Below are 63,707 nucleotides of genomic sequence, written 5' to 3'. Positions count from 1 at the left end.
TATGTTGTATTTTCAACAAATCCATTGTATTGAGCCCAGTCCAGAATGTTCTCGTCTTCTTCTTAATCTTCTTCCATTGCAACCCCTAACTCTCTGTGCGAGGTCCAACAATTATAGATAGGCATGAATCCCGACTGCAACAAGTGGACATGAAGATTTATTGATGTAGAATACTCTTTCTAGATTATACACTTTTGCATGGATAACATATAAAACCCTTAGGTTTATGGGCATTGGCCACACTCAAAAAATAACGCACGTCATCAATAAACTCGTTCGACCGTCAATCCGCGGTGTGCATCCAATGCCGATTCATCTACATCAAATAAACAACTGTAAAGTAAGTCAATAAAAGTGATGCTAATTAAATAATCATATAATAATTTAAAACATCATAATTAAACTCAAAACTGAAGGTACGCACTTTTAATGAAATCTTCTTATTTCTAACGATTTTAAGAAGTTTTAAATGGACTTAATCGGAGCCATGGTTAATTATATATAAATTCTATCAGTTTTAAAAAAATGTAAATATATTTTCCATGTATTATCCTTATTTTTATTATTTTTAGAAGTTTTTTAAAAGTTTTAAACATATTTTAATGCATTCTACTTATTTATAACTATTTTAATAATTTTTAAATGGACGTAGTTTTTTATTCTTTTGTCTTCATTTTCTTTTTTTTCCTTTGTTGTCTTTTGTTAACATTTTTATTCAAATGTTTCTATTTTTTTGAAGTACCCTAATTTTCTCTAATATTTTTTTCTCTCTCATCTTTTTACATATACCATTTTGAGATAAAATGACATATATAAACATAGCTAGAATATAATATGTTAACTATACATCGATAGAGGATGAAGTTGCAAACCTTTTAGATGATTCCTTTGATTTGTATAATATCACCAAAAGATTTTCACAAAAAATTTTGGCAGCACCTCTCAGTCCACTCTTCCTCCTCCTTTCACTTTGCAGTAATGGCTCGGGCTGGAGGAGGCAGAAGACCTATAAAAAGAAAATGATCTTTAGTACCGGTTGGTCATACCCACCAATACTAAAGATCCCGAGGACCTGACACGGTCTGACAATATTTGAACTAGGATTAAAAATGATCAGTACTAGTTGGTGTTACCAACAGATACTAAAGATTTTAATGTGCCGTTGTGTATTTTAACCAGTACTAAGGAATATATTTAGTACCGATTTGTTTTACACTTGAGATATTTCTGAGTTTGGCCGATCGATCAAAGATCGGTTCTCTAGCAGTGATAGGTCGAAATTATTGGGAAGCTTGCTCTAATATCATATAGACAGGTCAAAAGAGTCTCGCATGAAAAATACACCAGTGTATGTACTAGCGAAAAGCTAAAAAAAATATATAAATCCAAACTCCTAATCCCTACCACTTCTAATAATAGGTCTTGAATACCATGTACCTTAGATTATTTACAGTGTGCTCCCTATTTGTCCCTCCCAATTCAAGGTATTAGGGAGTCTCCTTATCCAAACTAGCTAGGTCCCTATTTATATGTGTTTGCTTCTAAAATCTGACTATCTATTTCCATCATCTTTATATGAATTTCTTGCAACTACCATTTTGCACTATATATTTTCAACGACCCTTTTTTCTTTTCATATCGGCCATATTCAAATGGGTATATTATTTTCACTGTCAACGCAAAATATATCATTGATACTCATGTTATTATGTCCACACAACATTTCCAAATACCTAATTATTCTTTCAGTGGTAGCGATGTACCCATCGATAGCGAGGTAGCCGCGCATGGTGACTTCGTCAATCACAAGATATGCCGACCGAATCTTTTGGAAGTGCTCATAGGGGTAGGGTGCTTGTGTGTTCATAGGGGTGAGTATGCACGCATTGTGGATGCCTACGTTTGTACTGTGTTACTTAGAAAATAAAATATTTCCAAATATCTCTCCATTACGCCAAAACATGCACCCATAATTAACAACATATAATTACTTCAATGGAATTCTCTGAAAACAATACCATTCTACTGAAAATCGTCGAAAAAACACTCATAAATTCAGAAAAAAATAACACTGATTAAATCAGTGCAGAACACTTTAAAATATTGTGTTCTTAGTACTTAGCGTGGAACTGCATCGGAATAAATTAACTCATTCTCTCACTCTACTTTTGATATCTCTCCCCTCTCAGCCTCTAGATCTCTCCCTCTCCATATCTCTCTGCCCTCATCTCTTTCTTCCTTCGCGGCTGCGCAGGAAGAGGAGACCGGGGCGGTGGGTGGTGCTTGGGTAGAGATAAGGTGAGTGGTGGTGTAGAATTATCGATGATAGTGATATTTATATTTCGAATCTCATTATTGTTGCTGCACAGTAGATTGTCCTCGGAAATTCAAATTCATGAAGTTTACATACAAAATCAGGGGGAAACTGATTTTTATTAGTTATTAAGATAATAAAGAAAATGTGCACAAGTTCTAACAATTTTTTTTTACCTAGGCCACGCCTACTGATACAGCCCTAGGCCTCTTGCAAACTGTTTTCTTCCACCGTTGGAACTCTTTTTAGTGAACTTTTATCTAAAGATGACAACTCTTTAGATATTTATTCGACATGACAGATTTGGATTACGGGCCTGTTTGGTACAGCTCCAACTCTTAAATTTAACTCCAGGAGTTGAGTCTGGAGTGAAGTTGTGGAGCTGACTAAACCCAGCTCCACAACTCTAGTTCATTTTGTGAGAGAGCTTCACCCAGCTCTACTCCCAGTTTTGGTGGAGCTGAAACTGTTTGGCTGAGCTCCAGCTCCAGGAGGGATGGAGCTGGAGCTGAAGCTGTGCCAAACAGGCCCTACATTGTAGCAGTAGTGGCAAAGCAAGCTTATCAATAGTACTATGGAATACTGGAATATTGTGTCACTTTTTCTTGATGTGCACCTTGAACCGTGTACGACCTATATGTAAAATAGCTCATCAAGAATCCACATTGCTCAGTTCTTCCCTGACATCCAAGAACAAAGGGAGCTATAAGATTTGACAAGAAATTCTTCGTGTTTGCTGATATGGGTTGCTTGGAACCGAACAAGTGAAAATGGCCGGACAAAATGATATTTACTGTCGTGTTCATGAACTTCTTTTCTTTTTTTTTCTTTTTTTTTCATCTGCAAATATACCACTACCAAAAACTGTTACAACCGCTTTTCATCTGCAAATATACCACTACCAGAAACTATTATACCTCTGAAGACTAAAACCCGTTAGAAGTAAATGAAATAACAACAGGAAATAGGTCATTGTTAGAGACACATTACTCCTAGTATGAACTCACGTCAGGGAGAATTTTTACGGTACAATTCACCGGCAGTATATACTACCGGTATAAACGATCCAATGGTGTAGATTAGTTCTTCTACCAACTTAAATAACTTGTGGTATGAAATAAAAAAAGGGTAAATTTGTCTTTCCATGTTAGCACGAGGGACAATTCCGTAAATACCCATTCTTCATTCCTGTGGAATGGAAAATAATATTTCCCTGTCTCGCAATACCCGGAGAAAAACTGGAAAGTAACACGTACATATACATATTTGCTCTCCCTGTTTCGCGTTTGCAATCTTGTGGATTTATCACGTACGAACCCTAGGTCGAATATGTTGATGAGGAGCGAGATTAATTATGCATGGCTAGATTAAAGTCTGTTCAATTAGAGAAGATGACCGCCAATAATTTTCTTATTATAGTACTCTCTCCTTACTTAAATGTTTGATGCCATTGATTTTTTTAAACATATTTGACCATTCGTCTTATTTAAAAACTTTCGTGAAATATGTAAAACTATATGTATATATAAAAATATATTTAACATTTAATCAAATGATAGGAAAAGAATTAATAATTACTTAAAAAAGAATAAGACGAACGGTAAAACATGTTTAAAAAAGTCAACGGCGTCAAATATTTTAGGATGGAGGGAGTATTTGTTAATCTACCAGACTCCAATTATTCTTTGGTTGCGATCTAACAAAGGAACGAGGTAGCCGCAGGCCCGCAGCACGGCCATGGCTGCGGGCAAGGAGTTGGGGCACCGGGCCAGCTGGGACGCGGGAGATGCCGAGCAGGGAAGAATAGCGCCGCTGCCATGCATGCCTTCTCCGCTCGATCTCAAACTCACGCACGAACAGGTCGGTTACCATTCCCTTTTGGATAATCTAAAGCACAAAATTAGTAAAATGTTATTTTTAATTTTAGAGCAAATTCCTAACTGGTCCTTATTTATACTGGCACTATATACTGCCAGTAAATTGTACGATAAAAGTTCTCAAATTTTTTTAACATCAAATGCATATCTCATATCACTAATAGGTTTGACTGCCAAATATATTATACTTTTCTTTACGAGTACAACCGTCATGGAAATTGGTCATTCCGATATTCTGATAATATACAGAATTATCTGAACTCTTACCACCCTTTTCATCGTCTGCAAATATTCGCATTATGTGTAGTTCTCAATTAAATAGATTAAAGTAAATGTGCTACGTAACTACTTAAATTACTGAAAGTTTTATTTTCAATGATAAATTATTGAAAGGTTTATTTTTATAATTAAGTTTTTTAAAAATAAAACTTCCAATATCTATATCTCATCGTGTCAAAATCCCCTTGCGCAATTCTTTGGCTCTGGCTTCACAGCGCATTCTTGAATACCATGGAAACATGGTTTTGCATCATTTAAAAAAGGGTTTTGCAAATACATCCATATTTCGCAGCCTCAGAGGGGTGCAATAATTAATGACACGAGCTAGCAAAGATTTCAGGTACTATCTCCTTTTCAGGTTATAAGATATTTTGACTTTGGTCAAAGTCAAAATGTTTATGTTTGACCAAGTTTATAAAAAATTAGTAATTATATGTAGGCATATAATTACTTTGTTTGACCAAGTTTATAGAAAAAATTAGTTTGACCAAAGTCAAAATATCTTATAACCTAAAACGGATGAAACACTATATATGCATGCATATCACATATGCAACTGAGCATCTCAGATGATCTATATATGTTATGCAGAAATAGGCAATAGATTTATCGGTAGTAATTATACAGTGGAATGGCAAGTTGCTATATATTGGCACATCAAATCTGAAAAACAAAATTTTAGAACTTTTATTTCAAAAATTGTTGTACATGTTGCGGTCTCCACCAACGAATCCACCGCTCTAGCCGGTGGTTGCAGATACACCCATCGCAGGGCCGCCAGTGAGGATCCACTCGTGGCAGTGTTGGCAGTGGTGGATCCGCTCGTCACAGGGCAACTGCCACCTGATCAAGTGTCGGCTCCCTCCAGCTAATGTATCGTCGGCCGCTCTTGTCATCGCCTATCGATTAGGGGGTTGCGAGAGAGGGAGGAGAGGAGAGGTAAGCAAAAATAATATTATTTTCGTATATGGGCCTCTTAAGTGGTCCACCTGTGAAAATTAATTTTCACAAGCGAGCTTTTATTGGGCACCTCTAAACTCTTTTACATATGAATCTTTTTTTAACCTGCATGTAAAAATAAGAGGGTCTGTAAAACTCAGTTTTTTTAAAAGTAGTGTTGGAAACTCGAAATGTATTAGCTAGCCTTGAGTTGGGATATGCCAGCCACGGGCCCTGATCGTGTCTCGGGCGGATAGATGGTATGGTTCCTGGTCCCTGCTACAAGAGTATACTAGTTCTCCTCCACTGTGTTCTCTTCAAAAAAAAAAAAGAGTATACTAGTTCTAAAATTTTAAAGTAACAAATTGCAAGTTATAAACATATATGAAGATCTTCGGTAGTTTACATATATGAAGCTTTTAAGATATATATGATATATCAGTTTAGAAATGAAGGAGGTGACTATATCATCTCAATACATGGAAACTAGCTTTGGTGATGATTTACGCACATGAGACAAAGCATTGCCTGAATCTCGATATATATACAATGTTGGTCTATTTATTAATTGGTGGCTAGTAGTGTTCATCAGATCCTAGATGGTACTGTACGTACATGCTAGTTATAAGTTATTGGTGGCTTCAGTTGTTTTCATATATGTGCTACTAGATACTGTTGATGTCGACGCAGACACTTATAGCATTAGATTTCATTGTTTTGTCCATAAATATGAAGTCCTATTTGTTGAACTTGATCTCAAATTTACATCATATAATATATATGTGCCACGAGTGCCCTTGGTGCAATAGCTTTCTGAATGATTGCACTGAGCACAATCCAAAGATAAGTATAAAAAAATCGATATACCCCCTGCTGTTGCTCTTGTTCACTTGTGCTCACAGCACAACCACCTGGTAACCCCACATACAGTGATCACACAACAAACAATATCTGTTGTTTGTGTATAAATAGCCCTAACATGGCTTCCTAATTCCTATAAACAACAAGTGTGAGAAAACCCTAGAACGAAACACATAGGAGAGAAATGAGTTCTCTGGATGCCACTACTCCTAGATATGACGAGTTTAAAAGGATCTACCACCTTTTCCTTTTCCATGCACACCCATTCTGGCTCCAACTGCTGTACTTCCTCTTCATCTCCCTCTTGGGTTTCTTGATGCTGAAAGCTCTGCCGATGAAGACCAGCATGGTGCCGAGGCCCATGGACTTGGACCTGATCTTCACGTCGGTGTCGGCGACGACGGTGTCGAGCATGGTCGCCGTCGAGATGGAGTCCTTCTCCAACTCCCAGCTCCTCCTCGTCACCCTCCTCATGCTGCTTGGTGGTGAGGTCTTCACCAGCATCCTTGGCCTCTACTTCACCAACGCCAAGTACTCCTCCAAGATGATAGCAACCTTACCTGATGATGACGACCATGGTGGCAGTGGCAAACCACCACCACCAACGACGTCACGCTCGTCTACCCTAGTGGAGCTCGAGCTCGCTCCTCCCATGGACGTCGTCGTCGTCAACCCTACCACCACTGCGACGACGCACGACGAGGTAGAGCTAGGGTTAGGACGTCGGAACAAGCGCGGCTGCACTTGCACTACTACTCACACGTCGTCGTCATCATCGGCATCGAAGACGACGACGACGACGAGGCTACTGATGTTCGTGGTGATGGGGTACCACGCGGTGGTGCACGTCGCCGGGTACACGGCCATCGTCGTGTACCTCAGCGCCGTCGGCGGCGCAGGGGCGGTGGTCGCCGGGAAGGGGATCAGCGCGCACACGTTCGCCATCTTCACCGTCGTCTCGACGTTCGCCAACTGCGGGTTCGTGCCGACGAACGAAGGGATGGTGTCGTTCAGGTCGTTCCCGGGGCTCCTCCTCCTCGTCATGCCGCACGTCCTCCTCGGGAACACGCTCTTCCCAGTCTTCCTCAGGCTGGCCATCGCCGCGCTCGAGAGGGTCACCGGGTGGCCGGAGCTCGGCGAGCTCCTGATCCGGCGGCGGAGGGGCGGCGGCGAGGGCTACGACCACCTGTTGCCGAGCCCGCGCACGCGGTTCCTGGCCCTCACCGTGGCCGTGCTCGTGGTGGCGCAGCTGGCGCTCTTCTGCGCCATGGAGTGGAGCTCCGACGGGCTGCGGGGGCTCACCGCCGGCCAGAAGCTCGTCGGCGCGCTCTTCATGGCGGTCAACTCGAGGCACTCCGGTGAGATGGTGGTCGACCTCTCCACCGTGTCGTCGGCCGTCGTCGTGCTCTACGTGGTGATGATGTATGTATATTTGTCCTCCTCAATTATTATATTTTTGACAGGCCCTCCTTAATATATTAATTACTATCACATGCATGTGTGCACACGTAAAAACTAAATAAATTACCATATCATACATGTGGGTACTTAATTTAGTACTCTGGCCTGGGACATATTTTAAATCCTATTGGACATCTCCTTTCAATTTTTTTTTGAAACAAAGTAAAAACGCAGGCGCTTATAACGCGTGCACACTCACCCTTATGAATACAAATCTTACCCCTAGAAATACCTTCGAAAGACTGAGCTGACATATCTTGAGATTGACGAAGTCATCACGGGTGTCTCACTGTCGACAAGTACATCACTACCTACCATTAAAAGAATAATTAGCCATAAATACAAGCACCCGTGTCAAATTTATTATTTGAATCTTTCATTCTAATTATATGCGATCAAAATAGTTATGAAAAATTCTACTTTATATGGGGGTGCAGGGTCTCGAGGCATCTAAATAGTTATGAAAAAATCTATAAAAATATAAGAGATATATGGTCTTCGATGCTGTGGCACAAGTGGACTAGTGGTTGTCATTTTACGCGCTCAAAATGTAACCGAACGAGGCGCCGTCATGGATCACTATCAAAAGCAGCTTAGTACCGAATTAATATATGTGGCTACAAATGCTAATCAGCTAAATGATAGGAAAGATTGATTGCTACTGATAGACATGGATTGACGCTTTCAGTTTGTTGGAGCCCTTGATTTGGCACTTTCACGACGATAATCCGCAAGGATAATTCTCCAAGTCATATTTTTCAACAAAATACAACTACATCTAGTTTAATTTCCTCTAAGTTAGTAAGTTGTGACTGCAAATTAACAAGTGTATTGATGTCCGAAACCTAGCTAGATGAAGGTTATGTACATTGGATAGGGATCGAAAGAAAATAGACAGAAACAGAGAACGGTAAGTCAACTGCAAGCACATACTCCCTCCATACTCATAAAGGAAGTCGTTTAAGACAATGTTTAAGTCAAACCTTGAGATTATAAATCATAAATAACTCTCAAGCTGTTGAGTTTGAAAATGTAAAAATTATATGAATAGATTTGTCTTGAAAAATACTTTCATAAAACTATACATATATCACTTTTCAATGAATATTTTTATAGAAAGAAGAAGTCAAAATTGTATTTTGGAGACCGTGTCGATGTCCTAAACGACTTCCTTTATGAGTATGGAGAGAGTATATATACTCTGTACTTAAGTATACGATAATGTTATCTTTGTTCAGTGAAACTTTTGGAACTTTGATTGTTACTAGCTATCAAAATTTTTAGTTTGAGAATATAAAAATTATTAATATTATAATTTTGTTAGATATTATCGTTATGTTTTAATAAAACAACGGTGGTCAAAGTAGTACACACCAAACACCGAATGAATTCAACATCGGTGCGTGTGTATACGCGGAGGTAGTACATGGTACAACTTTTGAATTAAACTCCCGAAAAACATATGTTCTCATGCATGCTTTTGTATACAGATATGATATAGCTCTAAATTAATAACTTGCATGACGGAAATTGAGCATATTTGCTACACTGAATTATACTGCGTGAACCTTAATTTGCTTATATATTCTCATGCTTGCTGCAGGTACCTGCCACCTTACACCACTTTCGTACCTGTCCAAGACAAACACCAGCAAACGGGAGCACAGTCCGGCCAGGAGGGCAGCAGCAGCAGCAGCATATGGCAGAAGCTGCTCATGTCGCCGCTCTCGTGCCTAGCCATCTTCATCGTCGTCATCTGCATCACGGAGCGGCGGCAAATCGCCGACGACCCCATCAACTACAGCGTCCTCAACATCGTCGTCGAGGTTATCAGGTACGCATAGTGGTGGTCTAACCTTAATTTTAACTGCTGGCAAGTGCCAAAAAATTACTCTCTCCATCTCTAAATATTTGACGCCGTTGACTTTTTAAAACATTTTGACCGTTCGTCTTATCAAAAATTTTTAAGTAATTATTAATTCTTTTCCTATCATTTGATTTATTACTAAATATATTTTTATGTATACATATAGTTTTACATATTTCTCAAAAGTTTTTGAATAAGACGAACGGTCAAACATATTTAAAAAAGTCAACAATGTCAAATATTTAGAGACAAAGAGAGTATATTTCCCCCTCGAGGGTACATACATTTCTCCTCGTTTTTATATGTCATCCCAAAAATTACAAAAGAAAATCTAAAAGTTATTGATAAAATGGACATGTGATATATTACTACACTAATATATACACGTTCAAATATAACTTGAACACATGTTAGAAAAACACAATAAATTTAACTATAAATGGCATGTTCAATTCGCAATTAAATTTAATATTTTATTTCTGTTTGAACAAATTGAATATCATATATTTAAAAAGAGATTAATTAATGATTTTTTAAACGAATGGATAAAATAAGAGAAAGTGAGGAAAATCCACATCCACGGAGATAATATATATAACTAGAACCATCGTGTAAACTAACTATATGTTACATACTCCTGGATGCAGTGCGTATGGCAATGTGGGGTTCAGCACGGGGTACAGCTGCGCGAGGCAGGTGAGGTCCGACGGCAGCTGCAGAGACCTGTGGGTTGGCTTCTCAGGGAAGTGGAGCAAACAAGGGAAGCTCACTCTCATGGCCGTCATGTTCTACGGCAGGCTCAAGAAGTTCAGCCTGCACGGTGGTCAGGCATGGAAGATAGAATAACGCCTAACTGCAAGCACCCATGCATGCATGACAACTTCGTTACTAATTAATGGGGCATTTCAGCCGGCCGCCGTACTAGACTACAAGAGATCGATCGATCGATCGATCGATAGGTCTCCCCTCCTAAAACTCCTCCTTAATCTGATCTCCACGAGTTCTTGATCAGGGTTACTTATATATTATAAAGGAATGATCAGATAAATATATGTCTATATCAGGATCTGGTCGATCTCTAGATATCTGTCTTTTTTTTTTTTTGGGTAATGCATGTAAGCAAGTAGCAATTGCTAGACATATATATGTGTGTTAGCTTACGAGAGTATATATTGGCGCGTGACTCATGATGATGTGTTTTTTCCTCACCATATAGACCACAAAGGACATGCTAGTTTTCTTTTCTCCACTACTACTCCCTCCGTTTCTAAATATTTGACACAGTTTATTTTTTAGCACATATTTGGCCGTTCGTCTTATTCAAAAACTTTTGTGAAATATGTAAAACTATATGTATACATATAAGTATATTTAACAATAAATCAAATGATAGGAAAAGAATTAATAATTACTTAATTTTTTTTATAAGATGAATAGTTAAACATATTTAAAAAAGTCAAGAGCGTCAAATATTTAGAAATGAAGGAAGCATATAGAAACGTAATTGTCCTCCATCTCTCTCAAGTTGCATGCAACCACATATCCTCGAGAAAATCTCTATTACTATAAAATCACTTCTTCTCCCTCTCCCTCACGTTGCATGCAACCACAACATCCCCAAGAAAATCAGAAAAACAATCAAGCGTGACTAAAAAGAAAATCAGAATAACCCAAGTGATGGATTAAACAATTATTAAATTAACCGATTCAATTCATTTTCAACCTATATATATATATATATATATATATATATATATATATATATATATAGATATATATATATATATATATATATATATATATATATATATATATATATATATATATATATATATATATATATATATATATATATATATATATACACCTGTGCAGCCAATATCCCCTATATAAACTTGTTATAATGCACAGGTATGTTACTAGTAATTACATAAGGAGAATGCATAAATGCAAAATATCATTGTATATGCACATCGAAGGTAAGTAGCCTCACGAGCAGAACCAGAAATTATCAAAGCTGAGAGCTTAGCTAGAGCATAACCAATGGGTTATTGATTTTCTCCAAACTTTTCATGGTAATTTAAAACGATCTAAACATGATTATGGAGGCACTGCCCTTAGCTAGTGCAGGCAGCCATGAGTTTACCTCTTATACACAGTGGCTGAGCCACCATCGATCCTGGCTGGGTGGACGGCCGCTGGAGCTGTGGGCTAGCCATGACGATCTACTAAATTTAAGTTTGCCATAAAAATATATAGCTCGAAAGCAGTATGATCTCTCATGCTGCATGCTCGACCTTTGCAACACTCATGGCTCCGCCACTGCTCTAAACATCTCCAATGGACAGAGGCCAACGATAAATCCATAAATCTCCTAAGTATATTATTAAGAGATATTGAAGAGAGGAGCATGAGAGAAGAAGAAATCAATAAGTGAGTTATGTTGAAAATAATTACCTAGACTAATTTCTATTTAACGGCTACTAGAAAAATATTTTTTTCACAACACCTAGGTTTGTTTTTTTTTTCAGGTGAACTGTAAAATTCCTGCTTGTAAAAATAGCTAGAGGCCCTACAATTCTAGTTACTACAACAGAAACACTCATCAGCGCCGGTTGGAAAACCCCCTTAGGTGTTGGTTTTCTCAACCGGCACCACGGAGGCGGCACTGATTACTCAGACCTTTGAGGCGCATGTACGAGCAAAAAAAATCAGCTTGATGTATCAAGCCGTCAAGACTATCCAAAATAATACCCAAATCCAAAAATTGCGTCAAATCCATGAACACATGAACTAAATTGCCTCAAATCCATAAATTGCCTTAAATCCATGAACACATGAACTATAGTCAATAATCCCCAGAAAAACAACATATCTAGATCAAATAATACACATCTAGATCATATCAACATCAATAAATCACAAAGAGGGAGGGGAAGAGATGGATTCGTGGCCGCCGACGCCATCGCACCTCCAGCCGGCTCTTTCCCGCCGCTGCATGCCGCCACCCTTCCGCCGCTGCATGCCACCTCCCGCCGCTAGGCCGCTGCTGGGTCACCGTCTCCCCTCCTGCTAGATTTGGCGGAGGGGAGGACCCCGTCATTTCGTCACCTCCTCTCCCACCGGATCTGGCGGAGGGGAGGGTGTCGCCGCTGTCGGACCGCTGCCTCCCCTCCCGTTAGCTATGGCGGAGGGGGAGGACGCCGCCATGCTGCCGTTGGACCACCGCCTCCCCTCCCGTTGGATCTGGCAGAAGGGAGGGCCCTGCCATGCTGCCGCCGTTGTAGATGGAGGAGGAGGAGAGGAGAAGAAGTGGAGAGGAAGAGAGAAGGGAGAAGAAGTGGAGAGGAAGAGAGAAGGAAGAAGAAGAGAGGAGGAAGTGGACTGCGGGAGAGAGTTCGAGAGAGAGAGGGGGGAAGAAGAGATAAGGGAAGGAGTAGATAGGTTAGCTCAACGATCAGCTCGGTTGGTTCGGCAGATAGGTGTTGGTTTTTAAAAAACCGGCACCTATAATATATTTTAGGTCTCAGTTTTTAATTAATTGAAAGCTATAATATATTATAGATATTAGTTTTTTCACCTATAGTATAAGTGTCGGTTTTTCTTTAAAACTGACACCTTTAGCTGTTTGAATGTGTCGGTTTTTTACATTTTCATTCCGTGGAGGTGGGAAAAGAATTATAGGTGCTGGTTTTAGCACTTCTGGCACCTATAGTGCCGACTTATATGTCCCATTTTTAGTAGTCTCTCCTACGAAAATATATTTTTACAGGTGGGGCCTATAATAGGACCATCTATAAAAAATACCGAAAATTTTATAGGCAGGCCTTTTATGGCCGCACCTAAAAAATTAATTTTTGCATGCGAACCTCTAAGGTTGTGCCTGCAAAAATCGATTTTCACATGCGAGGGCTTTAAGAGGTCCACATGCAAAAATTGGTTCGCAGTTTTGAAACACCGCATAACACCCTTTCTCCCTCTCTCTCGGCTAGCCTAAGTCCCTCCGCGTCTCACCTCTCTCTTCTCACCCTCACCCTCTCCTCCACTCTCCTCTGGCCAGAGCGGATGAAGCCGGCACATCAACGACAGTCGTCCCTCTCCTAGAAGGCGGCGACGTGTCCATCCTCTCACATCCCTCCCTCTCCTAGATATGCCAACAGCAGCAAAAAGCGGGGCTGGCTGAGGAAGAGGGTGGGCGGCGCGGCCCTTACCTCCCTCCCTCCCTCCCTCTTCCTCCCATATCTGGCCATAGGGGAAGGCTGGCAATGGGAGAGGGTGTGGCGGTGTGGCCCTCCCTCCCTTCCTCCCTCTCCCTCCTAGATCCGAACAAAGGGGGTGGGTGGCAGCAGCTATAGCAGAAGGTGGCAGCGGCGAGCAGCAGAAGGCAAGGAAGTAGCAGTCTGACCAGGCGGACAATACCAGTTAGGCCGGCGGCATACGGATGGTCAGACTAGTGTGCACATGGCGGTCGAGATCTCCATTGGTTTGAGGGTAACTTTTAATTCCGCAAAAAGTTTTTGGTTTTTGATTTTTCCTACCATTCACCCTCACCCTCTCTAGTAGGTTTGTTTGATTTGTTCGATCCTACAATGCATACGTGTATGCCCACTTCGCAAGCCCTGAAGATCTAGCACTACTACAGAAAAGGGGAATAGTGCCGGTTGGGAAACCCCCTTCAGTGTCGGTTTTCCCAACCGGCACAAGGGAGGCAGCACTGATTTGAAAATAAAAAAGGTGTCGGTTCAACCGACACCTTTTAGATTCGGCAAATAAAAAAAAAGCCGGCTCGATGCGTCAGCTTGATCGAGCCGACGCATCAAGCCGAGCAGTCCCTCCTCCTCCCACATCGAACCAAGCAGTCCCAATACACATAATGAAAAAATTGGCAACATTCATCCCACAACATTCAAAGATGGGTTCATCCACATCAAATTTTGGCAACATTAATCCCACAACACAAATTTTGGCACTCAAATTTATGCAATAAAAAAATAGCACCTCGTCGTCGTCACACGGTCGGTCTTCGAGCCGTCGCGCCTTCTCCCGTCAACGAGCCCGCTGCCGCTGCCTCCGCCTCCCCTCCCGCCAGATCTGGTGGAGGGGAGGGCTCCTCCCCGCCAGAGAGGCCACCGCCGCCTCCCCTCCTCGAGCCCATCGCCTGCTGCCAACTCCTCGAGCCGTCCACCGCCTCCCTTCCTCGAGCCACCCCGCCCGCCGCCGACCCCGCTGGCCCCGCCTACCACCGACCTCGCCCGCCGCTGATGCCTCCCCTCCTGCCGCCGCCGCCTCCCCTCCCGCCGGATCTGGCGGAGGGGAGGGCGCGGTCGCTGCTGCCACCTCTACCAACGAGCAGAGAAGGGAGGAAGAGAGAGAAGAGAGCAAGAGAAGGGAGGGAGAGCGAGACAAGAGAGAAGAGACGATGAGAGCGAGACTACATCGACCTTATCTCCTCTGGTCGGGCGGTGGTGGTGGGGCCCACCGGTCAGCTCATCCGATGCCGGCTCGGCTCGATTTCTATAGGTGTCGGGTTTTTTTTTAAAAAAAAAGGAACCTTTAATATATTATAGGTGTTGGTTATAACCAACACCTATAATATATTAAAGGTATCGGTTTTTTAAAAAAAACGACACAAAATATAATAAGTGTTGGTTTTTATTTGGAATTGACATCTATAATTACTTAAAGGTGCCGGTTTTTGCGATTTCAACCCGCAAAGGTGGAAAAAGGTCTATAGTTGCCGGTTTTAGCACTATCGGTACCTATAGTGCCGACACCTATTTGATGTTTTGTAGTAGTGTAGGCCTCATAGATTGTAGGTAAACACTTTTCCAACTATCCATTGTCGACCACTATGTCAACGACTGAAACCATATAGTGTTATAGATCAGAACAAATATTTCCAACACGATTACACGAAATAATTAACCACAACTGCACACAACCTGATATGTCCTAGGCTGTTTCCATGTTAATTCTGATGCTAGACAGGCAGTGCATATAGGACATATAGCTAGCTAGACCAAGGGCCGGGATTTAGCTAACTTTGGAAACAAAACTGACATGATTCTAACAAAAGCACATATCGATATGCTTGTGTAGTTTTAAAGGATGGTTGAGAGCTGAGGACTAGGATATGGGCTATGTATATGGCTTTTGATCTATTTTATCGACTGATGTTAATCTATATTCCTTATTCCAAGTCTATCTCAATCTCTGTATGTTTCTTTTCCCAGAACTCTCCTTTTTGATTGCAAGACAGAGAGACCCACCTACTCCTAGAAAGGCAAATGAACTTCTAATAAGAAGGATTAATTGATGTAGAGGCCTTAGTTTGGTGAAACTGGAGATTCTTAGAAGCATGTAACGAGTTAGCTAGAGTGAGAATCTGAAAGGGTTGGGTTTTTCAACTTATGGCTATTAGTTTATTTTCTCAATTAGTAGCTACTAATTATATGTATATTCATGAATCTCAATTGTTTGTGTGAGATGAAAATTTTAGGAGAAGCTACAGCTGTGAGAAAATTCCTCAATAGGGGCAGGCGGTTCTTTGCTAATTGTTATAGCTTTATCTTTTCCATTGCATATTTATGTCTCGGAATATGATGCTTATTTCAATCACAAATACAATCCATCTAAAGCTGGACAGTACTACCAGAGCTTCCAAAATAATACAACAACAGCCACTACATTTTTAATATAAAATCCGCATATAATTTGTATATATCAAATCTAAATATGTATTGGCATTCTCCACAATAAAAAAAATTATGTATAAATATACTGGTCCAAACTATCTCAAATTGTGTACTGGTGAATGTTCAAAACACAATGCGCGCAGTACGTTGTGATGCAATGGTGCCCTGGTGCAACGACCATGTATGACAAATAATTAATCTATAAAGAGAAAAACTATAATTTATTTCTGGAAAATAAAGCTTTTTCTACATGAACAATATATATTCTCTTGATATTTTTGTAGTGAAAAGATAGGCTAGAAAATTATCATATTTATCTCTTCTTTCTTACTTTGTGTGCTTAATTTTATATGAGTTGTAAATGTAAAGTGGGAATTGGGTGAAATTTCTTGTTTTATTTGTTTTGTTCTGATATTGATTCTTAAGGTAAATAGGCATGCTTGACCTATGCGCTGCTGTTGCTCACGCCGAAAAAAAAGAGGAAATTAAAGTGCATGCACCACTAGGAATCCAGGATGCTGCGCCCACTACTGATGCCCGAGACAACAGCTGGTAGATTTAATAAAACTATAAAAGTGTAACATATAGAGAATATTAGTGTACAATCAGAAATACAGAAAAAGTGAAATCCAACTAAAATCCACCAGGAAGAGATTCACACTGTAAAAGATTCCTAAAGAGAAAAATGGATCTATAAATTAATTAACTAAATAGATCATGATGATTTGAGATAGCCTGAAAAATAAGCTGATAACTTTTTTACTGGGATCTAATAACGACGCTTTAAGAGGCTTCATGGGTGAAGAAAGCACAAGAGGCTTTTAAGAGGTTGACGAGAAAAAAAGTAGGGGGGAGGTTGGGATGTATAAAGGCAGGAAATTCAGAGGAAAATAAGAGTGCAGTGCAGCTAGCCAGCCCTGTTTTATCACTCCTTGTATGGTGGCTGACTGCAGATTAGGATCTTCCAAAAAAAAAAAATTTAGTGATAGTCACAATTAAAATCTACCAAATCATTTTTGTTTGAAACAAAAGAGCAAAGCTCCTCCCATTTCCTTATCGGAAACACCACTGCAGGAAACACTAAAAAAGCAAAAAAAAAAAAAACACATGGTGCTTTCACCTTTTTACATGCATAAATTCATCATAATTAAGGCCTAAAAAGGTTTAAAAAGATCATAACAAGAGAAGGAATGCATGGATCTAACCATTGCAGAAAAATCCACCGAAATTTCGAGTTCAAAACATCTTCCCTATATTTTGCTTATTTTTGTAGAGAGACTTCAGATGAACTGAACATGACACTAGGAGGAAAAAGATTGTATCTTCGCTGACAGTATCTTAAGTTGTACGCCTAGGAGGATGTATCTTTGTAGGCAGGCGGCCATCCCCCCCCCCCCCTCCTAGGCTATGATAATGATTTTCATAGACGAGATGCTTTTTACTATGTATAACATAGACATGCACTTTTTTTTTCACCAAACGTCCTTTTAAAATATGGGAGCGGGAGTAGGGGACGAGAGGATGTATCTTCATAGGCGGATGGCCATCTCGTCCCCCACCCCCACCCCCCATCCCGCCACCCCAAAAAAATACTTGATTTGTAAAAAAAAAAAATGACATACTCCCTTTGAAAAAAAAAAATCATGGTACATCACAGCCAAAGGCGCTTTCCCCATCCACTTGTCCTCCCATAAGGCCAAAGTATCTTCCCCTTGTCAACCTTTTTGGAGCAGCAATTCAGAAAAAGAAAACTCCAAAAGAAGAAATCGCGGCCCAGATTTTCACACACATTGTTTGAGAGTTTTGTTTCTCAGGTATTTTTCTCTTAACAGATCTTGCCAAAACCCTTTTCATTATCATTTTCCACAGCCATTTCCCCCAGAGTGCTTTTTCCATTAGCTCCAGGGCCCCCCTTGATGAGGTTTGCAAACTTTAGGCCAATCGACCAGCCATCTGTATAATAATTCTTAACATGCATGTTTCCAGTGGAGATTTTTCTCTTCGCTGTCAGCTTTACTAACATTTCATTAACTGCGCTCCATGAGCTGCATTCATCATATCCACGAAATTATCCAAGAATTATGTGCGTCCTGTTTCAGCCCCCAGGATGATTTTTTTTGTTGCAATGTGCTGGAATGAAATTGCAGCCAAACTTGTATTAAATCATAAGATTATCTAGATAAATACCCCACCGTGTTGCGCATGAAATTAAGTTGAATTTAAGTTGTATAATATGTAAATAAGGTGCAATATATTTTTTTAAAACCAAAACAAAATGACTTCCTATGTTTTACATAATTTGCACATGGTTGTAAATATAGTGCAAAATGAACATATTTTATGTGACCGATATTTATAAATTTTGAGAGAAGGAAGAAGAGACAATTTATGTCATGGATCTATTATCTAAGGGTAGAAATAATTAGAGTGACATGGTTTCACGAGAGATTAGAATGAATTATATGAGCATATAGAACTATATTTGGAGTTGAAGGACCGCCTAATGACCATATATAATTCAGAAGATTAAGCCCATTTCTTGGAACAGGAAAGTTTTGGGGCCACGATGTTCCTAAGAATTGAGGAAGCTTGGTCCAGGAAACTAGATAAATTCAGGCCCACTAGTAATTAGTCTTGCTCAATATACATAGGAGTAGATGACATGTGCTCCTATTATTCCATATGCATTCCCATTTTACCAAGCATAATCACCGTATTGATAATTTGATCTACTGCTACCTCCGTATTCAATACAGTAGCTAGACTGATCATTTTTACAGTTTATTAATTTTGTAACCTCTAGCAAATCAAGTTTGATCGATCTCCAATTTTTATTGTATGATACAACATGCATCTTCTGCACATGTAACTTTTTTTATACTATTTTAAAACCTACACATGCATTTTAATTATTTGTACAGTGGAAACTACTCAAATTGGTGGTTCCACGTGTAGAGTGCACTGGGCCAGTCCACTAGCCCACATAAAGTGGCCCACTTGTTTCTCTGCAGTTCACAAGATTTCGGGTTGTTGGACAAAACCAGTTCGGCCCTGTGACACCGTTTTGAAAATTGATTAATTAGTGATTAATTTTCATGATTAACATTAATTAATAATAATTAGTGATTAATCATTTCTGATTAGCAATCATAATTAATCACTAATTAAGCCCCTTTGAGATGACAAGAGTACAAGACAGTCTATCTCGCTCATCTCTTGTACAAGACCGTTCGGTCTCGCTGTTTGGTTATGCGAGACTGCTCGCGCCGTCGTCGTTGCCACCTGACACCGTCGGTGTTGTCAGCCCATGTCATTTTCACATATCCATTGAACGATATCGATGGTATATTTGTGTAAAAACAATTGAATTCCAAATATTTCTAAGAAAAAACAAATGAACACTATATTTTCAAATTAAACTCCCACATGTAGAGTGTACTGGGCCAGTCCACTAGCCCACATAAAGTGGCCCACTTTCTTCTCTACAGTTCACATGATTTTGGGTTGTTGGACAAGATCTGGTCAAGAACTCAAGACGAGAAAATTGGCATCGTGTCATATGGGCCGAGTAAATCTTGTAGTATATTGTTTTTCTTCAAACAAAATTTCATTTTACTATATCGAATTGAACTATTTTGTCAGTTCAACCCCTAAAGTATTTATAGGGCTGGTGATGGCCTGGTTTCCGCCACCGTGTGCATCGCTGGTGGATGGCCTCCGATCTACAGAAGTTATGTGTCGCTTGTCGCCGATGGGTGGCACAATCCCGCAAATGGCAAATTTCGATTGGGGATCGGGAATAATTTGAGATAATTTTGGAGCCGTGGATTCGATGAATAATCAGGATTCGGGAATCCAGATTTGGTAAAATAGGGAGATGTGAATTGAATAATCACGAGTCGGTGACGTGAGGAGGCTGTGGAGCTCGAAGAGGCGGAGGCAGAGCTAGGGCCTGTTTGAGAAAGATTAAGATTCTGAGAAGCAGCTGGTTGGTAGCCAGCTTCTAAGAATCTGGAAAAGATGGGTTTCCCAGCTTCTGGCTTCAAGTTCATTTTTTGGATTTTACAACTACAGCTTCTCAGAATCTGGACTTAAAGCTGCGGGGGAGCTTGATTCTGAGATAAGCTGCAGCAGCTAGAAACTCTCCCAAATAGAGCCCTAGACCTCAATGAGGCAGCTGTTGGTGTGTGCTTGTTGGCGCGTGCTTCTAGAGGCAACATGACATGTGGAGCTGTTAGAGGCAAGCTTTAGCAAGGGAGGGAGAAAAGAGAGGGGGCGAGGATTAACGAAGAAGGGCAATATGACATGTGGACCATATAATTTTTATTTATTTATAGTATCGTGTATGAGTCACGTGGGATTAAAAATGTTCTATATTGAACTAGGGGGTTATTCGCCTGGTTTAAAGAGTTCAGATGTAGAATGTTTGGTTTTCTTCTTCAGGGTTTAATTCGAACTATCGTGATACACTACTAAAACTGGATTTTTCCAAACAGTCAAAATTGCTGTTTGTAGGGGCAGACCAAATGCCTGGAGCCAGATGTTTGTAGAAAAAATTTCGTAGGTGGGCAAAACAACCATACGCAAAAATAGATTTTCGCAGACGGACACATTAATAAGATGCCCGACCACAAAAACATTTTTCACAAAATTGACTCTATAGCATCGAAAGTTTCAATTTTTAATTTTATATCACCGAAAGTTCACAGTTCGCTTTAATAGCACTTCATCCAAGGTTCTGTTAGTTTTCTTCAAGTTTATTATTTCTCACAAACAAATATAATTTGGAATAATAGCAACACTACCCTCTTCTTCCTCATGTCTTCGTTCCCCATCTGGCCATCTCACACGAACTAGAGTCCGGCATGGTCTCCATGGTCAGCGGTCATCCTGTGTTTGTTTCTCTCTGCCCTCAAGATTGAATACTTCTGCTGCTTCTCTCAATCTTGCGCATTGCCCGCTCCGCAACCGAGCCACCATGCCACCGCCGCCGGCACCATCGGACGCCACCTGCTTCATCCATGCGCTCGCGGCACTTGCTGCGCTTCCTGCCGTGTCCTCGAGTTAGCTGGTTCCTGCAGCCGAGCTCTAATTTGCTCTCCCCTCCAGCCAAAACCGAGCTTGCCGGTTGCCGCCGTCGCCGTTGTCTGTCTTTGTCCTATAGGTTGCAGCTCACTAGCTGTTTTGCCGTCGACCTCTTCTGACGCGGTGGGTGACTGGGTGCTACTGCTACGAGGAAGAAGAAGAGGGGTATAGGGGGAAGAATTAACGGAAATTTTGACGGAGTGCTAAATAGAAGTAACGAGGGTAATTTTAAGTACTATTAAAGTAAACGGTGAACTTTCAGTGCCATAAAACCAGAAGATGAAAACTTTCAATACTATAGAGCCAATTTTACCAACATTTTTGGCGCAAAATAAAATCCAAACAAGCATTTAGGAAACCCTAGCTCGGTCGTTGTTGTTGGATCCATGCCTAGTGAGCTCCCTACCGTCTGATCTCTGCCCTACCGAAGCTCGACACCGCCACTCCTCCCTGTTGCGGTCATCCGAAGCTACATCCGCATATACTGATTCCCATCGCCGTCGCCATAGGGGGAGGCTGTTTGATCTACCCTACCCACACCGCCATTGCCAACGGGTCTGCGAGCGATGGGGGCGGAGAGGTGGCAAGATTCGTGTGGGGGGGGGGGAGAGGCTGCCAGATCCGCTCCTCCCATCATCATCGCTGGTGGATCCGCGCACATGCGGGTGGAGAGGCGGCGGGATCCACTCGTGTGGGGACGGAGAATGGTGGTGTCGGAGAGGTCGTCGTCGTCATCGTCATCGCTGCTACACCAGATCCACTGCCACTTCGTCGTCACCACCACTGAATCCACCGGGGAGGGGGAGGGGGGTTGCATCCTCAATCGACACGTGCCTGCTGGCTGCTCCCATCGCTGCTCCCAAGGGATAGAGGGAGAAGAAGAGTGAGGAGAAGGCGAAGGTGGACGAGGGAGCGGAAGGAGAAGCCAAGGGAGAGAGCGAGGACTTAAGGCCTCTTTACATGTCTGACGGTGAATATGAATCTATTTTCGTAAACGGGTTGTTATTGGCAGCTTCTAAATATTTTTACATAGGAGAGTTCTTTTAGTCCACATGAAAAAAGAAACATATTGTCTGCAAAAAATTGTTAGTAATAGTTTAGGGGAGTAATTTGGATTTTGTCCTATTTTCTAATATTCAATTATTCATCCGATCTATATAGCATATGAAATTTTGGAGTGCATTTCTTTTACCATGTTTATGAAACCAAAGGATATGACACCTCAAATGCAGATGACATGAATTTGTCACCGGGAGAATATGGCGCCCATCTCGGTAAAAAGCTATGGATGATACCAATATCCACTTATCTCTTGTTCTCTACTTTCTTTAATCTAGTTGTTCAACTTGGTTGCATAAGTTGGGCACCTACACTAGCTTCAAGCTTGGCCATTTCTTTGTGCACCGAATCTTGATCCTATCTGCTGGAATTGCCACTTACATCCACAAGACTTCGACATGTACCGCTTGCTTTTAATTGTCTTGCAGAGGGGTGGAGCTATCTTGACAAAAAGAAGAAAAGGAGACAGACTTTCTTTTTTCTCTGGAATTTGGAATGTAGGTACATCAAAGGACTATTGACATCACTGGTTGCTGAGGACCTTAGCATCTTTGATTCTTCTGTGGGAATATTAATTCCTTGAAACGGATAAATGATTGGTGTGGGAAAAGATGCCATTTTTGCATAAGTTTTTTTTTTTTGGGGGGGGAGGCTTCTAAACATTGCTTGAGTGCTTAGGGGGTGTTTGGGAACTAGGGACTAAATTTAATCTCACAAAAATATAAGTCCCTACCATAGAGACTTATGCTTTTGTGAGAGGGAAGTTTAGCCCCACTTTAGTCCCTCCAACCAAACACCACCTTAGTACACTGAACTAGTGAACTGCTGGAATATTGGATGAATTGGATTCAGACCTAACAAGAATTCAAGGACTGCTGAAAGTTCAATTTTTGACAGAACTACAGTTAGAATTCGAATCAAAACTGTCAATTTGTATGCTTTGCTTTTTAGTCAAAAACAGTTGACCGCTGAATTTATATGTGTGCTCAGGGTTTGGTGTAACCGTCCAACTGATACGGTATGTATGTCCACCTGTTTCAATTCAGTTAGACCCACCTATTTAGTGGATCTGGTCCTGCAATCCACACACTTAAAGTCAGTCTCTTTTCTTCTCCTTATTGTCAATTTGGCCGTTGCCAAACCATCCAAGCAACACTACCCTTGTACGGCTGTGCCTTTTGCATGCTTGCAAGCATTCCCATGCTGCAATCTCATTGGGGATTGTTTACTTGTTTTTTCTTGCAACCAATCACTCTCTGATGCAGCAGCTGTAACAGGGAGTGTTGCTTGCATTTGGTTGGAGTCACGGGTCAGTTCACCAACTGAGCTTGTGATGCATTTTGGAGAGTTTGTGATCATAGCTGGATATTATATTTTACTCTAGACATTATAGGACTATATATATTTTTTTGTGAGGATTATATATAGGACTGTATTTTGATAGGGCCAATGCCATCCTGGTCATTGAAAAATCCAAATTATGCGATACCAGATAAAATTGTGTCTATCCAGGGTCTTTTAATAGTACTAAGAATTGGATGATTTATGACGTTTTCATTATGGCTATACTATGGCCCAGTTTTTTTCTTCAACTAGGGTTGGATGAAGATTAATATTTTTATAGCACGTTTTTCAAACTACTAAATGGTGCGTTTCATACGAAAACTTTCTATATGAAAGTTGCTCTAAAATATCATATTAATCTATTTTTCAAGTTTGTAATAATTAAAACTCAATTAATCATACATTAATACCACATTGTTTTGCGTAAAAAACATAATCTTCATCTTCAGAAGAAAAGAACACCACCTATATTAGAGTATGAGCGCAATGCAACATATCTCAAACAAATAAACTAAGAAAATATGCTTTGAAGAGAAGGGATGCTCTACGCTACAAGAATTGTGTTTTAAAATACATGTTGTAAGTCTGGTCAAGCATTGAGGGCTAATTAGATCAAGGATCATATTAGAGAAAATTATTATCATGAGTCGAGTCAAATTAAGTTAGAAAACAGGTGACATGTTGAATTTGAAAGTGAGATAGCCAAACATGTTGATCAGTCTCATAAATGAGCCTGCATTGTGAAAAGGAATATTATCCCTTTTGCTGAAATCATCCCCAGCATGTCTGTACTTGTTTTAAGTACTGTTCACTCTTTCTGTGGATTGAATCAGAGGGCTATTTCTTCACACACACACACACACTGACACACAGGCCCATTTGTAAGGCAGATAAAGAGCAAGAATAGCTATTCATTTTTGTCTTAACCAAAACCTACATTATGATATGCATGACCGGCAACCCGGGAAATGTGATAGCTTAGTTACTACTTAGGTCAAGGGTTTTGTTCAAAGAAATATTTCTTATAAGCGTAGTCAAACCTGGGAAATGTGAGGGCTAGAGTGTTGACCGTTGAGTACTAATTCGAAAAATATGTAGACTAGACCGTGGCCATTAAACCTTGACTGAGATGAATTGATCGAAATGGTGAAAATTGTTGATTTGTTCAAATAAGTTCGTATTGCCGTGTCGTCCGACAAGGGCTTAGATTCTTTTCGAATAATTTGGTATTGCACGATGTGTGTTGGTTATTTGGTTCTGCGCTCTTTTTGCCCCTGTTAGATATTCAGCGCATAATTTAGTTGGATTCTGTTGGGTTCACGTCAACGTCGAGCTGAGATGCCAAGGCAACATTGAGATTAACACATGCTTACCGTTTGGATCAAGTCGGATACAGAAATATGATCACAAATTTTGGCACTACGGTGTTGAAAAGAAACGCTGAATGTGACAATTTTCAGTTCAAATTAAATCAGACGTGCAACAACAAATATTTTAAATTAGTGTTATGTTTTTTTTAGCTTCATTCGAATAATTAGGTTGAAATATAAGTTTTTCCATTTTTCTTTTAAAAAAGAAAGTTATCCAGTCAATTCTTTTGCAAGAAGTTACTGCAAACATTATATTCACAAGAATGTAAATTTCTAGTTATATTTTAATAATCTGATGTGGAGTGCCGTCACTTCATTTATAAAAAGAAAATCTAATGGTTTATTCTTTTTTCTTCAGCACAATCGTCCTCCTTCGCACCCCCCTCTCTCCCTCTCGCGCATCGTTGGTATACTCCACCACCTACCCAGTATACTTCGCATCTATAATCACTGGGTCCAATGTTTTATCTTCAATCTTTTTTTAGCCTTGTTATTAATTATATGGGTCTGGTCCATTACAATCCATTCCCAATTTATATATATATATATATATATATATATATTTTCTGATCCGTTATAATATAAAAGCATGTTACTTAGTATTCATGAAAACACCAATTAATAACATAGAAGTTGCCAACTTAATTTTGTGATAAATATAGTAGGCAAATTGCATAATCCCTCTGTTCCTTTTTGTCTGAGAGATGTATATATAGGTAGTATTTCATTTGATGAAATAATGAACTTAAGATTAACAAATATTTACTGCAACTCATCTATGAATGTTCGCATCATTTTGTAAGCTTCACAGATTTACTTGAGTTGAGAGGGCACTCAAAACTGGTATAGATAGAGTATATGGTATTATGTGTGCACACGTATATATATCTTCCGTATAATCGGGATTACAAGTACAAAAGCAATTTGAGATTAGAAGATACGCTGTGTACCTTGGAGGGCTCGAGGAAACAAACATGACTTTCAACCTTCGCGCGCAAAATCTCGAGAAATCCGATGCATCTCGATCATTTTCTTCTATCTACTCGACTATACTACTCCTGAATGTAATTAATTAACAACATGTACTGCATGTTTTTCTACGCAAGAAATCCAAAACCGCACAAGTTTCCAGCAATTATCTATGACTATGTTATATAATCTCGCATGGTTCTGCAATCCACGGCATTCAAATTTCCAGACGTACCGTACGTGTTTCCGTTTGCTGCCGCAGCTAACTACCGATTCCGCCAAAATAAATACAGTACCATTTCTTTTTCTTTTATTTGTTTATCACATTATACTTCTTATACTTGTTAAGGGCTTTCACGGTCCGTCTCCTTGGCATTCGGCCCCGGCCAGACACGTCAGAGATTCAACGCCATGCACGCATCTAGGGTTATCAACCTGAAGACCGCAGTCTACAGAGCCAAATTGAGGCATGTGTTCTTCGTTATATTAGGATTTGGTAGGCCTTTGTCTGCGCGGAACAAGTCACGGGTCGAACGGCGTGTTGAGTTAGGATGGGCCTCGTACAATGCCCCCACACCCCGTGCGAGGCGGTGGCGGAGGAAGAGGAGGCGGCGGATCTGACGTCTAACCTAATTGTTGTTCCAGTTCCACGGCGCCAAGCCTGTCGTTGTCCCCACTCTAAGCCATCAAGTCCATCATTGTTCCCCGATCCGTGCCACCGCTCGTCGTCGTCTCCCGCTCCAAGCCACCTTGGAGCCGTCCTTGACCCATCAACGGCACTAGATTCCTTGTCGCGCTGCCATCGCCACCCAATGCCATCGAGCTCGTTCTCTTCGTCGCCACCACCATATCCATTAGGGAGAGATGAGGGGAGAGGTGCTCGCGGTGGGGGGAAAGGATGCCGGTGGAGGAGGGAGAGTGGCGCCGCGGAAGAGGGAGAGGGGGAGGAGGAAATGGTGTTGGCGTGGACATGGCCGATGGCGGCGAGCGGAGACATGATGGGGGTACGGAAGGCGGCAGCGGAGAGCTCCTCGGCTTCCTCCGTTGGTGGGGAAAGGCGGAGAGGAGGATATGAAAAATGTCGGTTGATGAATTATATGGTACGATTCATTTAAAGTTGCGTGCACTTTTGAACGAGTTGCCTTTTAAGAGAGCTCCATCCTATATATGGCATCTCGGTTTCGTCTTAACAGGGTATTGCACTATGAAAATCCTTAAAAGAACATATTGGTAATAATAGTAGGGTTAAGTGAAATTTACTCATAATTCATTTTTATCTCTAGCAATATTTTAGCTAGTATTTATTTATTATATATATAAAGTAGTATCCATATAGGAGTATATATAATTCGCAGGCCGTCGCTTGCTCTACCACAGCAGCCGCCGCAAACGACGCCCTCTTTTCTCTGTCTCCCTCCCTCCTCCTCCTGCCGCTCACATCCCAATCCTTCTCTCTCTCTCGCGGCGCTCGGCTGAAGCCCAGCCATGTCCGTCCCCGGCGTCGCCTCCCGCGCCGCCGACCGCTTCTACTGCCCGCCACCGCGCCGCCACCTGCTCCACCACCACCACCACCAGGCGTCTAAGGCGGCGGCGGCGGCTGTAGAGAGGCAGCCGAGGAGCGCCGCGGCGGCGGCGAAGGAGGAGGAGGAGACCAATCTCGAGCGCTTCATCGCGTCCACGGCCGTCCGTGTTCCCGCGCATCGGCTCCCCCGGGTGCGTGTCCTCGAGCGGAGGAGGAGGAGGCGCTGGATTTTTTTTTTTTGTTGAGATTTTTACTGCTAAGCTGACGCAGTTTCTGTTGGGGGTGGTGGTTGCGTATGCGCGTGCAGACGAGCTCGAGCTCGCGGGAGAGGGGAGCGGCCGGGGCGCCGCCGTACTACGAGCTCGCGGATCTGTGGGAGGCGTTCGCGGAGTGGAGCGCCTATGGCGCCGGCGTGCCGCTCCTGCTCAATGGCACGGACGGCGTCGTGCAGTACTACGTCCCCTTCCTGTCGGCTATCCAGCTGTTCGCTGCCCGGCCGCCGTCGTCAACCTCAGGGTATAAACCTCTCTCTCTGTCTGCCTAAATATGAACGGCACTGCGGTGTGAGTGCTCAGAACTGTGGATATATCTGGAACGGCAACTTATATACCTAACTGGATGAAGCAAACCAAGAGAGGATTATTAATTTGATGGAATCCATGAAATGCGTATCCAGTATTTTGTAGAATCAAATGAGTTCAACATTGGTAGATAATGGCTTACCCTTTTGTGTGGTTGTTGGGATGTTAGGCTAGGGCCGAGCAGGTATGGATTGGCTTGTCATTTTTTTCACCATGTGTGAAATGGGAGAATTTCCCAGTTTTTTTTTTGTGTATAGTAGATTTTGTATAATCAAAGTATGTTTCCTCATTAGCCGTAAATAGTATATGACAATCTGCAGCTCACTTAGGCAAACAACACTATCAGTAGAAGATAAAAATTGGCAAAGAAAGTACACCAACCTGAGAAGTCGTATCGTGGATGGAAAGGTTGATGATTAGATGAAGGTAACCAGGTTGAGAAGCCGCTGTTGCTGCCTCCTCCCTAGAGGTCATGGTCATCTCCTGCAAGCATGGGTCACGCTAGTGACTTGTCTTGTGATGCATGTAGCTTGTTGTTGCTGGTGCCTCCAGCTGCCACTGGTTGACAGGAGGTGGAGGGCCTGGTTATTTGAAAAGAATGTGATGAGAACAAGCCATTATGGCAGAGAGGGAGAGCATTCAATGTGTGGAGCAAGGGGTAGAGTCGTAGAGAATCTGATATACGGAGTACTTACAAGTACATATCCACTATACATAAAAATGGCTATTGGTTGGGTTATCAATCACTGACCCGTATTTGTTGGGTTCATGTCCCATGTCAGTCCCAAACTATGGTCTCAAAGAGGTATACCCTATGATACCATACTCGACCCAATCGATCCGGGTTCATGGTGATCTTTGTAGAGATTAGAGAACACCTTTTGATGACCCATACTGTGTGGACTCCTGACCAAGTAACATAGGAATAGTAATCTGTAGTTTCCATTTCCCATATTACAGCTGGAGAGGAGTGGCATTGTTTGTAATAGCCACACCTCTGCTAAGTGTTGTAGTTAGCAATTGCCTTTAAAGAGTTAATTTTCCAGATATGGATCAGAACTGCAGCTCATGCATGTTTTTTCTGTAAGGTTTGCATTCTTCTCTAACTCGTAGAGCTACCTTACATATGACGTCACACATGGCCATGTCTCATGGTCTGGTTGCATGTGGTATCTACACACATCCATTTACTACACTAGTTTGTATGTGAAGATTTTTACTTTTCTCTGAAATAAGAAGTAAAAGACACAGCATTCTGGCAAATCATGATTATCACAAAGAGCTAACATATAGTGATATAACATCGTAACAAGTCCTTGGATTGTACTCTCTCTTATTGCTTGTATGTGAAGATTTTTACTTTTCTCTTATTGCTGCATGTGCACCCCACACCAACCATTTGAAATCCGCTGATCCAATTTGAACCACAGTTGCCGTAATTCGTGATTTGCAATCTACTAATTCCTAAAACTACAATTCATCAGGGCCTCAGGCTCAGGGTCCTCTGTGATTTGCAAATCAGAGATGAGGTTTGTGGCCCTGGTGTTTTTGGTTCACATGTGCTAAATCAGAGATGAGGTGGGGAGATGAGGTTTTTAGTACATTGAGGAACCATTGTCCTGGACACATGTACTCAACCTTAATCTCGACTAACCATCCTAGCAATGGTTATATTTGTGGACGGAAGGGGTATGAAATGATTGTGCTAGCCATCCTATCCCTGAAAACATGAGAATTGAATATCATGGGGCTGTGACTGAGTGGTGGGCCTGACCACATAACAAGCCCAGGAAGGACCCTAACTCCTTCTAGCTCACTACATACAGTCATTGCCTCTCCCTCTAGCTACAACACCCTGATGCCACCTCCTCCTCCCCACTTCTCTGAGGATTGTGCTCATGATAGAGGTGCTAGCTTCCTCTTTCCTTTGCCATCTCGATGCAAATTTGAATGTGTATTGGTGTGAATTAGATTGACCACGTACCATGATGGCATGGCAGCCATTTACAACATTTGCGGTTTGTGGGGGATTTCTGCGAATTCAGTAAATATGGTGTGAACAAGGAAAACTGTGTACCACAGTCAGTAACTAGGTATGGATATGGTGGCATACAGGCATACAGCAGTGCTTGTAGAGCCTAACACTGCTATTATCCTGTAATGGCTATAACTGTGAATGGGAGTCTCATTTAAACATAATATTGACCAATCTATATCATAAGCAGTTAGCAGTGTGATGCAGGGCTTCGATCATGCAGTATTAGTAGCTACACTTGTTATTTAAAGTCCATAAATTTCCTAAATGTGACCATATTAATCTTAATATGTTTCCAAGTTTCAGTATTTACTCTTGGTTGATGTTTGAACACATCCTTTTGTTGTACACATCTTTCTTTTTTTCCTTTGAGAGACAATGAAATTTATTTCTGAAAATAGTTTTACCTGTTTTTAATTTCAGTAGACTTGGTGAAGATAGTGATGGTGAGAGTGCTCAGGATATGAGCAGTGAGAGCGACCATGAGCATTTAAGATGCCGATGTTTAGTTAACAGTATTTCTGCAGATCAAGGTGGTTTCTCCAGTGATGATAGTGAGTCTGGCAACCAGGAATTGTACCCTGTTTTCCAATATATGGAGCATGATGCACCATATGGAAGACAACCTTTAGCAGACATGGTACACTTCTTTTTTTTTAATTTCTTTTCTTCTGGCCAATGAATATTGCAGCTGCAACCAAGATGATGGGTTTTCTTCTGTTTCTGGCTGCAGATATCATTACTTGCTAATAGGTTTCCTGATTTAAGAACATATAAGAGCTGTGATCTTCTACCATCCAGTTGGATTTCTGTAGCATGGTATTCCCTGTTACTCCTTAACTACTAGATCCATTGCCTCACTGGTTGTCTTACCCATTGGACGTTGGATGCAGGTATCCCATATACAGGATACCGACAGGACCAACATTGCAAGATTTGGATGCTTGCTTTTTAACATTCCATTCACTATCTACACCAGCGGAAGGTAATCCCCTTTTTGCGCTCAAAGCTAGACAAGATGTTGCTAATTGATTTTATATCACGTACTAATTAAATATCTTTTTACATCTAAAAGAAAATAACTGAGCAATTAGGAAACTGGAATCATACAGCTAATTAATATGCAACGTTGGGCAGGTACACTAAGTGGGCATCCTGAGACAAATGTTTTCCATAATAGCAAAATTTATGTTCCTGGAAAGGTCACACTGCCTCTCATTGGTCTAGCATCACACAAGTTTAATGGTTCCATGTGGACATCAAATCAAGAGCATGAGCAACAGTTAACTAAGTCGCTCCTGAAAGCTGCAGATGACTGGCTTTGCCAGCGGCGAGTCAATCATCCCGATTACCGCTTCTTCCTTTCTCACTAATACACATGTTTGTGAAAGTTCCCTGCGTTTTGGCAAATAGCTCAGCCAGATGCCCACTAATTAAGTGATGAACTTAACATACTGCCATTGAGTCCACGGGCACTGATATCATTATCTCTTTTTTTATTATTATTATGGGGCTTCATTTATGTTATAGCCCCATATTTATTTTTACCTAGATCTGCTTAGTTCACTGGTATTTTGGGTTACTTTATAGTAACTAGTTAGATAGGGGTCACCAGAATTATTTAGCATCTCGTAAGATGCTTTTGAGTGGATGGTATGTGGCAGAGCTAGGTAGGCAGTGAGTGGTTAGAGATGTATATCGGTCTGCTTCAGATATAGTGATGATGATGATAAAGTATTTCAACATTTTGTTTTAATTGGGATATGTTTGCTCTTTTGTGCCTGCATGGGTTTGAGATTACTGTAACTTATAATTGATATTTGACATGTGAGAATAAAGTGATATATGGTTGAAGCATAGTATAACATCTGTTTTTCTGTCGTGCCCCCTTCGTCTGATAAAAACTGGCAGTTCTGGTTGATTTGCCAACCTTATTATATACTGAATTATACTAGTTCAAAGTGGCTTAGTTACCAGTTACCCCCTCCGTATTTTAATGTATGACACCGTTGATTTTTTTGACCGACATTTGACCATTCGTCTTATTTAAAATTTTTGTGCAAATATAAAAATATTTATGTCATGCTTAAAGAACATTTGATGATAAATCAAGTCATAATAAAATAATAAAATAAATGATATTACATAAAGTTTTTTTTAAATAAGACGAATGGTTAAACGTTGGTAAAAAAATTAACGGCGTCATACATTAAAATATGGAGGGAGTATATTTTAAGCGAACTGCCGAAGCACCACTTGTATGGGTGGATTATTTCATATAGTTCGCCTTGGTCTTTTCCGATTAATACCAGATTATTGAAATTGATTATTTGCTCTGTGCTTCAAGAAAATGTTTTCTTAAAAAAACTTTCTTCTACCACTTGTTTTAAGCTATATGTTAAGTTTATTTTTTGAAATATTTAATTCATCCCTGGTCAAGTAAATAATCTGTGGGAATAATCAGCTCAATAATCTCAATCAAACGGTGGAGCAAAACGTGGACAACTAGATTGTCTTTTGCCCATCTTTTCTTCTGATAAATGGCTTGATTGGTTTGCATCCATGCAATCTTAACCAAGCCGAAAATTTGGTAATATCAAAATTTTAGCCATCCATTTGGTTTCCAGCAAAAAACTTGGTGTGCCAAATTATTTGACATGGTTAAATTAAGGCCCAAGTCCAAATACACATTTGGAAGAAAACCAAATAAGAGGTTAGGCAATCTTTGCAAAAAAAAAAAAAGAAAAAAAAAAACTTGGCAACAACCAACCATTGCCATTGCCAAAATTAATTCGACATGGTTAGGATTGGGAAAGAACCAAGCAAGCCTGAAACGTGGACGAATGCTGATGAATGATGGATTTGTTTATAAGAATGAATTGAAGATTATATATTATAAACCTAACAAATAGTTTAGAACATGTTATCTAAGCAATATACTAATATCAAATGTTTTAGAGAAATTGTGGCACGAATAATCTGTAAATAATCTGCAATCAAATTATCAGAAAAGAACTAGCGCTGTAAGTGGGTCAGCCGCGAATCCACTTATAGATCAAAATAAGCGGGTTCACGGCTTATTTTAGCCTATAAGTGGGTTTTGCTGGTTAGCCACTTATACCCTAAAAAGAACTACCTATAGTGTTTACTAGTCACTTTCATCACTTCCAACAGTTATATATATCAATATATGGAAAGATTAATCTTACTTAGAATGCTACGTACTGAATTGATCATTGATCTCATGTATTTCCGCAACAATATCACTCCATCTTTGTTTTATTTTTCAACGATCAATTCTATATGATTTAAATTGTTATAAACCTCACCATCTTAATTATTTATAGCTTTTTTTTAATAGTTGAAAATTATACATGCACAGATATTTTTCTACTAATATCATATATAAAACTCCATTAACAACATGCGGGATTTTATCTAGTTTAATCTTATAGAACAACGCTTGATCGGTAACCATGCATGAGAAAAGTGTCACTAATTAACTACCCCTCCGTTTCATATTAAAAGTCGTCTAACTTTTTTCTTAGACAAATTTTTTAGGTTTGATTAAGTTTATAGAAAAAATTAGCAACACTTAGAACACCAAATTAGTTTCGTTAAATTTAACATTAAATATATTTTGATAATATGTTTATTTTATATTAAAAATATTATTATATATTTATATAAACTTGGTCAAATTTAAAAGAATTTTGACTAAGAAAAAAATCAAATAACCTATAATATAAAAATGACTTATGATATAAAATTGAGGGAGTACAAGTACACGACAAGCTCAACATTTGTTTCCCTAGTGGTCATGCATGTTTTTTTTTCTCTTGTTATAGAATTTTCTCTTATGGTGCTACTATTACACTAATGTATTCATTGCAAAAAAATCTTTATAAAAAATTATCACATGATTATATTGTAATAAAAATATATGTATTTTAAATTACTTTTATCATATATGTATATTACTTTTACATGTTAGACATTTATAAAAGTAAATGTAATTTACATAAATCGTAAAAGAAACTTAGTACAAAATAAAAGTAAATTATCACAACATCAAAAGTAAATCCTTGAGGTAAAAACATAAGTCTTAAGTCTATTTAGAAATTAAATTTAATCAGCATAAATTATAAACTAACAAAGATAATAATAATAAAAGTAAGCAACTCATGAGTATATAAGAAGTAATTTAATCAAATTTAAAAGTAATTTATATAATAACATTAATTTACAATATCTATCTTTACATGCTTAATTACAATTAATACAGTGTATAAGCGAAGAAGTAATTGAAAACAAAATTTATTTGAAGCTTAGTTATTTGGAATCTATTCCTTACTTATTGTATGCTTGCATACTCCCACATAAGAAAGAGATGACGCATACTATTTTTAGAATTTGTTAAAATAATAGTTAAGACTAAGTCCTCTACAAATAGATTTGGAGAGAGATGAATTTGGAGGAATCTACCTAACAAGTGAAACATTAAGTTATATATGATGAAACAAAAAAAAAATTAGCAACTGAAACATTTAAATATTTTAGAAACATGGTGAATATACACGTTGAAACATGTCGCTGTCACACATGAAACAACAAGTATTAACGAATTGAAACATTTGTTTTTCTTTTATCAAAATATAATCATGCGATATCTTATTGCAAAGATTTAATTACAACGAATACAACGATGTGATCGGATCATAGATTGGATAAGTAATTTAAGAGAAAAATCATTTTGAAGCTTGCTAAAATACATACATGTATGCATGGATGAGGTGAAGAGAGAGAGTAGTAGCAGTTAGTTTCAGGAACTTTGTGAAACACACCGAAAACACACATTGAAACATATCACTATCACGTATAAAACATTTAGTTTTAACGGTTCGAAACACATGTTTTTCTTTTGACATAATATAATCATATGGTATATTGTTCTAAAGATTTAGTTGCAACGAATACAACGGTGTGATCGGTTCATAGAACGGATAAGTAATTTAGGAGAAAAAATATTTAAAGAGAGGCGGAAAGAATGAAAAAAAACAACTAGACATGCATCTTACAGTGAAACAGGGTTTATCAACATTAATTTTTCAAGAAAGTAGCAAATAGCAAGTAAGGACTGAACTAGCCGCATGCGTCCGATGTTTTTTATCTAATCGGGCGTTTGAAGTGAAACATTTTCGGATAAATTTACACCTTCACCTTTGATTCAGAGAACGTGTAATAGCTAGGCATATATATCCGCATCAGTCATCAGTGTACTTTGTCGTTGTGATGCACGGATACTAGTGCATGCCTAGTATTCGCAGTTACTACTAGAAGTGCCCGCACGGCGACACGCCGCGCGTGTGGTTAGAAGATAATTAACTTCTGTTATCTTCTTTTATTATTTTGGTGGTGTGTCCGAAGTTCAGTGGATCTAGTAAGAAATGGGTCATTGTCCTCGATGGGGCGTATCCTATAAAAATAAGCCCTTTTTTTCCTAGTAGGCTGTAGTTACACCCTCTGTATACACAAATCGGTAGAGTAACTAAACTATTAAATCCTCATTAATTAAATTAATTAAACAAAGGTTAATAGTTTATTTGTTGGAGAAGAGTCGATTCTTGAGGATTGATCATCTCGAATCCTCTATTGAGGATGGAGATTTCATAATAAATAAGTCCTAACCAAACTTGTTTATTTCCTTTTGTGAACTATATTTCGTTCATATGATAGAATATGGGTTTAAATAAATTGAATCTTTGCGGAATTTTTTTGATAAATACTTAATTTCTTTTTATTAAGTTGGAACAGATCCAGCAGTCAGGACCCCAGAACAGAGCATGGCAGCAGGGAAATCCTGATTCATTAGGATGACGTTGGTCACAAACAAAAATATTAATATCAACCAGACAAATAAAGGGAGAGGGGTAGGGAGGGAAAATAACATTAAACAAAGGGAAAACAAAATAAAGACCTCGACGTCCAAACAACGAAGCAATCAACAAATGAGCTGAGTGAAAAACTGAAAGAAACGTCTTGCACGAACATAGCAGCAGACATATATTTAGAACAAGTATACTACTTCAATTGAGAGGGGAAAAAATACGTGTGCGGCAATGACAACTGATCACAGAGGAGCCAACCGATGAGGAGTAACACGGAGCTAGCATCTTATTTATAGGACCAAAGAATAAAAGAAAGGGCTACGAAACAAGTAAGCCACAACAGTACACATAGTGGAAGCAACGTAATGGACACATAGTAGCCATCTCCGATTGTGTCCGATAATTGGTGTCCATGGTCGATAATTGGCGCCGCCGAGGTGACCGATAATTAATATGCGTCCATGGTCGGTTGAAAATAATTGGTGTCCATCTAGCACGGCACATTTTTAGATATCATAGTATGTAAATGTATTTGCAAGACTGGAGCCGGCCGGACCAGAATAAATCCACGTAACAAGCAAACGGACACTAAACACGCACCAAAACAACAAGAAGGAAGTAATGAGTGTTGTTGGGAACCGGATGATGCCAACGACTACATCAGCCCAAGAATGCATCCGCAAACAAGCATCAATTGGGCAATATCTTTGTGACACACAAACATAACATAACAACCCTGTCCGCTAGCAAATCGACATGCCATTAAATCAAGAGGAGAGAACAAATTCGAAAAAAATAGGGAAAAATGAACCCACTGATCTTAGGGAATTTTATGATTTAGAACAAGTATATTACTCCACTTGAGAGGGGAAAAATAAGCATAGGGACAAGGACAACTAATCACAGAGGAGCGGACGGATAAGGAGTAAGTTGGAGCTAGCAAATAAGAGCCAAGAATGAGAGAAAGGGCAAGAACTGAATTGAATCCTCATGTATGAAACAAGTAAGCAACAACAGAGCACTCATATAGGAAGCAACGCAACTGACGCATGGCGTAATAAGGAGCCATCTAGACTAAACAACACAACACATAGCAAAACACAAGGGGAATGAAACAGGCACACCCATATGTAACACCGTCATCTAGACTAAACAACACAACACATAGCAAAACACAAGGAGAATGAAACAGGCACACCCATATGTAACACCTCTTATACTTAACAGCTCTTACAGGACCAATTTTATTTTTAAAAAGATAATCACTGAGTTCATCATTGGTTTAAAATTAATTTTTTTAATGTCTATCTTTCTACTATTTATTTTTTGGCAGGTAACGCATTTGATCCTTTCAATAATTTTAATAACTAATCCAATTTAAATCTAGTTTCCAACCACAAACCACTTTTGTTTTTGCACAATTCAGACTACCCTTGATTTTTTTTTTGTTTTATCCTACTTTTTCGTATCTCCTTTGTTTTCCAAGCAGGACCATAAATTTCAAACCAACTTGAAGCCGTATTGACCATCTACGTCTTTATTAACATGTATTTTTTAATTCGCTCTTCTGTTATTATGGACCAAACTGCTAGCGTTGTTTTTACAAATGAGGATATATAATTTTTGAAAGGCTAGTTAGAGAACAACACACATTCAATACATTTGCGCCACCAATTACCAACCATGGACGCCAATTATCAGACACACACCGGATACTGCTGCTGCCGACTACATCATACAGCCCAATAATAAATCAACAAAAAAAGCATTAATTGGCAACATCTTTGTGACTCACAATCATAAAATAAACAAACCTGCCCACTAGCAAGTTGACACGGCATTAAATCAAGAGGAGAGAACAATTTGGAAAAACAGGGAAAAAGGAACCCCACCAATCTTAGGGAATTTTATGATACGCAGGCTTTGGGATGATCATGATACACTTTACAATTACTGCATCACTGGCATTTTCTTTCGTCCAACAGGAGTGAAGCAAAGCAGATTGAAGTCCATCTTTGCAAAAAGCAGCAGGGCACTACCAATCTGCAGTAACTACAACTAGAAAAATACCGTCTCTGCATCAAGACTACAACTACAAAAATATCATCTCTGCATCAAGTTTCACACTTGCAAGCTCACTCTTCTGAATCTTCGTCGTCCTCAGATTCTTGCTCCTCTGGATGTATATACTTCTTCATGTATTCTTCTTCGATTGTCTCTTTAAGCAAAGTTAACCTCTGTATGATCACTGGGTCACTCATCTTTCTGGCATCCATAAAATCCGTCTCCTCCTTATTGAGATGGTACGAATCAAGCATCATTTTGGTCCATTTGTGGAGTTCGTTGGGAGTTCTGCAAGTAAGCAACAGATGACACCTCATAAGCAAGTCTCAGAGAACAGTATCACACACGTTATAATAACCACCTTTCCCCAAAAAAAGTCAATATAAATTAATAACCACCTTGTTCAAACCAAAGGTCATATACAACAATACAAGGTAACAACTTACTGAATCAAATTATGGTGCATCCCTCAACAGCTTGTTCGAACTTCAGTAAAAAAAAAAAAACAGCTTGTTCAAACAAAAACCATTTTATTCTGATAAACAATGCTCTTTATTTTTATTTGCAAGTTCAATGCAGAAACATGTAGTTAAAAGTCAAAACAATGTTCTCCTGACAAATTGTGAAACGTTCTGGTTAAATGACTTACATTTCACTGGGTACATGTGAATGAAGTGCAATTAAACATAGGTAATCCCCAATGATGAATAGTTGAGGAAAATAGAAAGAGAAAAGGCCAGAGGAAGAAGCAAGAACTATTAACAACCTTGACTACAATTCTACTACTATTTTGGACGACTGATTGCACACAAATATTAGAATATGTCTTGCAGATCCAACTTCATGCATACCATGAGAATATTTATTTTTCAGATTAGATAAGTAAGATTAATGCTTACACATCACTAAATGATAGTTCAGTGGAGCATGTTAATCCTAGCAAGTGTTTACTTTAAAAATAGTATAATTAACATTATTAATCGACTATTTTAATCAACTAAAAAGATTATAACAAAAGGAACAAAAAAAAACCTCAAATAGTTTCTGGGAAAGGAATCAGTAAAACTTTCTCATCACATATATCTGTCGATAGTTTCTTACGTGTACAGAGCATCTTCATCCTTGGCTTCATGCTCGACTCCTGGAGAAAAGGCTGTTGCAAGAGCACCAAACCGCTCTTCAGGATCTTCAATATTCAATAGGTACTTCAGAAGCTTCATCTCTGGAGGCGAGATGCTCTTGAGACTTTCCTTAGTTGTTGTATAGATATGACACATTATATCTTTAACCTATGTCAAAAATGATAATCATGCATAAACAGACATGTTTACAGGTCTTAGAGACCAAATATTATACATTTAACTAATCAAAAGCTTCAAACAACAATAGTCACAGCATAATTTTGGATAATGGAATAAATAGCCTCTGCATCATAGGATGAGCACAACCATTTCTTATTACAAAGTAGTAGCCCTAGTGTACCACACCGTAAAGCAGTAAATGGTCCAATGGAAACAAACTTAATTATAGGAAAACAGCAAGCACATATCCTATTCGTTAACTTCAAACTATGCTTATTCCATACACCATATTCTCTGCATATAAACACATGTGCAACAACATGGTAGGAGGGTGCAAAGATTATGTGAACTACTTATTTGCTCCAATAAGCGGTAAAAGTAATGCAGTTCATGGTAGGGTGCAAACATTCATCTATCCAACCTCAGCTTCTCCCCCTCTTCCCCCGACCGTTCTTTCAGTCTTCCTCTTGTCCTTGGCAGCATGACCTTTAAAGCAATCTCCACTTGCACTCTGCTCCTATGAGGACCACAAGTCCTCAATGCTATCAAGCTCACTGGCATCCTCAATGGTTAGTAAGTTGCGACTTGCCGACTCACATGCCTAGGGAGAGGGGTCAACTGGTTGTAGGTGCCTTCCCTGGTGACAGTGGTTCTCTATAAGAGCTCTCTGAAGGTATTGTTATGGCTGAGATCATCATTTTTTATATTCACGAGAACTATTAGGTGGGGTCTGAGCAGATATGAAGAACTCAACAAGGAAGCACAAGAAAAAATGACTATGGAGCTATCTGTGTACAGAAGATTGCCCAGACCCATTCGGAGGTTGAGAACTTGAGATAAAGAGGGAGCAGGAAGCCGCAAAGTGTGTGGTCGGGTGTGATGACTGCAGTAGCTAGCAGAGAGAAGAGCTTGCATGTATCACTTTGCTCACACCATAATTAACAGAGCTTGTGTAGTCTTTGGCAGGTTAGAGATGGAATAGGAGAGAAAAATACTTGAGAACTAGGGTAGTACGAAGTAGAAAGCAAAAAAGATGATGTATGATACCAAACTAGTGCCCCGCGTGCCCATGTGTTTTCGTGACTTGCTACGTCGCACCTTAAAAAAGTCGTTTGATTTGGGCAAAATACACCTCTATGACACACTTCAACCTAGACAAGTTGAATCTGCTGGTGATATGTAGTACTCTAAAAATTATTTGGTGGAAGAAGGGAATATAAATATTCCAGCTACTTCATCTATGATGCACAATATATAAAGCAATGAAAGCATTAAGGTTTCACGCAACGTCATTGGACCACGTCATCTGAAATAAATGGAGCTGTCTGATGCACTAGTCCAGAGATGGGCTAGTGATAGTAAAGGTTGAATTCGCAGGATGATTATTAGAATTGAAAATAAAAAATGCAGAACAGAATAGAACACTTTTCATTTCATATCTAGGTAGAATTGGAACACTTTTTTCCTACCAACTTATATAAACTGCTGGAGATTGAAGTATACATATATTCAGTGAAACGGTCCATATTTTTTAAGGTGGGTTGAGTTGCCTAAGTATCCCCAAAACTCAGGTGAGGAAACAAGAAATCATGATTCAAACATAGAATACTTATAGAGCTTTGTTTAAAGTTCACAAAGACCAACCTCATTCTTCATAGTTGTAGAGTCTTTTGCAGCAGCCCACGCTCTGTTTATTAGAAGAATTAAGGACGAATCAAGTTCTTTAGTCTTGGCTAAGCTTTTAATCTTGTCACATGCATCATCCAGGGAAGAAGAATTCAGAATGTCATCAAACTTTGATTGAGCAGAATCAAGGTCCAACTGCTCCAGTGTGCAGTCATATGCATGGATTGCAGACAGGCACTTCGCCCCAAGCCTGGCAATTGCTGCAGTATTTAGAGACAAAAAAAATATATTTCTTTTAGCACACACAAGAAGTGCAACCTCATGTTGGACTGAATATCTAGCTTTGCCAATTATTAATCACATGGTCTTACAACTCATCAAGTGGTACTTGGGGACAAAAGTTAAAACTAAAGGCGAACATATGCTTTTGTTACGCCAATTCACACTCTTGAAATGAACTAAATGAACATGCTCGATAAAACAGATCGATTGGATGTGAAAACAAGTCAAAGCAGTAAAATACCAAATATATGTATTTTTTTTAACTGGGAACTAGATAAATACAATCTAGGTAGCTTCTAAATTCCATATCTAACCTTTTTTCATTTTCCATTTCCAACTGTTGGAAACCAGTGATCATGCTAGAGCAATTCAAGATGGTCAAAAACCCAATGTTCAGTTAATTCACAGTGAATTCTTTGAGTTGTTTGTTAGATAAGCGCAATTTGGGAACGAACAACTGTTAAAAGGCATATAGTTACCATCTCTCTCATCAAGACCATTATATGCATTAACAAGAAAATTAAGATGTTGGAAGAACCCTCCAGTGAAATCCTTTCGTCTTCTTGCGACAATGGCATTAATATCTGTGGGATTCTCGCGGAGCTGTGTGAAGAGTTCCATGTGCTTCTCTATCTCATTGTCAATCTGAGAAATAAATTGCAAACATGAGGCAATTTCACAAGTCACAACATTATGATTGATATAAACATATATGTTGATTATGAGTTTTGTGACCTACTGTCCAATATGTTGTGTCACAAAAAATCTTAAGTTTTCATGGTGGATTTTTAACAATCATATTATGAAATAAATCTTTGTTCAAACAAATTTACAAAAGATAAGGATGCATATAGAGACCAAATAATAGCATACCTTCTTAACTTTTCTAGCAAGTACAACCAACTTTTGCTTCATTGAAGAATCATTTTCCATATCTATACGTGCTTGACAGTGCTTGTAAAAGTATGGTCTGTATCTTTCCCACTCCTCTCTAAACACCAATACTTTTCTCCAGTCCTTTGTTTGTGGTTTCTTGTACATGAAGAACTCAATAAACTTATCACAGATTTGGGTCATTGTGTACCCCAGTGCACCTTCACCTTCAGTGCAGTCATCCACATTAGCAATAGTAGGACTAGCCACACACCCTGCAATTTCATGTTAAAAAACTTGTGATACAAGAAACATTTTTGTAAGTGAACAAAGTTGTACACATGCTATTGGAAAACTAGAGTTCAACTGTATACAATTACAAAAGACAATGTCAAGTCCAGAAAGGTCCCCTTCCTAAAGCCAGAATGAATTATCATAATAGAATAAGTTTAGCAAGCCCATAAAAACAGATTATTTTTTTCCGGGTAAAAAGAATAGTTGTCTCTGTGCCACTTCCAAGCTTTGCAGTTCTGAATAGATTACGTAATCTCAATCCTCTTTAGGTAATCTAGGAAAAGTAATTCAAATAATTCAATACGCTACTGTGTTTGGGACAGTATGAACTATGAAGGCTAACATTGACCTCCCTTCGAGGCTCAGGGCCTGGGCCCTTAACTTCTCAATTTTTGTTCTCCAACATTTTAAAAGATATTCTGATTTTCTGAGATGTCTCAACTAAAGGACTGCAGTTAACCTCAATCAGATGCATCTCAAAGTCCAAGGATGACATATTGAAGGCAAATTTACAAGGCCTTTGCAGCCATAAAGGATGAGGTAGTAATATGGAAGGAAGCTGGTATGTTGACAAATAATGATGTTTAGCTAGTTTTCTTGCTTGCTTTGTGTCAGGAGTTTGGTCCGCTGGACCCTGTTATCGACAGCTCAATGTCGATGTTATGTAATCTTTGTAATTTGTTCTCATCCTATCTTAATGAAATTTGGTCAGCCATTCTTTCGGCCAGCCTAGCAAAAAAAAATTCACAAGGCCAATTTGCCAAACCACGACGGGCAACAAATGAAATGGCTGGCGGCATTCGTGCAATTCGCTGAACACCTCACGGGCAGCACAAACCCCTCCCAGTCCAGGGGAGGGGGAACAAGAAAATAAAAATGCTCTGCAGTGAATAAATGGGATTAAAAAAAAGAAAAACAGGAACCATGCCTTACATGGAGGTGGCGGTGCAGCGACGAGCCAGGGGGGAGGGGGGGGGGGGTGGGGTGGGGGGGAGGAGTGAGGGGTGAGGAGGAAGGGGCAGCCGCGGCTGCTTCCACGCTGGCGGGGGCTTGAGGTGGCTAAGCGGGTAGCGTAGGACATAGAGGTGGTATGTGCGGGTGGGGCGCGGAGAGTAGAGAGGAGGATGCCCGGGCTTGCCATCGACGAAACGAGGCGACGGGAAGCTCCAGTGCCGACTGCCCAACAGCCCAAATGCCAAGCGCTCTAGAAAAGAAGTTTATCCATTATTACTTGTGGAATTCTGCAGTCTAGTGCTTACAGATCAGGGGTATTATCTCTGTTGAAAACAACTCCATCCGTCCTAATTACTCAGTTGATTTATAAAATTTAAAATTTATCTTGAAATAAAATAAAATTTTAGCCTTTTACCTAGGGAGTTGCTAAAAAAATTTGCACAAGATTTTTTAGCTAGAAAACTTTCAAATATAACTACAGTATAATTATATAATTTAACTAAAATGTAATTATATTGTAATTATATTTATAGTGTAACTACATTACAACCTCACATGCCTTGCAAAGTTGCTTTATATTCCAGAAGGGGATGGCTAAACAGATAGCACTCTCTCAGGAGAAACAAGTACGGTTGGTAGAAAAAGACAACAGCAATCCTCCATCCGATGATGGACCTATGTTCCCTGACTCCAACCATCACGTAGCACATATCTTCGGAGGATCCACCTCCTATTCTTCCAAAAGAGAGTACAATAAGGTGAATCGCGAATTATGCTCTATGACTGAGGTGCCAAACTCCAAGATGCGATGGTCAGATCAAAAGATTGAGTTCTCGGATTCCGACCATCCTACTCTGGTGACAACTCTTAGATGGTATCCCATAGTGGTCGAACCCACGGTGGCAACTCGATTAACCTTCTCTGCCAATACTCTTGACGCTATGGGGATTCCTAGACACGACCTTGTACCATCAGACCAACCCTTCCATGGAATTAGTCCAGAATCATCTTCAAAGGTTGGGAAAGATTACCTTGCCTGTGACTTTTGGCACAGCCGACAACTTCCTGAATTAGATGTAGTCGAATCAACACAACCCTACAATGCTATTCTCGGAAGGACGGCATTGGCTAATTTCATGGCGGCATCCCACTACGCATATCAGCTGATCAAAATCCCAGGGCCCAAAGGAGTCATTGCAGTTTCGGGGAACGCAAAGATGATAGTGCAGTGTGACAAACAGAGTCTTGACATGAAACTATTCGGCTATATTGGGTAGGCTCCATTTGAAAGCGTAAACGATTTAGGGGCTTATTTGGACCCGTACAAAATCCACAGGGAACAATTTAGGTATCCTTTGTAATGGAGAAATTTCAAATATGCGAACCATCTAAAAGAACATTCACATTAGTCCACACTCCACACATATTGTTTTTTAAGACAAAGACACCATTGTAATTGCCATTGGGACAAGGAATAAATCCATTTCATATCATGGGTTTGTCTTAAAAGTACCCCTCAACTACAAAACTGAATATTTTACACCTCTGCAACTATAAAAATGGCTAAAACAATCAAATAAGGAAGATACAACTCGGTTAGTTTCATGATTTTGACATCCAAATAGTTTTTTACTTATATTTCACTCATTTTTACATCTTTTGTTGACCATGTGTCATTCAAGTACAAAAATAAGTGTTATTTGAAATTCAAAGTCTTTAGAACTAGAGATCAAAATGGTCATGGAAATTCTTGACCAAGCATTGTTTCCATGTAAGTGTTATCGTTTCTAACCATTACCATTTTCTAGCAATATATAAAATTAGATTTTTTTTCTATTTTTTAGTACCGTATTTTTCAATATTAAATTAGCAAATATGATCGATTCCTGACTGACCGAGAATTATTTCTGAAGAGATGCTACCGACTCCGACCATTCTCTTCCCTATTCAAGACCACCATGAAACCTATGTCTATTGCTCTTAGGGAGGTATTTTTTATTGGCTTTCGTAGTTGAGATGTGTAAGATGTTTTGTAGTTAAATCGTGTTTTGACACAAATCCAGTAAGTCGGGCGAAGTGCATTTTAACTGATAGTATAGATGCAACTATTTTTCTTTCTTTCATACCAACAAGATCTAAGTGTAAAAAACTTGTAAAATGTTCAAACCAGTGCAACAACTTGGTATAGCCAATAGAACAAGGTCAAACCAAGTCAAAATCATTAACACCAGACCAATTAGGCTTTGCTTTGACACTGCTAACCTCGCACCTCGCATTTCATTACCCGCACTAGTCAAGTCGTGCCTCAACTTCATGGTAAAGCAACTGATGTTAAAATTGCTGAAATGTATGACTAAAAAATTTCCTGGGAAATGCAACTGATGTTCTATGCAGGAACCACCTAGCACACTCGTTATATATTTCATCAAATAAAAAATCCCAAATACGCTTCAAGTGTATATGGACAACTAAACTAAAGAAATTACCACGTCTGGTGGACATCAATGGCTTGGGGGAATGAAGCATGTTTGGTTCCACTTGAAGATCGCCACCTCTAACAGCATGCATCAATTGTATTGAACTCAAAGTATGCCTGCAGAAACATGAGTTAACATTAACCAGAAAATCAATATCCACGAAAAACGCAAACCTCCCTCAACAAAAACAGCCAAAAATTAAGTAATTAGCATGCTAGCTCCAATTCAAGCGAAGGATGCCAGCAGGAATACAAGTGGAATTTGCAGGGCATTATTTCAGGACAATTATAGGCAAATCTGGGTTAAGTAATTAGCATTCTAGATATGCTGATTGGAGTGAAGGATACCACCAGAAATACAAGTGGAATTTGCTGGACATTATTCCAGGACAACTATAATAAGCAATCTGGGTTAAGAAATTTCAAGAACCCGCCGCCATAACTGCAAGCCAGCAACTGAGCAAAAATAAAGGGTGTACCAGAATGATATATCCACCAAGGCACCAAGCAAGGAGAGGAAAAAGGCGAGGACCAGACCTTCCCCGGCGGCCGGAGAGCGCCGCGGCTCCACGCCGGTAGCCATGGGTCGGCGGCGCGGCGGCAGCCGGGGGGCAGCGAGGAGCCTGCCGCGTGGCTGCGAGAGCGTGAAGAGGAGGTGGACCCAGCGAGCGGGCGGCCATGGCGGCGCATTAGCAGGAGGAGGGGCTCTCGGTTCCGCGCGTGGCCGCCTCCACCATTTGAGCCGATGACGCGAGGCGAGCGCGTTGGTCGGAGGAAGAGTGGACGGTGCTCTGCTGGGGTTTTAGGGGGGATTGGATTTGGAGGGGATAAAGATAAGAGAAGGGTATTTTTCGTGAGCTTCTCCTTTCCTTTTCACCATTTTTCTTTAACAAATTAGCCCTTTTCAAAAACTTATTTCGAAATTAATCCCTAAAAAAAATGTTAACTCATCCCATCAACTCTACCGGACACAGTATATAGAATGCATGTACACTAATCGACACTGCATCCCGCGAATCAGCAGCCTTCTTCACCCAGTCGAGGAGATATGAACAAAAAGAAAACGCGTGTCATCATGAGTAGTAAGGACACAGTAGGAGTGTTATTTATTGATGATAAAGTAAGGGCACGAACAATGGTGATGTTACTAGGCCCGTAGTGTTTATATAATAAGGGCATAAATAATGGCACGTGTAACGTCACCATCTAGCATAAAATTTTATGTAGGATATTTGATAATGTGTGTAAAATCAAAGTGTGTTTGGTTGTTATTTTGTGATGAGCAATTGGCATATGAGATTATTGATTTTGATATTTGGAGATTATTGGCGAAGTGTTTTTGGAGATGATTGAATTACATGTGATGGGTAGGATTGATTTGTCCGACGGTTGCGGTCAGACCGGATGGGTAAGGCCGGTCAGACTAGCCAGCCCGCGGTCTGACCAGCCGATGCTGTGTCGATTTCGATTTAGGGTTGATTCTTTGGATATCCGTGGATGATTCATATTTATGAATTTTAGATGGATACTATGCGTATGTAATACTGTTGTTTGCTAACAATGAGTCAAGTTGGTGAGAACTTGTGCTTGGATATGGTTTATTGGTTGATGCATGTGTAGCGTCTTGATACCTCGGGAAAGTATTGCCAGTGATGGATCGGGAGTCAACTTGGGAGAAGATGATATCCAGACGATCAGGATATCATGTGGGATTCTTAGGCTAAAGATCAATGCATGTGGTTGGTGAAGATTCCATATGACATACGATGGAGATATTTACGTGAGTATGGGATGTGGAGTCGAATTTGGAGGGAGTCCAAATTTGGTACAATTAGAGTTTGTAAAGTTTGTTTCTTGTATGGGAAGGTTTCCTAGGAGATTAGGACTTCTGGTACAAGGTTGGTTCGTAGCTTTAGGCTGTCTACCTTGGGTATAAATAGAGGAGGGGTGTGTCCTCCAGGTATCTTTTTGAGAGAATTGAGTTTAGAGTAAAGTTAGGGTTTCGAGTTTAGTCGAGATTTTCGTGAGGAGTATTGTTGTTGCACTTTATAACTTTATAAACACAGAGAGAAATAATAAAGTTTCAATCCACTTTGAGAAATCTTCAATTTGTTTTTGCTCGGGCACGGTGGTCCAACCGGCAGGATACCTACGGTCAGACCGATGGCATCGCACCGGCCAGACCAGCAGGAGCATGGCGGTCAGATTGGCGACACGACAAGTGACATCGGCGATCACAGGGCGGTTAGACCGGGCGATCCACACCAGTTAGATCGGCGGAGTAGGCACGGTCAGACCGGCGGATAAACTCCGGTTAGACTAATCTACATCGGATTCGAGGGCAACTTTTAATTCCACTAAAAGTTTCGATTTTTGTGTACTACAACCATTCACTCCCCTGGTTGATTTAGTTCTTACTATTCGATCCTACAATGTGGAGGCAAGAGGAAGAGGAGAAAGAAGTATGCCATCTGTTGAACTGTACTACAAACCACTTAACAAAAATATTTGATAATTAAGTTGTTTGTATAGACAATAGCCGTCCGAACTATTATTCATGTTCAATACAAGATTAAACTAGGACAACATCAAACAACGGTCACGTATTCACGTCAGGACCTACACCCTCTCCCCTAGCAGGAACAGAGCAGCCCCGGCCGGGAAACCACACCTGAAAAACTGACATGCATATCAACTGGAAAAACCGAAACAAGACACAAACCACACCGCAAATATAAGCATTGGCGACACTTTGGCGGCGCCGCCCCGGTGGCCTAGCTTCTTCAGGGATGGCGGCCACCGTGCTGCGCCGCGTCAGTCACCGGCACGCCGCCACCGCGGCAATGGCACGGGCTCATGTCGTGGCTGATGAACCCGCCCCGGGCTCGTGACTCGGTGCTGCTGACACCGCCGGGAGACGCTCCACCTGCAGGAATAACGACGGCCGCCGATGGATGGTTCCCGTGGCCGCTGGCAGGGCTGGGGCCATCGTTGGTGGGCGAGGTATCCACGACGTCGAAGCCCTCGGTCTCCGGCGGCGACGGCGGGTGGTGGCGCGCGCACGCCACGGTCAGGAGATGCGCGGCCAGCAGACAGAGGGTGAGGAGGAGTGGCACGGCCAAGGATCTCGCCGCCATTGCAGGGGTTGCTCAAGCAGTCTTAGCTCCTGTATTGGTTTGAGACTTGGGAGGAGGGACCTGCCTAGCTAAGAGCGTAAGACGTCGTAGGTGGTGGTCTTGTGCAGTTGTGGATGGCATGGTAAGTGTGTGCCCGTAGAGCTTTTATAGGCAAACCGGCCTGAGCTAGCTGTTAGAGTGTTAGTACTTATCGGTGATTCCGACATTCAGTGGCTAGCAGCAGATCAGTGGTGAGGGAATCGGTGTATCAAAGGTTTTAGGGTACCAGATGAGGACAAGACAATATTGTTTTGGTAGTTGTCAAGGAACACTCCGAGTATTTTCTTGGGGAAAAAAAAGAGGAATATTCTACTACAAGTAAATACTTGCAGTATATATAAGGGTAGGTTTGGTATTTATTAAAAAACTAGGAAGGGTTGTTTAATCATTTGAAGTTGAGATTTAATTATCTCCATAGGGAGTAATTGTCCTGGATCTCATCGCCGGGCGTGCTATCGCTCCTTCAGAAGACATTGTGCGTGGCGACGGTCCGATTGTCGACGGCGCGCGTGAAGGCGGAGCGATTCCTTCCAAGCTCGGCTTCTCCTGTGTCCCCGGCACCCTACCTCCTGCCCTGGCCCATTCTCCCCCACATCTGATTCTCGTTCGCGGCGGCGCAGGCGGCGCTTGCTCGCGGTGGCCGTCGGTGGTGGCGGTAGCTTATGTGACGAAGGAAAGGAAATGGATTTCTCTTGAGCGGATTTCATCTGAGCCACCGTTTCTGTCGAGTGGGATCGGACTAAAGAAGGAAACACAAAAATACAAAAGTACCCCCAAGCAAAAAGATGAAAAGACAAATATACCATTTTCAATTTATACTGCAAGCTAATTGGAAGAAATATTAGATGAATCTACACCGTTAGATCATTTATACTGCAAGTATATACTTGTGGAATAGTGTACCATAAAAGTCCTCAAAAATACTGCCGTATGGTACACCATAGAAAACCTCATCTATAGGACAGCATTGTACTCCTTTATTAATTATGGATCCTCTGGAATACAGAATTGGGAATACGAAAACCATATGATAGATTGGAGTGTCATGCTATATATGTTAAATTCTCTAGAAAAGAGAACTACATGAATTGCGGAAAACATTTGTTTTGGATGTCGTATCATAGGAAGAACACAGGAAGCTTTTAAGATCACGTTGATTTCTTGGAGAGAATGGAAAAAGAATGAAAAAAAGATGCTTTAGAGCTCTCGAAAAAAGAATTTAAAAACATGAGGTTGGACGTTACGCTAGAATCCTCCAAGAAATGAAAGAAAATTTCCTATCCATCGATTTTTTTTCTTTGAAGCAATCGTACAAACGAAATGAGTCATATAGGAATTGCTCCTTTGGATCGAAGCACTAGTGGAGAAACCATCTTTCGTCGGTCAGGCTAATTCCACAATAGTCCCGGTTGCAACAAAAACCGGGACTAAAGGTTAAAAAGGGTAACGGGTATATTTGATCTTTAGTCCCGGTTGGTAACATCTTTAGTCTCGGTTCAAATGTTGTCAACACCAACCGGGACTAAAGATCCCGGCAATCTTTAGCCCCGGTTCATAACACCAACCGGGATTAAAGTCCCACCCCTATATATATATTTATGTCTTCTTCCTCCTTCAGCCCGAGCAAGCTTCAAAATTTCTTCAAAAAAGAGAGGAGGTCATGCCAAAATTTCTAGTGAATTTATTTTGGTGATTATATATAAATCGGAGGTGCCTAAAATGTTAGCAACTTCATCCTGCAATGTTTTTTTTTCATATTACATTTGGAGCTATGTTTTGCACACTTTTTTGTCTCCAAAATTCTGTTGTTAGTTGATGAGAGAGAAAATTTGTGTGGAGAAGAAAGAATATATAGAAATTTAGTTTATTTGCTAAAGAAAGTTTTATAAAATAGTTGAGAAGGAGAATATAGTGAAAATTAATCTTGAATAATAGAAAACAAAGTAAAATGAAAAATTAAAATAAGTACAACACATTATATTAATATTAGTTTAAAACTTTATAAATAGTAAATATATAATTATTCGGTGTAATATTTCATAATTTTTGTATGAATAATGATATGTCATTATTGGATGACTGTTGAAAGAGTTTGTAATTATTTTATAATTATTATATGACTGTCATTATTGTACGAATAATTATGTGTGTACGATTTTTTTTCATGTCATGTAGATGGATCGGCAATGGATGTACGCTGACCGGCGGTCCAAAGAGTTTATTGACGGCGTGCATTATTTTTTGAGAGTGGCCGAAGCTAACAGGAAAAAGGGTTTTATTTGTTGTCCATGCAATAAGTGTAAGAATCGGAAGGAGTATTCTGCATCCAGGACTATTCATTTCCACTTGTTTGAGTCGGGGTTCATGCCAAGCTATAATTGTTGGACATCCCACGGAGAGCAAGGTGTTGAAATGGAAGAAGATGAAGTGGAAGACGACAATATTCCGGACTTTGCTCAGTACGCTGGATTTGAAGGAAATCAAACGGGCGAGGAGGAAAGGGATGCTGATGGTAAAAACGTTGCGGATGATCTTGGTCAGATGTTGCAGGACGCCAAGGAGGATTGCGAAAGTGAAAAGGGGGCCCATAAATTGGACAAGATGTTAGAGGACCACAGAACATCGTTGTACCCAGGTTGCGAGCAGGGGCACAAAAAGTTGGATACCACTCTGGAGTTCTTGCAATGGAAGGCAAAAAATGGTGTTAGTGACAAGGCATTTGGCGATTTATTGAAACTCGTGAAGAACATTCTTCCGGAGGGAAACAAATTGCCCGAGACAACGTACGAGGCTAAGAAGATAGTCTGCCCTCTAGGACTGGAAGTTCAGAAGATTCACGCATGTCCGAATGATTGTATCCTATATCGCAGTGAGGAGTACGAGAACCTAGAAGCATGCCCCGTTTGCAAAGCACTACGATACAAGATTAGACGTGATGATCCAGAAGAAGTTGACGGGCAGCTAACGAAGAAGAGAATTCCTGATAAGGTGATGTGGTATTTCCCTATAATACCACGGCTAAGGCGTTTGTTCAGGAACAAGGGGAATGCTAGAATGATGTGATGGCACGCTGAAGAGCGTCAACAGGACGGGATGCTGAGATACCCCGCCGATGGTTCGCAGTGGTGAAACATCGACAGAAAATTTAAAGACTTTGGAAAGGACGCACGAAACATACGGTTTGGTTTAAGTACGGATGACATGAATCCTTTTGGAGAGATGAGCAGCGGCCATAGCACTTGGCCCGTTACGATGTGTATCTACAACCTCCCCCCGTGGCTATGCATGAAGAGGAAGTACATAATGATGCCGATAATAATTCAAGGCCCCAAGCAACCTAGTAACGACATCGATGTGTACCTAAGACCACTGGTCGAAGATCTTAAACTGTTGTGGAAGAAGGAAGGTGTCCCCGTATGGGATGAGGACAAACAAGAGAAGTTTAACCTACGAGCGCTGCTGTTCGTAACCATCAACGATTGGCCTGCACTTAGCAACCTATCCGGGCAGTCCAACAAGGGGTACAAGGCTTGCACTCACTGTATGGATGAAACAGAAAGTACGTATCTTAAGCACTGTAGGAAGGTTGTGTACATGGGTCATCGTCGATTCCTTGCAGCAAACCACCCAGTACGGAAGAAAGGCAAGCACTTTGAACATAATGCGGACCACCGTACGAAGCCTAAACATCGTGGCGGGAAAACAGTGTTTGCTATGGTTAAAGATCTTAAAGTAGTGTTTGGAAAGGGGCCTGGCAGCCAGCCTATAGAGAGCGAAGATGGTCACGCGGCGATGTGGAAAAAGAACTCTATATTTTGGGAGTTACCCTATTGGGAATTCTTGGACGTCCGCCACGCAATCGACGTGATGCACCTCACTAAGAATCTTTGTGTAAACCTTCTTGGCTTCCTAGGTGTATATGGATAGTCGAAAGATACACTGGAAGCACGTAATGATCTGAAGCATATGGAACAACGCAGTGACCTTCATCCGGAACCAAAGGAGAAAGGAAGCCATTACTTGAGTCCAGCTACACTCTTAGCAAGGCAGAGAAGGAAAGTATGTTTGAATGCTTGGAGAGCATCAAGGTACCGTCTGGATACTCCACGAATATAAAGCGAATAATAAGCACGAAGGAGAAGAAGTTCACAAATCTAAAGTCTCATGACTGTCACGTGCTGATGACACAGCTGCTACCAGTTGTAATAAGGGGTATCCTCCCAGACAATGTCCGGGCAACAATAACAAAGCTATGTGCTTTCATGAACGCAATTTCGCAGAAGGTCATCGATCCTGATAGATTAGAAGCCCTGCAGAATGATGTGGTGCAATGTCTTGTCAGCTTTGAGTTGATATTTCCACCTTCATTTTTCAATATAATGACGCATCTGCTTTGTCACCTTGTCAAAGAGATCGGTATTCTCGGTCCTGTGTACCTACACAACTTGTTTCCTTTCGAGAGGTACATGGGCGTTCTGAAGAAGTATGTTCGTAATCGTGCTCGTCCAGAGGCAAGCATCGCCAAGGGGTATGGAACAGACGAGGTCATTGAATTCTGCGTAGAATTTATCGAAGACCTTCGCCCAATCGGGGTACCTGAATCACGCCATGAAGGGAGACTACGGGGAAAGGGGACTCTCGGAAGGAAAGCAATAATGACGGTAGACAACAATTTATTCCGTAAAGCCCATTTCACGGTTCTGCAACAATCTTCATTGGTGGCTCCCTACATCGAGGAGCACTTGGCTCTAGTTCGCGCCAGAAACATCGGTAAGTCCGATGCATGGATTACAAGGCATCACATTGATACTTTCTCCACGTGGCTGCGACAACATCTCATGGGTAACGAGACGATTAAGCAACAACTGGCCTTCCTGGCGAGGGGACCATCTGGCTCGATCACGACATTCCAGGGATATGAAATCAATGGGTACACATTCTACACGAGGGCCCAAGACATGAAGAGCACGAACCAGAACAGTGTTATTCGTATCGATGCCATGGGACACGATGGTACAACTGGCACAGATTACGGTGCCATCGAGGACATATGGGAACTTGACTATGGACCTCTCAAGGTCCCTCTGTTCCGGTGCCAATGGGTTAGGTTGACTGGTGGTGGCGTAACGATTGATGACACTGGGATGACAACGGTTGACCTTAACAAGGTTGGATACTCGGACGAACCTTTTGTCCTTGCCAATGATGTAACCCAAGTTTTTTACGTCAAGGACATGTCTAGCAAAGGAAAAAAAGGCCAAAGGGCTTGACGAGCCGAAGCGCCACGTGGTTCTCCCAGGAAAAAGAAAAATCGTCGGAGTAGAGGACAAGACTGACGAGGATTACGATCAGTTTGATGGGCATCCCCCTTTCACAGTGACGATTGACTCTAGCATCCTCCTATCAAATGAAGACACCCCTTACTCACATAGCAATCACAAGGAAGGAACAATAGTGAGGAGAAAGTACGTGCGGTCAACCGTCACCGCCGATGTATTGCCATAATTGTTCTGTACACGATGTAAACTATGTTGGATGTACTGAATATCCATACAAATCAATTGTTGTATGGCATATGTTAAATATGTATGATTATTAGAATTTTTATCAAATTGAAATCATCCATATGCTAGTTATATATGATTATTAGATTTTTTATTAATTATGTATGATTATTAGAATTTTAATCAAATTGAAATAATCCATATGCTAGTTATATATGATTATTAGAATTTTTAAAGGTTTTAAATCATGCACGTGGTATTTACATATGTTAATTATAATTTTCAACAATTTAATATCATGATATGCTAATTATATATGATTATTAGATTTTTTATTAAAATCATGCATGTGGTATTTACATATGTTAATTAGAATTTTCAACAATTTAATATCATGATATGCTAATTATATATGATTATTAGATTTTGTATTAATTTTAAATCATGCATGTGCTATTTACATATGTTAATTAGAATTTTTAACAATTTAATATCATGCATATGCTAATTATATATGATTATTATAATTTTTAACAATTTTAGATCATTCATGTGCTTATTATATATTATCCACGTATTCTAGTACATACAACAATAATTTTTCGAAGGTTTTATCATTAATTGTGACTTTAAATAATTGTAATGCATTATTTACTATTTTAGAAACACATATGCAATGAAATTCAAGACACAGCTGCTATTATCTTTAGTCCCGGTTCCTAACCCTAATCGGGTTTAAAAAGAATTTAGAAATAGCGGGAAAAGATCTTTAGTCCCGGTTGGTGAGAACAACCGGGAGTAAAAATATCTTTACTCCCGGTTCGTACGAACAACCGGAACTAAAGAGGTTGGTGAGAACAATCGGGAGTAAAAATATCTTTACTCCCGGTTCGTACGAACAACCGGGACTAAAGATCATCTTTAGTCCCGGTTGTTCGTACGAATGATCTTTAGTCCCGGTTGTTCGTACGAATGATCTTTAGTCCCGGTTGTTCGTACGAACCAGGAGTAAAGATATTTTTACTCCCGGTTGTTCTCACCAACCGGGACTAAAGATCTGGGGGTATATATATTCCCGGTGCGCCCTCGTCTTCTCCACCAACACTTATACGTTTTTCGATCTCGGCTTCTCCTTCGCCGCCACCGTGCCTAGGGCAACCCCGCGCCAACACCGCCGTCGTCTCTCGCCTTCGCTTGGCAGTCCTCGCCGCCTCCGCCGCAGACGCCACCGCCGCATCTCTTGGGTGAGAGCCGCCGCTGCCTCTCTCGATCTCGATCTCGATATTTCTCTTTCTCCACGGCCGACGACCGACTTCGACGCGGCCGCCGCCGCCGACGACGCCGTCACCACTGCCACTCCGCCGCCCCCGCCTCGAGCTCACCATGCCGCCACGCCACGCCGCCGGGCTGCTACGCCATGCCGCCGCGACGCCACGCCGTCGCCAGTGCCACTCCGCCGCCACCGCCTCGAGCTCGCCGCGCGCCGCCGCCATGCCCCCACGCCGCCGGGCCCCGACGTCGCCGCCGCGCCCGCACGCCGCCGGGCCCCCACGCCGCCGCCGCGCCCGCACGCCGCCGGGCCGGCCCCCGGCGCCCCGACGCCGCCGCCGCGCCGCCACGCCACTGCCGCGTGCGCCCAACATTGCCGAACGTTAACGAACGTGATTGAAACGTGACCGAACGCGAACGAACGTAACGAAACGTTAATGAACGCGAACGAACGTGCACGAAACGTTAACGAACGCGAACGAATGTGAACGAAATGTTAACGAACGCGAATGAATGTGAATGAAGTGTTAACGAACGCGGACGAGCGTAACGAAACACGAACGAACGCGAACGAACGTAACGAAACGCGAACGAATGCGAACGAACGTAACGAAACGTTAATGAACGCGAACGAACGTGCACGAAACGTTAACGAACGCGAACGAATGTGAATGAAACGATTACGGAACGCGAACAAACGTGCACGAAACGCTTACGAACGTGAATGCACTTGTACGAAAAGTGTTAGAACGAACGCGTTTATACTAATACGATTTACTGGTAATACATATATGATTATATATGTAACTTGGCCCGTTTAGACTAATACATTTTCCTGGTAATGTTGCAGAGAGGACGTCGTCGTCGTCCCTCAAACCGAAGTGGTAGCTAGCCATCGAAGGAATTCGCGCAGGCAAGTGATGTAAAGAAGTGATTGTTAGATATTTAATATAAGATTGTTAGACTTAGCATATATGATTATTACAATTTTAATATAAGACTGTTATCGATTTAATATAAGTTTGTTAGACTTAGCATATATGATTGTTAGAGATTTAATATAATATTGTTAGACTTAGCATATATGGCAACATATCCTATGCACACAGGCCCTCACGTGTACACACGTGCACACCAACTAAAAAATGTCACCAAAAAATCTAGAAAAAATCATACACATACTTTCAATTGTATTACACCTAGGGTTAAAGTCTTAACGTCAAATTCATTATATTTTAGCCGTAACAAAAAAAACAAAAAATCTGACAGTTTTAAGGTTGCAATTTTGTCAGAATTTTATCTTTTTTGTTATTCTCTATGTAGAATGAATTTGAAGATGCGACTTTGCACGTAGATGTAATACTATTGAAAGTATATGTATGAATTTTCCTAGAATTTTTTGTGATAATTTTTAGTTGGTGTACACGGTGTGTACATGTGAGGGCCTGTGTGCATAGGATACGCTCCCAGCATATATATATGACTACTACAATTTTAATATAAGATTAGTAGCGATTTAATATGAGATTAGTAGAGATTTAATATAAGATTAGTAGCGATTTAATATAAGATTGTTAGACTTAGCATATATATATATATGATTATTACAATTTTAATATAATATTAGCCGCGATTTAATATGAGATTAGTAGAGATTTAATATAAGATTAGTAGCGATTTAATATGAGATTAGTAGCCATTTAATATAAGATTATTAGAGATTTAATATAATTAAGATTAGCAGAGTTTTAATATTACGGTACGCAAATACATCCTATATACCTAACAAATATTTTTTGTAAGCACAGATGGCTGATCGCGATGAGAACAGATACTATACGATACAATCGCAGAGGGAAGCAGCCAGTACTGGAACGAAGGAGAGGGGAACGAGGATCCAAACCAGTACTTGAACGAGGAGGGGAATGTGGAGAGGGATGCGGAGGGGAACGAGGAGGGGAATGATGAGGAGGAGGCTAGTGGAAGTCATCCCTCCGCTGGACAGAAGAGGGCACGCGGACAACGAGGTGCCGCGAAGAAGATAGAGGGTCGGCACATCATAACTGAGGTGGACGAAGATGGCCGACCTAGTGCCCCGGCAGAAGCAGCCAAGAATTTTGTATGCCACAGCGGTTGGGTTGTGAGGGACAACGTGCCTGTCAGCACGGTGTATTGGCGCAGAACAAGGGCACACGGGGATAATGACAGCTTTGTCCCGGACTCAGAGAAAGAGATGCTGTGGACCACAATGCTCAAGACGTTCACGCTACCCGCGGGTAAGGAGAACATAGTGAAACAGTGGACTCTGAAGAAAATGGCAGAACAGTTCTAGAGCTTCAAGGGAGATCTCTACAAGAAATACATCCTGAAGGGACTAACACTGAACTTCGACGTATTCCCAAAGCTAAGGGATCATTGGGACGAGTTCGTTGCTTACAAGACAGGGCAACAAGGGCAAGCGATGATGGCTAGAAACAAAGACAATGCCGCCAAGAAGAAGTACCATCACCACTTGGGGTCAGGCGGATATAGTGTCGCAATGCCGAAGTGGGAGGAGATGGAGGCAAGTTTGATTGAGAGGGGTATCGAACTGGCCACTGCTAAATGGCCGGATCGATCGAAGTTTTGGTACTATGCTCACGGTGGAACGCTTAACCTAGTTGATGGCTCCCTTGTCTTCAGCGATCAGATACGCGAGGCTGCCAGTCGACTAACGGACACAATGGTAGCCTCTTCTCAGGGCACATTCTGACCCGACAGAGAGAAGGATGAGCTGTCACTCGCCCTACAGACTCCCGAGCATCCAGGACGAACACGAGGGAAAGGCGTGATTCCCTGGAAGATTGGATTTAAGGAGGACATCCACACGTACAGGAGTCGGATGAGGAGCAAGAGAGATACCGAGGCGAAGATTGCAGATCTTGAGTACAGGGTATCAAGCTATGAGCTCAGCATGCAAGAGGAGGTGGCAAGGAAGGTGGATGAACGTATGGCCGCACATCGGTCCCAGGATCCCCAGCCGTACATTCATCCTGCAATGGTCAGCCCATCAGGCAATCGTAGCAGTTGCGCCTCAACGGGGCAGGTCGGATCACAGAGCATGGACGCCATACAAACCCAGGACGAAACCACCTGCCCCGTTGATGAGATCACGCAGCGGACACCATGTGAGCTGCATATTCCCTTCAAAAACTTATTAATCAAGGTATGCTCGTAGTTTGATAATTTTTGACTTGTACATTCCGCAAGTTGCTGCTTAGGTTGATTACTAATAGATAACCTCTCATCACGTGAAGGTTGCATCGGGAATGGCCATCCCAACGGACCCTTCCGGGACTTACCACTGCAGGCCAATTCCAGCAGGATACTCAAGGGTCGAAGTTGAGCTGGTGGAAGCCGCGTACGAGGACCTCGAGTTGGACTACCCAGGAGGAGACGGTGAGACGCATCTACGAGACACAAGCCACGCCATCATACTATGGCGCAAGCGGTACATCATCCTTCTTGGGCGACAAGCGGCGTCTCGTGCACCATCTCCTTCGGCTCCGCCATCTCCTCCTGCACCATCTCCTCCGGTTCCTCCGCCACGTCCTCTTGCACCATCTCCTCCGGCTCCTCTGCCACCTCCTGCTGCACCATCTCCTCCGGCTCCTCCGCCTCCTCCGCCTCCACCGTGTCCACCTGCACCTCCCAAGACAAGGTCTCGCCAAGCTCCACCGCCTGCCCGCACAAGGGTAACGAAGAAGGCGAAAGTTGACGCCACCAAAAACAAGGAGCCACCGTACGATTGCAGTCAAGAGGAGCTTGATGCTTATGTGGCAGGAGAGGTGAAGAGGCAACTCAAGCCTCGGAGTCCTGAAAAGAAGATACCTATTGACCCGAGCTTGAAGAACTTCTTCAAGGGAATGTCCACAACAAACAAGGAGGCGTTACAGATATCGGACTATGACCGAACACTTCAGAGAGCCTATCACAAGAAGTCCAAACCAGTCCCTCACCTTGGAGAACAACCAAACCAAGAGGTCGAACCGTTGGTGACCGGCGAAGATTTTGGCATAACGGAATTCATTTCAGACACCGGTCTAACTGTGGATCAGTTGGTTGGAGGCGCACCAATCCCGAAGGCAGAAGTGGCATACAAGTTTGAACTCGGTAAACCGCTTGTCAAACCTGAACAGCTGCAGTCCCTACCGACACAGATGTACAAATTCCATGAACGGTACATGGAAATGAGAGCCAAGGGTAGAGAGATGTTCGGAGCGAGGATCAGAAACCCTGACTTCTTGCAAGGAGAAGATGTTCTCTGGATCCATTTCAAGGATCTCTTCGATCTGTACCAGTTGGACGCCCTCGACGTCTCTCTTCTGAGCGCATGGATTTTGTGTGTATCTTTGAGTTCGATTTGTTTCGTTCAATAATTAGCTCCTGGCATATATGTAAGCAATAATAATTTCCTTTCATCGTTGTAGAATGGAGATTCAAAGGGCCCGACGGCGGAGGGTCTACGATACTGGGTTCATCGACCCTCGAAAAATCAACACCGAAATGATCGACAAGTACGAGAAAGACACAGAGGACAATCTCGTCCATCTCCTAACGCAGCAGCATTTCAAGACGTACATACTACTACCGTACAACACAGAGTGAGTTTTTATTGTTGTTCGAACAAATTTCGTTCCCATACATATAGTATGTACATTTTCGATCATATATATCTCATCTCACGCATATTCCAGATTCCACTGGGTCCTGTTATTCTTCGACTTGGACGCAAACAGAGTCACTGTGTACGACTCAATGAATAAAGAGGAGAAGATTTTTGACAAGGTCTTCAAACTGATGTGATTCATCAACGAAGAAGTCCTTAATCCCGACGGTGAATTCTACTACGACGGATCGACAATTCATAACGTCGGTCCTTCCTCTTCTGACATAACGCCGGCGTCGAAGTCGTAGCTATAGCTATCGAGCAAATGAATTGTACTATATATGCATGTATATATATATATTTATATATGTACACATTTACTTTTGTGTTAATATATATTTTGGTAACATATATATGCACATAAAATGTTAAGTGCTTTAAATTATACATATGTGTGTGTAATATATGATTTGTACACACACACACACACACACACATATACATATATATATATATATATATATATATATATATATATATATATATATATATATATATATATATATATATATATATATAATCAACCATGCAGCAAATAGGGCCATGCAAAAAAAAAAAATGGTGCACCGATCTTTAGTCCCGGTTGGTAACACAAATCGGGACTAAAGATGGTTTGGCCGGCCACGTGGCTGATCGATCTTTAGTCCCGGTTGGTAACACGAACCGGGACTAAAGATCGATCTTTAGTCCCGGTTATTTCACCCTATCTTTAGTCCCAGATTCGTAGTCCCGGTTGGACAACCGGGAATAAAGGGGGTTACCAACCGGGACTATAAACGGTTTCTCCACCAGTGAAGGGAATTCAATCCAAAGGAGCCCTTAGTGAAGTTTCCACAAATAGCACACTAGTCTTAAAATGCTACCAAAAGATCTATAGGACCAAAACACAGTACGGTTAGCAGAAAGAAAATACTAGAAACGTCATGGCCGATTGGCCTCCTCTGTTGGCTTTTGAATGTTTATGGAGAAACAAAGTGCCAGAGCCGTTCTTTTTAGAAATGCTGCATTAGAATCTTATAGTTAATTTTTGTGTTGTTTGATAATTAGTGTGTCTAAGATGGGAATACCTCTGTAGTCTGTAACAAATCCTAGTAATGTAAAAACCAACTGGTTAATTAATTGTTTAGCCGTCTTGAATACTCCCTCTGTTAAAAAAAAACCAACATCATAATAGGATGTGATACATTACAAAGAATGTAAACATACTCTATGTCCGGATTCGTTATACTAGGATCTACATTGGCTGGTCTGATTTGCTGCCTTGCCGGTGATGTGCATTTCTGTAGTGAATTTCCAGCAAGCAGCTCGGTGGTAGCAGTCCGATGCAAAGGAAGAAGAAAGATCATTGTAGCACAACTTGAATTGCTTTTGGAACCAATTCCTCGCTGTTAATCTGCGATGATTGCTGGACTGTGCGAAATGTGTTCCAGAAAATTACAAGTTACATGAACATGTACAGCTTTCTGTTTTTAGTGTTTCAAGTTTCAATTTGTTCAAAAAATAAAAGACTTTCAACGATACATTTTGATCAGTATGCAATGCGTATTGCTGGTGGACAATGTATGTCTGCATGCAAGCAAAAAGATCCCTTTTTTTCATGCCTCAAATTTGTATCAATTAAGTTGATTCGTTGTCCTTTTTTCTCATTTTATATCTGCTCTTCGGAGCACTTGTATTTTCTTATTTACGAATCTAGTGCTCCAAGTTCACAATTGGAGGATACATGCTTTCAGGCGTACCTGGTCATCTTCATAGGAACATGATAATATTTCTATATCTTAGTTAATTGTTTATCATTCTAGTGAAAAGAAACCAAGATGGATTGTCTGGCCATACTATTGCTAAACTTGCCGTATCTGGAAATTTCTTTTGCTAGGACAGGATCTATGGCCATGGCAAGAAGAAAGTTCTCACATCTCTTGTGCTTAATTGGTCAAATAAATGTACTTTTGAGAAACAATGAAAACAAAACTATGAAGCTGCAACTTGTTTCTAGCCTTATCTTCCCATTGGACTGGCTGACTTAGTTTTCGTAATTTAGGCCCTGCTTAAACATATTTTTACAAATGGACTCCTAGTGAAACTTTTCTAGGCATGTAGTGCCTTAACATTTGGTGTAGTTTGTCCAAAGATTTGACTCTGTAGAATACTATATATATATATATATATATATATATATATATGTATATATATACGGTATATATCTTTTTTACTATATATATATATATATATATATAGCCTTATTCTCTCTGTGCCTTATTCTCTCTTTTTTTCTGAAAACATCTATTCGCTTGTTTCTCACGTAGACGTTTGCCAAACTGCTAATCAACATATTTTTGCAAACATTTTTTCTAGAAACGTTGCTTTAAAAAATTATATTAATCTATTTTTAAGTGTTTTACTAATACTTCATTAATCACATGTCGTTTTGTTCTTTCTGTTATGTACGAGAGACAATCCAATATCTTTTTTTAAGTGTTATGTTGCTCAGTTTGTTTGGAGATGTGTGTTTTTTTTGCTTTTAATATCCCTCCACCCCATAATGCCAAAAATATTTTTGGTAATTGGCTTAGAGGGGTATATAGGTCTATTCAAAAGATTATTCTAATTGGAGCTAGTGCTATATATGTGTTGATCAATTTGGCTTTGTCGTAATGATAAAGTTTTTAATGGTAAACGATTACCTAACCCTATGTAGATTATCTTCATGTCTTCCTATTGGTTTCATTTTTAGTCTACGATGTCTTCCTAATGGTGTTACACTCTTGTAATCGGTAGCCAAAGATCTCTTATTTCACTATGGGTGACATAGTTCCATTAGAATTGCTAGCTAAAAAATCTATGTGGTTTAATACTAGTCAATAATAAAAGAGAGTTGGGGATTTGTCTCATCACCTTATTTCTCATTTTGATTTATTTTTATCTTTACTTTTTTTATTAAACTTATAGTTGTGTGTCTTATGACGGAAACCGAAGATAATACATTTCCATTATTAAAAAAACCACATGTCGTTTTGTTTTACATGTGTGGGAT

General features: G+C 40.6%; 3 protein-coding genes across 4 annotated transcripts; 2 read left to right on the top strand and 1 right to left on the bottom strand.

Moving 5' to 3' along the window:
• The first annotated feature begins 6,402 nt into the window (after positions 1–6,402).
• Positions 6,403–10,848, top strand: LOC127766688 (cation transporter HKT1;5). The gene is made up of 3 exons (XM_052291807.1): positions 6,403–7,692; positions 9,335–9,565; positions 10,246–10,848. The coding sequence occupies exons 1-3, from the start codon at positions 6,455–6,457 to the stop codon at positions 10,442–10,444; spliced, it is 1,668 nt and encodes a 555-aa protein (XP_052147767.1). The 5' UTR covers positions 6,403–6,454; the 3' UTR covers positions 10,445–10,848.
• A 16,639-nt stretch (positions 10,849–27,487) lies between these two features.
• Positions 27,488–32,117, top strand: LOC127760563 (uncharacterized). Of its 2 annotated transcripts, none has more exons than XM_052284843.1 (6): positions 27,488–27,833; positions 27,950–28,158; positions 30,685–30,898; positions 30,992–31,077; positions 31,152–31,243; positions 31,396–32,117. In XM_052284843.1, exons 1-6 carry the CDS (start codon positions 27,606–27,608, stop codon positions 31,629–31,631), a joined length of 1,065 nt encoding a protein of 354 aa, XP_052140803.1. In that variant the 5' UTR covers positions 27,488–27,605; the 3' UTR covers positions 31,632–32,117. The 2 variants fall into 2 exon arrangements, with proteins under 2 accessions (XP_052140803.1, XP_052140802.1); XM_052284842.1 differs by having other exon boundaries at positions 30,682–30,898.
• A 5,905-nt stretch (positions 32,118–38,022) lies between these two features.
• Positions 38,023–46,844, bottom strand: LOC127760160 (uncharacterized protein At4g37920-like). Its single transcript, XM_052284380.1, has 7 exons — positions 46,554–46,844; positions 46,027–46,133; positions 42,293–42,567; positions 41,899–42,064; positions 41,156–41,397; positions 39,312–39,499; positions 38,023–38,498 (listed from the first exon to the last, which is right to left on the bottom strand). Exons 1-7 carry the CDS (start codon positions 46,694–46,696, stop codon positions 38,282–38,284), a joined length of 1,338 nt encoding a protein of 445 aa, XP_052140340.1. The 5' UTR covers positions 46,697–46,844; the 3' UTR covers positions 38,023–38,281.
• Positions 46,845–63,707: the final 16,863 nt, after the last annotated feature.

Source organism: Oryza glaberrima, chromosome 1 (assembly GCF_000147395.1).
Source record: "Oryza glaberrima chromosome 1, OglaRS2, whole genome shotgun sequence".
Lineage (NCBI taxonomy): Eukaryota > Viridiplantae > Streptophyta > Magnoliopsida > Poales > Poaceae > Oryza > Oryza glaberrima.
Note: the sequence above shows the minus strand (reverse complement) of the source record. Positions and strands in the feature narration are given on the sequence as shown.

Coding starts and splice junctions, on each gene's coding strand:
- LOC127766688 (XM_052291807.1), top strand. CDS start 6,455: ATGAGTTCTCTGGATGCCACTACTCCTAGATATGACGAGTTTAAAAGG. Junction 7,693..9,334: donor GTGCTCTACGTGGTGATGAT/GTATGTATATTT, acceptor TGCTTGCTGCAG/GTACCTGCCACCTTACACCA. Junction 9,566..10,245: donor ATCGTCGTCGAGGTTATCAG/GTACGCATAGTG, acceptor TCCTGGATGCAG/TGCGTATGGCAATGTGGGGT.
- LOC127760563 (XM_052284842.1), top strand. CDS start 27,606: ATGTCCGTCCCCGGCGTCGCCTCCCGCGCCGCCGACCGCTTCTACTGC. Junction 28,159..30,681: donor CCGCCGTCGTCAACCTCAGG/GTATAAACCTCT, acceptor TTTTAATTTCAG/TAGACTTGGTGAAGATAGTG. Junction 30,899..30,991: donor GACAACCTTTAGCAGACATG/GTACACTTCTTT, acceptor TTCTGGCTGCAG/ATATCATTACTTGCTAATAG.
- LOC127760160 (XM_052284380.1), bottom strand. CDS start 46,696: ATGGCCGCCCGCTCGCTGGGTCCACCTCCTCTTCACGCTCTCGCAGCC. Junction 46,134..46,553: donor CTCTCCGGCCGCCGGGGAAG/GTCTGGTCCTCG, acceptor ATGTTTCTGCAG/GCATACTTTGAGTTCAATAC. Junction 38,499..39,311: donor GATGAAGATGCTCTGTACAC/GTAAGAAACTAT, acceptor GCTTACTTGCAG/AACTCCCAACGAACTCCACA.